Raw genomic sequence first — 70499 nt, forward strand, 5'->3', positions numbered from 1 at the left:
AGAGGAAACCTTGTAAGGGCTGTCATAGGATCACTTGGTATCACCTTATAGGAGAGCATTAGGAATGTCCAACTGGCTTCAACACATGTGGTGCAGCCCAGGCCCAAGAGAATGACCTGAATTACCTTTCAAGTCCCTGCTATTACAATCCAAGAAGCCACTAGCACAGTGTTTCCCAAAAGTCACTTATTCGTGAACCAACTTCAGAATTTTTGCCATCACATCATCCATGCCATTAAGTACTTAATATTTTTCTTTAAATCAACCTGATTTTAAATAATAACCTCACCCTAAGCCATAATATCTATGAAATTAGGTTTTGAGGCACTAGTTACATTTTTCCTAATATGTAGTAAATTAAATATATATCTATCATGATGCAGATGCCAATGTACCACCCTAAATCATACTATGCCAACATATATATCAAACACTGAGAAACACAGAGCTAGTGGTGGTAAAACCAGCAGCTCAGGAGGAGGTTCAGGTCTTAGGGACTCACTCCAAGATGTGCTACACGCTCTCAGGCTCCCAGCATCACTTCATATTTCTTCCAGGCCCACACACCCTGTTGCTTGAGCACAAATTGCTCCTAAGATGGAAAGGTCCTGGAGCCTAAAAGGAATCCGCTTCCTCCAAATAAAACCCACAATTCAAAACTGCCTCTTAAGTGCTGAAGTGAGAGTACTTGATTGGGGCCAGAAGCTCTAGGTTCCAGTTTTGGCTGTGACCTTTGCCAGCTGTGTGTCCTTGGGCCTGTCCCTTTCCCTCTCTGGGCCTTAGTGTCTCTAACTATAAAATGAATAGCTTGCTTTAAATGACCTCTAAAAGGTATCTTGCTGCTCTGAAATTCAATGACTCCTTGACTTACAAACCCCACACTCCGCGGAGTTCATTAGCTCACTTCCCAGCAGCCCACAGAGGTGAGGAGGCTGCTGACCTTCCCTCCCACGGCCTTTGCACCAAATCTTCCCTGAGGTCCCCTGCTCCCAGTGCACAAAGCTCCTTTTGTTGCCTGGAGCTATTCGGGGCTTCACTCCAGGCTCCTGCTGAAGCGGCTGAGGTGGCCTGGTGGGGTAATAGTTTGCCTGTAACAAGAGCCCCTGCTCTCAACCCAACTGGCTCCAGTCTGGCTGCAGGCTTGGCCTCAGCATCAGACTCATCCATCAGCTGCCCCAGACCCCTCCCCCAAGCTCTGAGGGGGCGGGGAGACAGATTTGAACTGTAGAAAATAGAAACAAATACATTTATTTAACATGCTATTGGGTGTCTGTCACCTCCACGGCTCAGAAGGGCAGTAGACAAAAATACTAAGCATATGAAAGTCATCAGAATAATAATAATTCAATCCACATCCTTTCTTTTGAAAATGACCAAATCATTTTTGTAACTAAGTCTTGACAGATCTGGTCATTTAACATTTGTTATTTTACAAAGAACATTTGCAGGGCATGGCTTATCTAACATTGGACAGATATTTTACCCAGCAACTTGGAATAGTATAAAGATCTACTTAGGGAGCATCTGGAATTTATTATCATTTGAGACAGGAAATCTTTTAACCATGATCCACAGTGAATTCAGCCAAGGTAAAAATGCTGGGCTGTGACTTCAGAGACCTAGGATCTAGTCTCGTCTCCATCATTAACTCCTTCCGGGACCTTGAGTTAGTCACCTCTGCTCCCCGGGCCTCAGTTTCCTTGTCTGCAAAATGAGAATGTTGAACTAGAGGGTCTCAAGATTTTGATTTTGCATGCTGGCCCCCTCTCCTCCAGAAGTCAGGCTGAAAGGAAGGGGAGGTGGGGGTAGGGTCAGTGGAAAGGGCAATTTCAAGGTGTTGTTTGGGATGGGGGAAGGGTTTCCAGGCCTGTGGAGGAGTGTAAGGGCTTCTTTTGTGGCCCAAGGGGCTGGGAAGCCCAGGTTCTCAGTTGCTGTTTTCAAGAGTGCAAGACAGAATTAGGTCTAGGTTTAGAGAGGCAGGTCAGGTACATCTCCCTAGGTGTAGCCTAGATGACCATTTTCACAGTGTAGGCCACTCCAAATCAGGAGCTGGAGAGGGCACTGGAACTTCAGGTGGAAAGACAGGTCTGAAAATGACCTGGGAAGTGCTACTGGACACTTCCACCAGAAGGTCCTGTGGATCCTTCAAACTCAATACTAAAGATCATAATTCTTTATCATTTCTCTGGAAACCTCCTCTTTCTCCAGAATCTGCTTTCTTGGTTAAAGCAGCCCCATGCACCCAGCCACTCCAGCAAGAATCACGGGCGTTACCTGGACTCTTTCTAATTTGCTTCCATTTAGTTGTGTGCATGAGACCTCTTCATAAGGCTTCCTAAATCTACCCCCTTTTTTGTCACTCACACTAGCATAGCCCTCCATCTGGGCCCTAGCAGCTCTGGCCTCGATGGTTGCAACCACTACCTAACTGGTCTTCCTGCCACCATGCTCGCCCTTCCAGTTCACCCTCCATACTGCTGCCAAAGTTCTCTCTTTAAAAGAAAAATTTAGGCATCCTCAAAAATCTTTGGTTGTTTGCTACCTTTGGTCAAATTCCAACTTCTTTGCTGTGGCATTCAAGGTCTCTCAAGCTTAGACAGCCTATCTTTCTTGCTTCCTCTCCCACCTCGTTCCTATATTTCTGAGCCCCATGGGACAACTCGCTATTTCCTAGACAGACAGTGAATTCTCATATTGGACTCTCCACTGAGTGTGTTGTTGCCAGCCCCTTTCTTGGCCTGTCAAGCCACACTCTGGCCTCCTTTTCCATCTTGTCTGTAGCTATTACATTATAAAACATTGCACTGTTCTGCACTGGCCTCTTTTCTATCCTGTCTCTCCCATAGACCATGAGCTCTTGGTGTACAATGGCTATATCTGACTGACCCCTGGATTCCCAGAACTAAGCATAAGGCCTCACATAAACAATGAGTCTGCCAAGAACTGGCTTTTATTTTTGATGGCATAGCAAAAGAACTTCTGGTAATCAGACTGGTGACTTCTTCCTTTCAGCAGACTTTCTTCCCTATCATTTCAGCTCTGAACTAGCTATTACAGATCAACATAGAGCCCCACTGGCTCCAGATGACAAAACCTCTTGAGACAGGGCCTTGAGGAACGAGTGGTTCCAGCCAATGGTGCAGATCCACGTAAAACACATTTTCACCAAACTCTTGAAATTTGGAGGTCGCCCACATCTCAAGGCAGGAAGGGCACTTAAGGATTATATTAACTCGTGCTTTTGAAACTGAGTACTGAGGAGCCCTAGTGTCCCCAGAGATTCCTTAGGGGACATGAGAGGAAGACAGAGTTATGGGATATCTCATTCCTGTTTCATTCAACTAAACCTATTTGACTTTTCGAAGGTTCCATGAACATTTCATTTGGAGACTGGAGTTGGTTGCATTAAAGTTTCATTTGGAGACTGCAGTTGGCTGCATTAAATGTTGGCAATCATAGCTCTAATCTGGTGTTCAATTTTCCCTTTTTTACCTTTCCTGCTACTTGCCCAACTTGGGCTTTGACCAAACTCTTCAGGTATGGTGAAGCATCCTTTTTCATTCTATACTGTTAAAAGTTCTTTATATTGAGCCAGAATCTGCCTTACAACAACTTCCACCCAGTGGTCCTATTTTCACCCCTTGGAGTCCATTGGAAGTAGTGTGTTCCTTCTTCCTTAAGGCCAATTTGCTGGCATTTAGAATCTCCCAAAGTCTAAGGTAGGAGGGATCTTATAGCTCATACAGTCCAATGTTTTCGTTGCAGCTGGGGAATGAAGCCCAGAGAAACTAAGTGATCTGCACAACAGCATAGAGCTAGTTGGCAGCAAAACTGAGACTAGAACCCAAGTCTCTACTCATCTATAATGCGCTCCCCAGAATCTGTCCTTTCCTAGCTCCTAAAATCGTTTCTCACAGTCCTGATCACTCTTCCCTACACATACTCCTGACTGACAGTGACCAATGGCTGAAGATCAGCAGCTGAGCTTGTGAAAGCTCCATGGCTCCTAAGCCTTGGTCTGCCTGGGGAAAGGGCAGAGGCAAAGCAGAACAAACTGGTGTCAGAAGCAGAGCCGTTCCCTCACCACAGCCTGAAAGTCATCCTCCTCATCCTTCTCTTCTTTCCATAAAACTAAATTCCATTCAAACAGCCCTCTCTCCATGGCAGGGCAGCCAAGGGGCAGCTTTCAGAGGCCCCTTCTGACCTGTTTGCTAAAGGGTTCCTGCTGTGTGACCTTCCACATCCCAAGCCCAGAAACAGGAAGAGTTAGTTTAGTTTGCTTTTTGAGAAGAAAAATGAAAACATAGGAAGTAGGGCTCCTGAGAACAGAGGCTTCCAACTCTGTGTTCATTTGTCCCTGGAGCAGGGTATTTCAGGGAATACATTCCACAGGGGAAGGGAACAGCCTCCCTTATTAAAAACAAAACACAAAACCCTTCAGGTTTGGAAAAAGAAAAAGGCCAAAAGGAGACTTTTAAGGAGGGGAGGGGCAATTGTTTTATAATCTCCAGCCCTTCACCCCCTTGGCCACTTGGAGCTGTCATACTTTGATCTCACTACCGTTATCAGCACATCTGTTCCCCAGAGATGTCCTGCTCCCTTTAACCTATGGCCCAAGAAAGAGTCCAAGTCTCCTTTCTTGTTTCCCTGAGGATGACCAAAGTAGGCTGGCACTCAGAACCTTCAATTAAAACCAAGAAAAAACAGACAGTAATTAATTACACAATGCGCAAACAGCAGAACAACATTCAGGCCTTACCAAGTATATGCTTTTTGTTTTAAGAAGCCCAGCAAAAGCAGGGAAGTGCTTTGTCAGTCCCCAAATATCTCCCAGGATAACTACTTCATTGCCCCAGATGTGCTGCCGTAAGTTTGCCTGGCTTTCTCCCCTCTCAGCTGTCAGTCACTGGGAGGCAGGTGCCATCTTGTTTCCCTACCACTGTTGCTAGAAGGGCAATACAACAGGTCTTTTACCAACAACAACAACAACAACAACACAACCTTCCAGAACCTCTACGATTCTTTTCAGTTCTAGTTTCTGGGCTGAGGAACATGGCTAGTTCACAGATAGTTGCCAGGGTAAAAGTGTGGATCATTTTGGGGTGCCAAAGAAACATATAGCCCTGCAAGGAAACCAGCTCTGCCTACAATCTAGAGCTTCTACAGGTACACACGTACATGTGTCACATGTGTAGTGTGCAAACACACACATAGTCTATTTACCAAAATTTTAGTTTCATGGAGTAACAAGGCCTTCACCATACAAAAACATACCATTGTCTCCCCTGAGGTTATGGGTAAGCAGAACCTCTTCCTAGAAGATGCTTCCAAGAGCATCTGCCTGGAATGGCTTGTTTTTTTCCAAAAAGATCTGAGGGCAAAATTTTCATATTAAAACAAGCATATAATTGTGGAATAGCATAAAAAATTCACATGAATTAGCCGGGCATGATGGCTCACACCTCTAATCCCAGCACTTTGGGAGGCCAAGGTGGGTGGATCACCTGAAGTCAGGAGCTCGAGACCAGCCTGACCAACATGGTGAAACTCCGTCTCTACTAAAAATACAAAAATTAGCTAGGTGTGGTGGCAGGTGCCTGTAATCCCAGCTACTCGGGAGGCTGAGGCAGGAGAATCACCTGAACACAGAGGCGGAGGTTGCAGAGAGCCCAGATCGCACCATTGCCCTGCAGCCTGGGTGACAAGAGCAAAACTCCGCCTCAAAAAAAAAAAAAAAAAAATTCACGTGAATTCATAAGTCAAAAGTGGAGACTTGAAAAAAAATTCTCACTTGTGGTTGGCTGTGTGAGATTCTCCTCCAGCTCCTCGGGCCTATGTGGGGAATAAATTCTTTCTGTTCATTGGAGGTACTTTGGGGATGCAAAAGTCTGAGAGCCACAAAGTAAAACAGTAGGCTCCTTGAGGGTAGAAACGTCTCATTTTTCTCTGTATCCTCACATCTGAAACAGAGCCAGCCACAAACAGAGTGCTATTTGCTCTATCCATGCATCCATCCATCCATCTATCCATTCGTCCATCTATCCATCCTTACCAAGAAACAAGCAAAAAAGGTAGCCTTAGAGTGGTGGAAAGAATACAGTTTCTGGCAAATTCATAAACCTCTGGGTCTGAATTCTGACTTTGTCACTTATTAGCTGTGTCATCACATCTCTAAGCCTCAGTTTTCTCAGGTTTTTTTTTTTTTTTGAGATGGAGTCTTGCTCTGTTGCCCAGGCTGGAGTACAGTGGTGCAATCTTGGCTCCCTGCAACCACCACCTCCTGGGTTCAGTTGATTCTCCCACCTTAGCCTCCCAAGTAGCTGGGATTACAGGCATGCACCACCATGTCCGGCTAATTTTTTTTTTTTTTTTTTGAGATGGAGTTTCGCTCTTGTTGCCCAGGCTGGAGTGCAATGATGCGATCTCGGCTCACTGCAACCTCCGCCTCCCAGGTTCAAGCGATTCTCCTGCCTCAGCCTCCCCGAGTAGCTAGGATTACACACATGCACCACCATGCCTGGCTAATTTTTGTATTTTTAGTTGAGACGGGGTTTCACCATGTTGGTCAGGCTGATCTCGAACTCCTGACCTCAGGTGATTCACCTGCCTCGGCCTCCCAAAGTGCTGGGATTATAGGCGCGAACCACCGCTCCCAGCCTAATTTTTGTATTTTTGGTAGAGACAGGGTTTTGCCATGTTGGCCAGGCTGGTCTCGAACTCCTGACCTCAGGTGATCCACCTGTCTCGGCTTCCCAAAGTGCTTGGATTGCAGGGATGAGCCATCATGCCTTGCCCTAGTTTTCTCAGTTTTAAAATAAGAATCCAAATACCCAACTCCTGGGTTGTTGTGGGACCTTAAGTGTGATAATGGGAGTGGGAGTGCTCTATAAGATCCCAGACAATACAGAAATCATAGTTACTTCATGACTATCAAATTACCACCATGACTAGCCCAGGCAGTAGTGGGGGGGGGAGGGGAAGATGTTTTCTCTAGCCAGAAGTCTGATTTGAGATTAAGAAAGCAGGAGCTGAGACCTCAGGAATGAGCCCACGGGCCTCTGGGATGGAGAGGGCAGATGTTGAATCCTGGCTCCAGCTCCACCCCCACTCCAGGAAGGCAGTATGCTGGCCAGAGGGGAACTTGGGGTGGAGTGATGGAAGGATCAGATGTGCCTCATACACTTCAGGTCTCCAAAGACCAGATGTGCTTTCCTTCTCATGTCTGCCAATGAGCCCCTTTGAGGCCCGGTTTGCAGCAAGGGTCATTCATCACTGGGGCTGAAATACAACCAGGCATAATGTGTTGACTTGGCTAACAGACTCTGCCTCCTTGGGTAAGTCCCTTTTCCTCTCTGGGCCCCAATTTCCCTATCATTAAAATGAAAGGATTGGATCGGGTTGTCCCTCAGGTCCTTTGAGCTCCTACACGCTATATTTAAGACTTTTTTGGGCCTTGATTTTCTAAAAATGTGAACAATGTGATTTGCCAAAAATATAATTGGTCTGATCATCTGATAGTTGGACACTGAATCATGGATGGGTGAAAAAGTTCAAAGCAATTGTGGGGTAGGGGACGGGCCTGGCTGGGGCCCTCTTCTGTTTTTAAGTCTGCTGGTTCCTGTGGCTCCTTCTTTACGTGTCTGTGTCTGGCCAAACTGGCCCGGCTCGGCTGGACATCTCAGAGCAAGCCGAGGTTGCAGCCCAGGTAGACGGCTTGTGGATATAGCAGGTGTTTCCCAAGCCCCGGGATCTGGCTCAGGTACCTCACAATATAAAATGAGGAAAGGAAAGAAAACAGGAAATCCTACCCACTATATGCAACTAATTGTTTAGGAAGAATTCCTTCTAGGCAAACCCGTTGTCTCAGAAGTCAGCAACAGCTGCTGGGTTGGAATGGCTAACTTGTGCAGTCTCTGAGATTCTCAGGCTCCCCCCAAACCCCATCTCAACCTGTTTAGACCTCTGCCATTCTCTGAAGCTCAGCTCAAATACTGTTCCCTCCCTCTTTCAAACCCCCATCATACTGTATATCTGTCTTATAGCATGAATCATGCCTGTATTTTGAACTATTTCCTTTCACATATGGATTAAAAATAAAATACATGTTCTGAGTGAAAATTCCAACCTATAGTCTTTCACTCCCACTTTCCAGAATTAGCCGCTCTGAAAAGGTTGTTGTTTTTTGTTTGTTTGTTTTTGCTTTCCAGAAATCTTCTATTGCCAAAGCTATTGAAAATGTGAGGTTGGGTGTGGTGACATGCCTGTAATCCCAGCAATTTGGGAGGCCAAGGTGGGAGGATAATTTGCATCCAGGAGTTTGAGACCAGCCTGGGCAACATAGGGAGATCCCGCCCCTACCAAAAAAAAAAATTAGCCACGTGTGGTGGTACATGCCTATAGTCCCAGGTACTCAGGAAGCTGAGGTGGGAAGATGGCTTGAGCCCGGGAGGTTGAGGCTGCAGTGGGCCGTGATCGTGGCACTGCACTCCAGCCTAGGTGACAGAGTGAGACCCTGTCTCAAAAAAATTAAAAAAAAAAGTTTTGAACAGAGCGTTGGCTCTGGAGTCTAAGCACTTAGATTTAAGTCTCAGCTCTCTGCTTGCTGGTCAGATCAGCTTCAGCAAATTCTATCACCCCTTTGACCCTCAGTTGTCTGCTCTGTAAATGGGATAAACATGTCCTCTTCTCCTGTCTCACAGGGTTGGTGTAAGGGCCAAATGAGAAAAGAGATTGAAAGCACCTTGGAAACTGTAAGGGGGGCCCTATTTATCTCCATGCTTGTCACTGCAACTTGACTGTAAGCACCTTTGAAACAGAAACTTGGCCCCTTGGGGGCTGTGTCCCCATTGCCTCTTGTTCCAGTTTGTCCAGAATGGGAAGCTGGTGATGCCGGGGGTATGGAACTGAATCCCCAGAGTCGTGCTGCACCTGGAGGTGCTGATGCTCTGCTCCTGCCCTGGTTCTGGGCACACAGCTACTTGACCTTCCTTTGAAGCCAAACCCAGCTGAGAGGACCATTTTTCTAAAGTTACTTGGCTTGCAAAGTGCTGCTCCGCCACCAAGTGGGCACTGGCCCAGCCTCACTGCCCCAGTGTGCTTTCATTACTTTGAAAATTCTGCAACTCTTGTTTCACCCCCTCTACCTCCTTCAGCTCCTAGTTTCTCAGATTCTGGCTCCAAGTAATGATTTCAAAGTTCCCCATGCCCCCCACCCACCCCCCAATGTATAATACATATATATAGAGAGAGAGGAAGTAGAAAGATGTGGCCGAGAAAATTCAATTTTCTCAATGGATCAGATGTAAAACTGTTGGAAATTACAGCTAGAAAGCTCTGCAGATAGCATTTAGTCCAACCTGCATCACTCCCCTTCAACCTTTGACAGACGGGAAACTGAGATCCAGAAAAGGGAAGGGACTTATGCAGGGAGTTTGTGGCTCTGACCTCCAAGTAAAGGTGGGAAGGGGCAAGACTCTGCAATTTACCAATGCACCGCTGAAAGGGTTAAAGTCAAGGAAACTAGCCTGGGGAAGGTGGGTGGGGTCCAAGAAGAGATGAGTGTGGCCAGAGAAGGGAGGCTCAATCAGGAGAAACAGTCGGGACCAGCTGCAAAATTCCCCTGGAAAGTGGAAATAGAAGAAATATGAGGGTTGTGGTTTAGCAAGTTATTATGAGTCTTGCTGAGCAAAGAGAGGGAAGAGAGAGGAAGAGAAAAGTAGAGGGGGGCAAAAGAGGAGTAAAAAGGGAAGGAGGAAGGCCAAACCAGACGAATGAAGGAGATTGAGAGTGATAGGGTCAGTGAGTGCTTAAACGCAGCAAATCAGTAGAGTCCTGTCCCATGTGGGGCATCCAGCTACCTTATAAGTTACCACTAGATCTGCTGTCTGGTTTCTTCTTCTACGCTCCAGGCACATGAGCCAGTCCTTACTTTCTTAGCAAACTCAGCCTTTTTCCACTGTCCACTGTTTGGAGAGGCAGTTCCAGACTGTAGGCTTTTTACCTCAGTAGAGTTGGCACACCAACACAAGGGCACTGTGCAGCCCGGCCTGGCTGCCAGAGCAGGCTCCAGATCTCCCACTCCACAGTCATGATCTGATTTTAGTCACACAGTCATACTGTGAGTTGAACTCAGCCCATTTTACAGATGAGAGGTACAATAATTTTCAAATGAAAACAACAACAATAAGAAGAAACCTAAATATATATTGGGAAACAATACATGTACTGATTAAGAATGAGAGTGCTAGAGACAAACGGCCTGTATTCAGATCCCCATTTTGCCCCTCATTAGTTGTATGATCTTGGACAGGTTGCCAAATTTCTCTGTGCAGGTTTGGAAGGATCAAATGAGTTGATCCAAGTATACAACCTTTGAACAATGCCTGGCACATAGTGCGGAAAAAATGGCGACTATTCTTGCCATTGTCATTAGTATGTGCCAGATGCTGGTCTAAGTGTTTTACCTGTATTATGTCATGCAATCATCACTCAGAAGGTAACTGAGGCTCAGGTGCAAGAAGAATATATATGGTTCATTGGCTTTTAAAACTTCGTTAGATGTAGACTTCTACCCCCCAAAATTGAATCCTATGTGACACCCCAATATATAAAATAAATAAAAACAGCATGGCTCTGATTGAAGCAAGGTGGAATAGGGGTGGGACCTGGAGACTCCTGGCTCAGTGTTCCCTGTCCTCCCGTTCCCCAGCCTCCTTATGATAGGCTTTGAGGCTCTTCCCCCCCACCGATCTAGTCCATCTGAACTTTTTATGCTCAGATAAAGACATTGTAACTCTGAGAGGGCAAATAACACGCCCAAGGTTAAACAACAAGTCAAAGGCAGAGTGGGGTACCAGGCATGAAGGGACAATCACTTGGTCAAAGAGAACAGCCCCCTTGGTTAAACTAGAACACAGAACATCCCAAGCTTGGGCAAAGAAGTGCTAGGAAAGGAGAGTGAGCAGGAGGGAAGGGGGGTCCCTGATGTGAGCAGCCCCACTGACTATTCATATGCTGCTGGGGCCACCCCAGACGTCAAGATAAGACAAAGCCCTATCCACATGGGGCCTCTCATTGCACAGGGTTTGGGGTTCTGTTGTGACAAGAGATGTAGCCTCCTCTCCCTTAGGTGTCCGTTCTGTGGGATGCAGCTGACTGGGGCCAAATCCCGCCATCCAGGCCTTCCGATTGGGCTCCTGGCCTGAGCTGGCATTAACACAACTCTCCTTCTCTTCCAGGGTTCTGGGATGGCAGCTTGACTTCCAACCCGTTGTTGTTGGGGTGGGGGAGGTAAGGGGGGTAGACTTGATGCTCCGCCCTTTTCACAGCTTCCATGTATGTGCGCCCCTATCTGTTCAAGGCACGCCACTGCCAACGCTGTTTATTTAAGAACCTGTGCGTCGCCAACTTTTGTTTCTAGGACTTTGGCATGGGTTACCTGGGGACACCGCCCTGAGGAGAAATTATAGGATAAATTTTTCCAGAGAACTTCTTTGGGAGCTCGGGACTTCCCTGGAATCCCTTCTTCTGACCTGACCTCGTGAGCTACTCAGGCTCCGTGCAAGCCTTGGAAGACAATCTGCAGGGCCGAGCAGGGGAGGGGCAAATGCTGGAGGACAAAGCTCAAGTGCAAGGCCCTGAGTTCCTTGCCTCTGTTTGGATGGGCTTCAGGATCTCCATCTGTCCCATGTCGGGTGGGCATGGATCAGATGCTCTCTGAGGAACCACCAGCCCCAGGCTGGGCTTGTGTGGAAGCCCTGACCACTCGGTGCTCTCTCAGGCACTGGCCTAGAATCCGAGGGGGACACACCAAGTGATGGAAACAAACAGGGCCCCCTGGCTAGTCACAAGAGGGCAAGGATGAGGACACAGGAGGCAGAGTACTGACCTCCAAGCTGCAAAATGCTCCTCTGACACCAAAGCAGCTTTTCTTCCTGGCAAGGCCAGTTTGCATGAATGGACAGAGCCCTGGAATCCTGAGCCAGACTGCAAGGCATGTGTTACTGTGTGTTGGTGCTGTGCCCTGCCAGGTGACAGGAAGAGGAAAAGGGGCTTATGCAAGCTCTGACTGAGGGGACGGTGTGTGTACTAAGGCCAGGAAGTGGGGGTGGGGGCAGCTGTGGGTGGGCACTGTGATTACTTCCCAGATAAAGGCAGAAGGAATTAGTGAGCATCAGATCTGAGCGGCCTACGTGATACAAGGGCAAGAAGAAAGCAGCGAGGCAGGGTGAAGGGGTAAGTGGCGACTTTTCTGTTGACAAACACTTCTTTCCACCTAATAGTTCAGGGAGGTAGGTGTTACTGTCTCCATTTAACAAGTGAGGAAACTGAGGCTCAGAAGAGTTCTATGACATGTCATCTAGTAAGTGTTGAAGCTGATGTTCACATCGAAGGCTGCTTTGAGAGTTGCAGTTCTTAGGGGCCCCTTCTCTGGAGCTGGTAAAATACACTATTTCTGCCATCCAGCAACCCTTCTAAGACGTGGCCGCAAAGGGCTAGGAATTATCCTTCCCATTTTACTAAAGCCCAGAAAAGGTGAATGATTGGGCCATAGTCATCCATAGCAAGGTAGAGACAGGCAAAAGGCTGAGACTGGGGGGCCTTCGGATGGAAAGCTGCCGTACGCTGCTAGAAGTAGCACTCCCACTGTGGTTCAGCCTGTGTCTGGTCATTTTCCACTTACGAAGTGCTCTCAGATCCGTTACCTTGAGGTTTACAGGGCAGAAAAAAAAATCTTCCATTTTCTAGGTGAAGAAACTGAGCATCAGTTACTTGCCAAAGGTTACACAGCTACTGAATGGCAGAGTCAGGACTTGAGACCAGAGTTGTGTCCAAACTCCCCTTTACTTTTCTGCCAAGTGCATGTGGCCAGCAACGGAAGGACAGAGTAAGTTCACTGAAACATAATGTTTGAGACCAAAAGCAACAAACCCCAACTCCCTGGGGAGATATCTAAGCCCTTCTCTCTTTTCCATATGAACCTCTGAATTGCAGAGGCAGGCTTGCAGCCTTTGAGGGGGAAACAGAGAAGCCAATGAGCTCAGTTCTCCAGAGCAGACCCCAAGAGCTGCTGGCTTTTGTGGCTAACTAGATGACTCATCAGCCCAATGGCTTTGTGGTCAGGGTGCCAGGGTTGGTCCAGCCACACCAATGGTGGGACTGGGGGAAGGTCTTCTCTCTCTTCCCCTCTCACCACCTGTGGCTGCATTTCGTGCTTGGTCATTGAGTCATTTTTATGCTCCTTCACTCAGTAACATGGGAGAAAGAAAACCTCAAATCTCTCAGCCACCATTTGGTTTGGTCAAGGTTGCTCCTGGGCTTTCCACTCACCCACCCACCTACTCACTTACTCTTCAATTTTTTTTTTTTTCAAACGGAGTCTCGCTCTGTCACCCAGGCTGGAGTGCAGTGGCATGATCTCGGCTCACTGCAACCACCACCTCCCGGGTTCAAGTGATTCTCCTGCCTCAGACTCCCAGTAGCTGGGGCTACAGGCGCACACCACCACGCCTGGCTAATGTTTGTATTTTTAGTGGAGACGGGGTTTCACCATGTTGGCCAGGCTGGTCTCAAACTCCTGACCTCAAGTGATCCGCCCACCTTGGCCTCCCAAAGTGCTGGGATTACAGGCGTGAGGCACTGCGCCCAGTGCATTCAATCTTTTAATGAATATCCTCTCAAGTACTAACGCTGTGCCAAATCTCTTCCTGAGCAATGGATATGCCATTAATAATAAAATACAGCCCCTGGCTGAGAGAATTCAAACCCTTATTGGGCAGGAAGACATAGATAATTAACTCAATATAGAATGATTGCTGATGTAACTGAGCTGTGGAGTCACCCAGAAAGGGAACAGCTTATGCTATTCATAGGAGATACTGTACTAAAAGGGTATGTTGGACTTTACCAAGTATAGGAGATAGGGCAAATAATTTAACCTCTTCGTATCTTCGTTTCCTCATCTGTAAAATGGGATAATACTACCTACAGGGTTTCTGTAAGGACTTTATGAGTTAAAATGTGCAAAGAGCTGAGAATAGTGTCAGGCACATTGAAAGCACCGTATAAATGTTTGTGAAATAAGTAAAGGAAATAAGGATGAGCATTCTTGTGAGAGAGAAGCGCACATGTAACAGATTTGGTGGGTTAAGGAGATGTGTTCTGGGAATGCCACCTGCGTTAACCGGGCAGGCTTGTGTGGTGCTTTGAATGCCAATCTTAGAAGTGTGGACTTGTCCCTGTAGGTGACGGGCAGCCATTTCTAAAGCTAGATCTTTGCCACAGAGGGTGGCAGAGGACTCCTGTGTGAAATGCTAGTGCTGTATCCACCAGCTCAACAGGTGCTAGGCCCAAGAGACTGCCACCAGCCAGGAAACAGTCAGTTGCCAAATCTGAATGCTGGACCAGCCCTGCGCATGGCCCAGCCCTAGGATTAGCACTGATATAGGGAAAGGGACAGTAGGGAGCCCCCTTGTCACTGCCCTCAAGGAGCTGATCTTCTAATTGGAATAAGGCCTGCTTCTGCCAATAATCAAATCAATCATCCTGGTGGGAAGTGGTGGAGGTAGGTAGGTAAGAGAAATTCTCATGTGGCCTGAGAGGCAGTTTGTGTAGTGGTTACTAGCTAAAGCTGACAGTCCAAACTGCATGACCTTGGGCAAATTAACCTCTCTATGCTACAGTTTTCCCATTGAAAATGGTAGCAATAATAATTCAGCTTATCATGGAGTTACATATGATGATTAAATCATATATAGAAAGTGCTTAGAATGCTGGCTCACATGACAAACACTCCATAAACCTTAGCTATTCTCGGTGACTAAGGGCCTATCTTTTACTGAACCGGGTGCCTGCTACCCGTGGGGTACAAGGCCATGGCCTGGAGGCATATGAAGGTTTTAGACCAGTATGTCCCCTCTTCCTGGAGTGTACATTTTCCTCAAAGGCTTAAGGAAGAAAAAGATGAATTTTAATAAGAAAACAAGGATGCATACTAGAGTTAACTGAAAATTCAAGTGGATGTTTAAGATAAGAGCTGGACTGCAAAGACATTCCCACTTGGAGCCAATGCTTCAGGTTTACATCATCAGCCCCCCAAGGTTTCATCACATTCTTCCCTCTCAGCCCTTAGGGGTACTTGAATACAAAACTTACAGTAACACAAACACTTGTGAATTCAAGTAACTCTCAAGGGGGTCCAATCATTCTCTGGGGGTAGGGATGATTACCACCATTATATATTGAAGGCGGAGGCTTAAGGTCCTAATCCTGCCACTGCCACTTATGAGCAATTTGGATTACCTTTGCTGCTCCTGAGTTTCTCCAACTGTAAACTGGGGTGATGATGATGATGATATATATACTTCAGAGCATTGTGGTAAGAATTAAATAAGCACTTAGAACAATGTCTGGTATAGCTTGTGTTCAATGCACATCAGCTTTTATTAGATCCATTCTTGCATCTCCTCTCACAGCACCATTGTCAGCTCTGTGTCATATTATGTCCATTATCTGGAGGAAAAACTTGAAGCTGTGAAGGTTCAGTAAGGCGCCCCCTCTCCTCCTCTTTGCTAACAGCAGGCATTCCTGCCTGGAGTGGGGAGGTGGTGGGAATAAATAACCTCGAAGGTCCTTCCCAGCTCCAGGGCTCTGTGATTCAAGTGAATCTTCGGAGCTCTTTCATATCACTGTTCTGGCTGGAGCTGAAGCAGCAGAACTCAGGAAATAGGGGCGGGACTGGACAGGGAGGGAGATGCCTTAGCAGGGTGGGAAGTGACTGCTGCCACCCTTCCTTCTAGGCTGCCACTGCCGCTGCCGCTGCCGCTGCCGGGGGCTATGTCCCACACTCCCGCCCAACTGGAGAGCAAAAGGGAAACTCCTCTGCTTGGAGGAAGCTGACTGAGGCCTCCTTTAATGCAGGTGGCGTGGGGGAGGGGGCTGCCCCTGTGACAGGCGCAGTGCAGGGACTGCTCGAAACTCAGGAGTCAACGGGGTGGCAGCAGAAAGCTGGGCCCAGAGAGGGGCATCCCAGTGGCTGTTTGTCCTGCCTGGGCTAGTCCAGAATGGGGACTGCTGATAGGCCAGAGGGTGCTGGGAGAGATGGGCTTCCCATTGATTTATGGTCATTTAAAGGGAAAAGAAAAATAATTCCCATGAAGTAGAAATGGCCTAGTGGAGGAGCAGAGTCAGATCTGCCTTGGTTCTGAAACAAACTCACTGTGTGACCTTGGAAAAGTCCTCTTCCCCACATGAAGAATGCATTCATTCAGTCAGTAAATATTTTGTGAACACCTACTATGTGCCACCATTGCCCTGGGGAAAAGGGATACATGGCATGAAGATCAACATGTTAACCTCTAATTTCCTTCTAGCTCTGACACTGAGTTCATGAAAAGTGGGTGCAAATATCATGCAAATAAGCACATATCAACTGGAAACTGCACTTCCTTTTTCTAGCGTATCCCTCACAAATGGAGTAGCTTAGCTCCAGATTCCAGGAACAAGGTATGGAGACAGTAGAGGGGAGGGGCTGTGACCTTCACCCATGTACCCCTTTATCGTTCACAAAGCACATTCGTTATTCCCATCGTGTCACAGGAATATTACCCTCATTTTACAGATGAGGAAACTGAGACTCAGAGAGGAGAAATCACCCAGGTTATGCCACAGTTAGAGCAGAGGCCCTATTGGAATGTTGGTCCCTTTACTGGCCACCAACAGAAGTAGAATGGAAATGACCTGGTCTGAGAGCTCTTGGTAACTTTTGGCCTTATCTCCATTATAAACAAATTTAACCAGGACCCCCCACCATCCCCAAGTCAGGTAATGCAAGTTTGCTTGCTGTGGTGGGGATTACGTATTAGAGAAAAAGGTTATGTACCTTAGAGTCCTGGTCCAGGCTTTTTTTGTGGTACATGCCAGGGGCTAAACTCTTTGAAAATAAAAGCTAATCTTTCTTAATGAAGTCTATACTCCGTGCCAGGCACCATGATCAGTCCTTCAGATCCTTACAACAGTCCTGCAACATAGAGATAACTGCCCCAGCCTAGAAGATGGCCAAGTCATTTGCATTCTTGGGCCTCAGTTTTCCATCTGTAGTATAAGGGAGTCTATAAGGACTGATTCCACTTCAGGATATTCTGGTACTAGAAAGATTTCAAAGTGTCGTTGGTGGAACCCAGCTGGTCAGTTGCTCAGGCCAGCCAGTCAGAAAACGGGGTTGCAGGGAGGAGTGAAAAGCAGGGGGCGGTAAGGGAGGCCGAGGAGTGAGTCAGTCTGCCAAGATGGCCAGAGCCATTGTTTCCTTCTCCATCTGGCTGTTGCATAAGGCCTTCCTCCATGTCACATGGCTGGTGAGATTTGGGGGCAGACAGGAGGTGGAGGAGCTGACCCCATAACTAGGAAGACACCCCCACTATCTTGCACTGAGGTATGAGAACAGAAAGGAGAGGAATCAGTGGAGAGAAAACTCTCAAATGGGGGCCAAGTTGGAAAAGGCTGTAAAGAAGGTGACTCCAACCTGGAAGAAGGCTTCCGATGGTGATGGGGAGGCGGAATAGTTGAGTAGATGACTGGAGGCTAGAGAAGGGGGAGTTCCTGCTCAAGGTGGGGGCGTGGAACTTTCTAGTCGCGACCCAGGGGGCGGGGAAACACAGCCATCATCCGCTCAGCCCCTCCCTCTCCGGGCTCCCCCCGGGTTCGCTCAGTCTGGGGGCAAAACTACCCGAGGCGCTAGCACTCCGGCTCGCCAGATCGCTCTTGGGCTGCTAAGTCGCCTGGCACCGCGCGGCGCCCGCGGACACATGGCCCAGGCGCGGGGCTGGGGTCCGGCGTTGCGGGTCCCGAAGCCACGGACGTGGACTCCGTGGGGTGTGAAGGGCACCTGGTGGGACGCGCCGCGCTGGAATCCAGGTGAACTGAGAGCCAGGCAGCCCCAGGCGGGGAGGTCAGAGCTGAGCTGCGCTTCGCGGAGAACTTCCCGCACCGGCTCTTTGAAGCTCCCTGCTCCCTCTGCCTCCTTGTTTGGTTCCAGCCCGGTTTTCATGGTTGAGTCCTATGTCCATTTGTCTAAAACCTCACCCCTGGCCGGCAGTGCCCCCTTTTGAGGCTTTCCACCCCGCAGGCCTTCTTTCTTCTAATTCTTAGGCAGCTCTTGCCCCGCCCTATGGGTGCCCCATCCTCTTATCCCAGCAGTCTATCCGGCTTCGTCCCCACCCGCCTCTGTCTACATCCTCCGCTCAAAAAGAACACCACTTTGGTTACTAACACATGGTAGGCGTTTAGTAAACAGTATGTCCCTATACACCCATTCCTCCAGCACCTTCTTCGTCTCTGCCTTTGGTGTCTGCTTGTTCACCCTCCTGTCTTCCTGTCCCACTGTATGTCTAACCCTCAACCTATATTTTTTCCTTGTCATTGAGTTGTCCGTCTGTCCTTTCATCCTTTTATTTTTATTTATTTATTTATTTTTGGTCTCCAGATCCTTAAGTGTTATCACCTACACAGTAGCTCCCTACATCCCCCTATCACTCCAAGGGCCCCTTACCTTCCCACTCTGTACCCTAGGTGCAGGACACAGCCCAGCAACCCTGGCAGCACCTTTATAATCAACTCGCACTGCCTGGGAGCTCCATCCCAAGGAATGGGTCTCTGAGGGATCTCCCAAAGTCTCTGGCATTTTGTCTTTTTAAAAATTGAAAAAAAAGTTTTGGGGTACTTATATTTCCAGGCTACTACTTCTGAGTAATTCTCATACTCGCTCTCTCTCTCTTGAGACTCGAACTTCTGAGCTCAAACAACCCTCCCTCCTCAGTCTCCAAAGTAGCTGGGATTATTGCACCCAGCTCTAACTTGCTCTTGATTCCACTTAAAGGGCAGGGAGGAAATAGCAAACTGGGTTGGGTTTCTCACCATAGATTTAACACGGAATTGAACACGCTGAAACACAGGATCCTTGGAGATTCTGAGAACAGACTCTGATTGTACTTATGGGGACACTGAGAGCCAGAGAGGGCAAGACTCTCAGCCAGATCACAGAGTTCCTGCATGGTAGAAACAAAGTAGAAGCCAGAGTGACAGCTGCCTGTCCCTGACCCAGGAGCCTTGGGTGTTGGGGGCCAGGATCATTTCCTTGGGGGTCTGTTGATATAGAGTCATCAGGTCCCATCCACCCTGCGAGCCTGGCTGCCCCTCCCTCCCTGTCCTCTAGGAACTGACCTGGCTACCCACCTGCCTGGGATGGGCATTCTCTGTCAGGGGCTGCCATTGCCTCCCCCACCAACACGGGAGCTTCAGGAAGGCAGGTACCCAGGCTGTGGGCCTGCCTGCCCCACTCTCTGACCCTGTCCCTTGCCCAGTGCCCGGCACAGACAAGGTCTGGGTAACCATGTTATGGGATCGGCTGATGCATGTGTGTGGGGAAGTTCCAGCCCTGGCTGAGGGCAAATCAGAACTCCTGCTTAGTAAGTGTGTATGTATGGAGGGGAAAGGGGGGAGCTGTGCTTGAAGAAAGTTCTGTTGAGAGGGTAGACGAGCTCCAAGTCCAAGTTGAGCCCAGAGCCCTTTGCTGAGTGGGCCTCAACCATCCGAACACATCCCATGCCCTCTCCGATGTCATCCTGGGGCCTCTGAGGGCTGCCCTTCAAGGTCAGGAGACAGGGGATTGGTTGGCCAGGGGCAGGCTCAGCCAGCCTGAATTGACATTGTCAAGCCCTAGAGACCCCTCTTCACAGGGCTGGGCTGGGCCAGGCTGGGGGCAGGGCGTATAAGAGCCACACACCTCTCCACAAGCAGCCCTCCAGCTTCCAGGGCACCAGGTCTGGTGGCAGTGTGGGGTCAGGCCGTGGCGGCTGACGATGGAGCCTGTGAATGGGAAGGAAGAGCCTCTCTTTCTGCTTCCCCGGCTCCTCCTCCCCCTCCCAGGTTTTTTCTTGGGAGCTGCAGCCCTGGAGGGACACTGGAAAGGATCCCAGGCAAGGAGTCAGAATCCTGAGGGCTGTTCAAGGACTCTGGGTACCCATAGCCCCAAGGTGAGCTGGGAGCAACGCTGGGGGCAGAGACCAGGGCTCCAGGAGTGGGGCGGCTTAGCCTCAGCCCTCCCCTTCCCTGCCTTTCCCCTAGGCTCCCCACCCTTCCTTTTTCTTACTTTCCTCCCCTGGCCCCAGGTACCCCCCATCCTCAGAGGACCATCATGCCACCCCCACCCCCATGCTCTGCAGAAGCCCTGTGCCTGCTGGACTTGCAGATGCCCCACCCCCATGGGAACACACAGAGCAGCTCACAGAAGCAGAGCGTTCTGGAAGGAAGGGACCCTAGAACCAGGCCCCAGCCTGTTTTTCCAGATGAGGAAAGTGGGCCTAGCCAGGGAGGAGCAAGCTCCAGGACTGAGGACTGAGACTAAGCTGGGCAGAGGGGAGCACTCCTGGCCTCGCCTGCTGTGTGTGGGGTGTGGGGCTGTGTCAGAGGCGGGCTTGCCTTCGCTCATCTCCTCTCTGCACGTTGTGACCTTCGGAATGTAGAGGGCAGGAATGGGGTGGGGCGTCGGGGTGGACATCCTGCTCTGGGCATCTGTGCCACCACGGTCACCAACTGCTCTGTCCAGGGTGACCCCACCTATTTGTTAGGGCTGGGCAGGCAGACCTCCCGGAGGATTAGTGGGGTGCTCCATCTGCCTGCAGCAGAAAACCTCTGGCCCCTTTGAGATGGGCCAGTAAGGTCAGTCCGGAGACCCATCCTGGGTGTGAAATGGGACCTGTGGCACTGTCATGGCCCCGGGGGGTCTACTGAGTAGATGCTGGGGCCCAGCCTTCCATCAGGCTGGCACACTGACTGGTGTTGGTCGAGGGGAGATGACAGGCCCCCGTGTGTCTGGGAAAGAGCCAGGCCTGGGTTATCCAGCTCCACCTGCCCAGTCCGAGTGCCTGGAGGCAGTCATGAGCCGCCCTACACCTCTGTGTCTGAGCTTAGGGAGGGCGAGGGCAGAGAGGTTAGGTGACCCCTGAATCTCCCCTGGCCTGGGCCTGGCTCGACCTGTGCTCCAGAGTCCCTCGCTGCCACCCTAGGCCTCTGAGCTCAGCACAGAGCTCCTCCTTCCAGGGTGCTCTGGGATGAGGGTGGACGCAACCGTGATAGTCCCCTAGGCTGTGGGCTGAGAGGGGGTGCTCCTTCCAGGGTGTAGCTTTCTGTCCTCCGTCCACACTTGGCAATGTATAGACAGTGAGGTGTCTGTGTGGCCCTCATCTTTTCAAACCCCTCCCCACCACTGTATTCACTCTGTCCACATCTGCCCGTGCTTGGGCTGTCTTCTTAGTGCAAATCTCCCTCCTATGGTCATGGCTCCTCAGGAAGTTTAGTTTAGTTTAGTTTTGTTTTGTTTTGTTTGTTTGTTTGTTTGTTTGTTTGTTTTAATGAACCATGACTATCCTCTGTTGTGGGACCTGATCAGTAGTCCCCTTTCATGAGGCTGGGCGGGGGCCCCAAGCCACCAGGGAGCAGGCTTTGATGAGGCATGCGGGAATGTGCGTAGAAGTGTCAGAGCCTGTGTGTGAGGCCACCGGTGCTCATGTACTTGGTGGGGCTGGTCTGAGTGTAATTCATTTTCCCCTAACTGCTCCTACCCCTTTTCTAAAAACTTCCCAGCTGAATTCCCTGAAGTGATTTGCTGCGGTTTCTTTAGCTCCTATGGAAAACAGTAGTAGAAGAGTCTATCTGGTTCCTTTTGGATATTAACCTAGCCGTTCCAGAGTGGGGGCATGGGTCTGCCGGCAGCAGCTCGAGCAACTCCCATTCCCAGGCAGGGAGCGGGTGGGGACTGTTGGGAGTCCTCAGGTAGGCACTTATTGGGACCCAAGGGTCTCAGAGTGAGGCTCAGGGGAATGGTATATGGAACTGCTCTTTGCCACAGCCTAGGAGAAAAGGGCTGATAGGTTCCCCAAAGGTTAGCTCTGTAGCACCTTCAGTGTCATCCTGCCACCTGCCACAGTCCTTTACGGTATACTTTCACATTTATTGTCTCTACTCTACCCAGTGGGTATTATACTCTAGTCTTGTTATTTATAGGTGAAAAAACTGATGGCTGGAATGGCACAATGACTTGTCCTGGGTGGCATAACAAGAAAGTGGTAGAACTGGGGCCAGCATTTAGCTCTACTGCTTCCTAATCCAGGGCTCATTCTACTATTGCTCAGTGCTTCTCACCATATCTGACGCTTATAAGCACTTACTATGTGCCAGCCATCATTCTAAGTGTTTATTTAGCCTAGTGGATCTGCTCTGCAGCCATTGAAGGTCAGGGTTGTGATGATCATCTACACTTTCCAGATGAGGAAACTGAGGCAGAATCACACAGCTAGTAAGTAGCAGAGGCCATTTGTACCCAGGCCATCTGGCTCCAGAGTCCATTATACTCCCTCTTGTGGGACTTACGTGGTCTGTGGGCGTGGTAGAATGAGGAAAGCCCCATGCCTCGGGCATAGAAACACACACACACACATACACACACACATGCACAAACATACACACAGAGACTTTTTTTTTTTTGCCAGGACTTGGCCTGCTTCAAGCACTCTACATTCCCTTGCCTGATAACTGAGCTGGCATCCAAGGTAGCAACAGCAATGGTACTATAGGACACACAGGCAAGAGTGAGGGCTTGAGGAAAAGGGGAAGTCAAGAACCTAAAGCCTCCAGTTACTTCCATAGCCACTCAGGCTGCAACCTAGAAATGGGCCTGTGAAAAGGTACTCTTTTTCATCCATTCCAGGCACTATTAATCCATGCAAGACTCAGGGGCAGGGAGCAGGGGTTGGCAGGGGTATTGAAGGGGATGAGCTATCTTTGCCCTGCTGAACAGGCTGAGCTCTCTTGGCCAGAATAAAAGAGGGAGATCAAAAAAGACCAAAAGAAATAGCCCTGATATCGCTTGGGCCATTTCAAAATGTCACAATGTACATGGCAAATATCATGATTGTAGCTTACCCTGACAATTGTGTTCATTGTCATTCAACGAGCATTTTTATTGAACATCTACTCTATGCCAGGCACTGCAAAGTTCTCCTTCTAAGTATTTATAGCAGTGCCCCATTTTTTGGTAGTTTTCATACTATACCCTCCTTTTTTGTTTCCTGGTTTGATGGCTTTTAAAAAAATACAGCTGGTGTCTCAGAACCCATGATATCTGTTTCAGTTAAATGTATCTACTAAAAGATAAGTTGACTTTGCTCATTAGTCATATGATTGTCATTTATTTTTGGTTGTGCTTTGAATATCTTTCAACATTTGTTCATTCATTAGCAAACAATAGTGAGGCAAGTACTGTAAGCACTGTGCTTGGTGCCCTGGAGTGGATGGAATTGGCTTTGACAGGGTTTCTTGCCCTTAGGGAAATGATAAAATCATTGCAGGACCCCACTTTTTGTCCTTTTTAGCACTGTGCACAGGCAAGATGCCTTTGGCTTCAACTCAGAGCCTTAAGGATGCTTACAATTGTTAAAGCCCAGCCTCAGGAAGGAGGTCATATCCCTTCCCACCCACCAGAAGGATTTTGCTTCTGGGAGTAACTTCTGGCGTGCAGGCCTCATCCATAGACCCACAGGGACTTGGCTCACCTTGAACAAATTGCTAGAGGATACGAGCGGCAGTCCTGCCATCAAGAGGAAAAGAGGGATACATGGGATACACATAGTGGTGGTAGTGTCACTTTATCATTGCTCCTCTGCCTCTCATCAGGGCCAGCAGGGAAGGAATGTGGGAGAATTACAGCTTGGCCTAGTGAACTGAAAGCTAGACAGGAGAGGGGCACTTGGGGCTGGGTTAGGTCTGGCTCTGTCTTTCCCTGGGTGACCTTGATAAAGTTGCTGCCCTCAGAGACAGATATTTTTGCTCTCATCTGTATCGGATACTCTAACAAGCAAGTTAGATGGATTCAGTTCCTGCCTTCTAGGAATGGTATGGAGAAAATAACCGGTGAACAGGTATTGACCCTGCCATGGATTTGTTGGGTAAATCATTTGAGGCCAGGAGTGTGAGACCAGCCTGGGCAACATAGCAAGACTTCAGCTCTACAAAAAATGTAAAAATTAGCTGAGCATGGTGGCACACAGCTGTTATCCTAGCTACTCAGGAAGTTGAGGCAGGAGATTTTCTTGACCACAGGAGTTCCAGGCTGGGTAGCTTTAAGTTAGTTACTTCTGCTCAGTTTCTGTCTTTGTAAATGTGAGGGATAGCAGTTGAACTGCGTGAGGTCCTGGATACTCTCAGTCCTGACTAATAGGAGTCCTCAATTCAACAGTGAAATCAAGGTTGTGAACTTGTGTTGGACCCTTGTGATGAAAGGCCAGAGAGAAATCAAAGCCGAAGGCTCTTCTTTCTTACTGAATTTAAATGGACTTTCTGGTGGTGCTTACTATCAGAACTCCTGGAAGCCCTCCCCTGCCACGATTAATGTTCGTGCCCCATGTTTTATGCATTTCTCTGCGGAGGTAGAGTTTGGACTTGGGGTAGGGGACAGAAGCCTGGGGTACTGGGGAAGTTGCAGAGCCACTGGGGCCTGAGCAATGTAGGGATGGCAGCTTCCTGCTCAAATTCCTAATTATCCGGTTTTCCCCTACCAATTGGAGATTTCACCGAATTTGTGTCTTCTGGACATCCCATAAATTATCCGAGCAAGTCACTGAACCCTCTCGGGCACATGGCTTATGTATTTAAATCCCCCAAACAGTGCCAGACTCATTCAGAATTCAATGAATATTCGCCTGTGTGCCTGGCCAAGTCACTCTTTGAGCCTCAGTCGTTGGGCTTGCACCTCCTCCCTGGCAGCGGTGTGACCGGAGGGAAAGGCAGCGGCGAGGGCCTTGGAGAACCGGCAGGCAGTGCCCCGCCCACCCAGATTTGGGTGACTTTCTGGCGAGTCCGGTGGGCCAGACTGCGCTCCCATTGGCCGAGGGGAGGTGGGCGGGGCGTCCCTACAGCCCTACTCGCCGACGCTCCCTCCCCACCTGCGCTGAGTGGACTCGGGTGACAACGGCTAAGCAGCCGCGGCAGCTGCTCTTCTGGCTGGCACCGTTACCCCTGCCCGACCCCAGGCCCCGCGTGTGCCCCGGACGGAGCAGTCCCTCCTGGGCTCGCCTCCTGCCCGCTCGCTCTGTGTCAGCGCCCGAACCCAAAGGGGTGGACGCGGCCTCCAGGTAGGAGTCTGGGCGACGGCAGGGGGAGATCCAGACAAACGGGGGCGCCTGGGCTCCCTCTCCCCGCCTTGCCTCTCTGGCGCGCTCGGGCTCGGCCCTTCTCCTAGCGGTTCCGCCGGGCGGCGTACGCAGGAGACAGGGAGGAAGCGAGCCGAGCCACCTCCGCCCCTGGGATTTGGGGGGTCAGGGTCGCCGAAATTGGGGGGACCCCCTAGCGCGCCAGCCGCGCGTCTTCCAGCGAAGCCTTGCGAGTGGGGCGGTGGAAGGCAGCTGTCTGCCTGTTAACCGCCGGGCCCGTGGGTCTCACAGCCGTCGCTCTGGGGCTTTGGAGGGGCGTTGCAGCTGGCCGGGGGCGGCAGGGCTTCAGGCTCTGTTGCCAGGTCGCGCCGGATCTCCTGCCCTCTCCTTTCTCTGCTTTCGAGGGCATTTCCAGGAAGCCCCAGTCTGGCTGTATGGGTTTTCCCGTGGGCCACTGCCTCATTGCTTTCTCTTCTGAGAAATGCCCAGGACTTCTTGGTATTAAGGTAACTGCGGGGTCCAAGCGAAAACGTTTGGACGCGTCTCATCTTCATAGGCCTCATTTTCCCACAAAGTCCAAAATGGGTTTGGATTAGAGGAAAGGCTTTTTAGTTGAAGTTTTTGGAATTTCCAAATTAGGTAGTGTGGGGTTCTCTCCATGTTCCTCCTGACACTTGTGAAAGTTGCGCGCTGAATTACGACTCAGGAAACTGGGGTTCAGCCAGTCCATGTGACCTTAGGCGAGTCATACTACTGTGTGGGCCATAGTGTTTTCAGCCACACCTCAGGTGGCAGCTTGATTTCAGTATCTAAAGGGCCGGGTCTCTTTCACCCTGACATTTGGTTACTTGGTACCTGGGGTCAGGCTCCTAATTGGCAGGTAAAAGGTTGTCTCTGAGATGCTCGGGGTGGCAGCAGCTATACACATGGAGAGCTTTGTGGTGATTATGCAGCTAAGCCAGCTGGAAAACTAGAGTGTGCGTGGAGGGGTGGGCGACAGCAGCCAGACCAAGGTACGGAGAGGTGGGAGTTTTCTTCCAGAGCCTGGGGCCCCAGAGGTTGGGGGCCTCAGAGATTGGGCTGGCTTGGAGCCTATGCTTACCCCCAAGTCCCAGGGCCCTGGCTTCTCTCCCAGTCAGAGCCTAAGCGGGGAAGAGGGGTTAATGAATCACACCCAGGGCTATTTTCAAACCCTGACTCCTCCTGTGCGACCTGCTCCCTCCCCACTCTAGGGTTTGCCGCTCCCGCACCCCCCCACATCTGTATTATTGCCTTCTGAGTTTTCCTCTCATTTTCATCCTCCTGGAATGAAAGGGGGACAAATCTTGTCTGCGGATGGGATGGGAAGGTGGTCAGCCCAAAGGCATGGAGAAGAAGGCTGCAGGTGATTTCTGGGTGGCTTTCGCAGTGGGAAGAGTGTGATGGGAAGGGTGGTGTTTCGCTGTAAGGGCATAGGGGTGGGTAGTGAAACTCTTTCACTCTAAAGGTACAGCTACCATCTAGCTGGACATTCTGGGCTGGTTTTCATTTTAGGGACGTGGCCTTTTGTTAATGTGTTGGATTTTGGATTTTGGATTTCTGCTCCCTAGACCTCTACATTTAGTGCTAGGAAACACCACACTGGACACCGCCTCTCCTGTTTTTGGAGAAGTATACTAAACCTCTCTATGCATCTACAGCTCCCCTCCCCCACCTGGAGAGGAGAGGCTGCCTACAGATGATATCTGGAGGTGTTTAGAGCAAGAAGGGCTGTACTGAAGGTGTGCAAAGCAAAGGGGCTGTGTGCCCTGTGTGCTTGCTTGAGACAGGGCTTGCAGTGAGTCATGTGGGGAGGATGGCAGAGCCTTCCTTTTTCAAACACAATACCTCCTGAGTTCCAGCAGAGAAGCAAAGAAAGTGGCACCAAGAAGACTCGAATGTTGTCCCTCTCTGTCCTCTTGAAGTTTTAAAATTCCATTATTGGGACTACAAATTGGAGAGGGAGCAGAGGACCCCTGTGTCCAGGTTTAGAGGATAGCAACAGGGACACAAAGGCAAGAAGGTCCCAAAGGGAGGAGGGGATGGAGTCTCCAATTGGGAAGCTGTCGCAGCTGCAGCTGCTTTGCTGCTAGGAGACTCCTGGAGCTCCTTATTTGAGCCATGGAAAGTTCAGGTTCAACAGATGGCAGGTTTATCACATGCAGGCTGTGCCCTCACCTCTTTTCTGGCTAGAAGAAAGAGTTGCCTCTGCCTTGAAGAGAAGAGAAGGACCTTTTGCCTTAGGCTCCCAGTTTGGTTAGGATCAGGTGTCATGGCCCTGGGCCTTGGGAAAGCTGTTCAGCAGATAAAATAGGGACAGCAGATTTCAAAGATGCAAGGGCTTTAGGGTGGGAAGTGTGAGCTCCCGGAGATCCAGGTGAGTTTTACATTCTTCCCCACCCCACAACAGGGTAGTTGAGCACTGGGCTGGGCACACAGTTGCTGGTGTCAAGTGTTTATTAAGGGGTCTTGGTTTGTGTGTGCGCACGTGTGCAGGGGCATGCATTCGGGAAGGGTCCTGGAAGATAGGAATCAGTGGACTGGAGGCCACAGCCTGGGCACTTGTCACAAGTCTGAAGTGCTGTGTTTGTGGGTGGAGTTTCCTTTTCCCCAGCCCTGCAGGTTGGTAACTTGCATGCTAAACAGTTGCTGTTCCTGTTTACCTCGACCACACACAGGAATTTTAGAACTGAGTGTTAAGTACCCTAGGAGTCCAGGGTGGCGTGGAGCAAAGAACAGGGGATTGGGAGTTGAACATGGGGAGCTTTAACTCCAGGCTCTGCCACCCCCCTTAAATTCTCCGACTCTGGGTTTCTCCTCATTTTTTCCACTTCACTGGATTAAACTAGGGGATCCATAGCTAAGTGCTTTGTAAACTACCACGTGCTGTATAAATTATTAGTCATTAAGTTCAGGCTTGGTGCTAGGTCTTGTGGAGGACACAGAGTTAAAACCCCCAGTTCCAGGGAATCTATCCGTCTAGTTTGGGGGTTAGTGGCATAAATAATACATGCCACTAATTATTTATGTATTAAATAATAATACCTTGGTGAGGACTTTTAAAAAATTATTATTAATAATTTCAAACATATATAAAAATAGAGATAATTAGTGTACTAAGACCCCATGTACCCATCACCCAGTTTCAACAGCCATTAGCCCACGGCCAATCCTGCCCTATCCACACTCCTATCTACATCATGCCCTTGTTATTTTGAAACAAATCCCAGAAACCTTATCATCAGTTCATCTATACATATTTCAATACGTATTTCTAAAAGATAAGGATTCATAAAAACAACCATTATCACACCTAAAATAGTTTCTTAATATTATCAAATAACCGGTAAGTGTTCATACTTCCAATTGTTGAGAAGGACTTATTTGCCCTGGACGTCCATTCTGCCCTGGGAAATCCATTCCAGGGAGTGATTGCTTTTGACTGAGGGGAAGGTGACGGACAGAGGCAGTGGCATTTGAGCTGAACCTTGGAAGAGAGGCCCAGGAAAGGTCCCAGCCCAGATGTTAGCCGCCTCTAGGGCTCCAGGTCTGGAGGCTGACCCATGGAGGCTTCTTGCGGAGACTTCCTGCCTTTGTTTCTCTAGCAGTAAATGACAGTTCTCACTCTCACGCTTGCTTCCCCAGTCCAGGGCACCAGGAGTTTGGGGTCCGCAGGTCTGGGAGAATTCTGAGAGGCTGCTCTCCACCTAGGCCCCTCCCCTGCGCCTGGCCCCTGAGGCCAGTTCAGAGCAAAACAGGATGCATTCAGGATGAACGTCTTTCCCAGCTTGTCATCTAATCACCAAGGCCCAGCTTGGAGCTTCCTCTCTCATTCATGATAAAAACCCTCACTGTCTCTCTTTTCCCTTCCGCCCCAGTAAGGGTGTGCTGACTTCCTCCATATCCGGGCCAGCCCTCTACCCCCATGCGGGGCTGAGGGAGAGATTCCCTCAGTGCAGGCCTCTGCTCCCACCCACCTCACCACAGCCTGTCGGAGAGGGAGAGAAAGACCCCTGGAATGTTCTCCCTGACTGCAGGCTCCTGCTCTTGGGCTGTCCTTGGGAAAAGAGCGGCCTCCTTCCAACAAGCCTGGGGTCCTGCCACTGCTTGGTTAATCATTGAGCCACATAATAACCACCTTGGAAAGTCATCTCTAGGAGATGGTCATTAACTAACTCTCTGTCCACCCCAGGCCTTAAAGAGACCATATCCTGAACCCTCACCTTCCCCCAAGGGAACATTGACAAACATTCACTCACGGGAACTTCTGGAGCCAGTGAAAAGTCTGCCCCTCCGTCCTTTACTTAGCAAACAGAAGCAGTTATTCACACCGTTTGAAGGACATGGGTTCAGCTTGGATGGTATTGAGAAGGGGAGCAGAGTGAATTGATGGGGATTTGGATGGGCAGTGGGGCCCAGCATCAGGGTTAAAAAAGGGGTAGGGGTGTTGCTAGGAGTAGTTGATCCCCTCATCTCAATTTGAAAGTCTGAAAGAGCAAGAAATGCCCACCCAAAGGGTCTGCCGATGCTGGGGATGGGGTGAGGCTGTGTGAATGTGTGTCTGTTTTCAGTACAGCTGTGGGTCCCTCCACACCAGGCTGCAGTGGGAATGGGGACAGCCAACCACATGATTGCTGCTGAGAGGCTGAGGACCTCTGTGAGTGGAGGAGGATGCCTTCCTCCAGGAGCCTGTATCTGGACAAGCAGTGGCACTTGGCAAGGGTTGGGCCGGGACCCAGACCCAGACCCAGACCCAATTTAGAAAGCTCCAGACCACATGCAGTTTTCTGCAGTTTCAGTAGGAAGAGAAGGAACCATCCCGTGGGCCTATTACAGAGTTAGGAAACGGCTTCTGGTTCTGCCCCCTTTATAGCTTTCTCTCGGTGAGTGATTTTTGCTTTCTCTGGGCCTTAATTTCCACGACTATAAAGTGGGTAGGGCAGTTGGTCAGCCTTCCTTTCACCTGTGCAAGTATGCCTCCCCACTCAAGACCCTTTTCTTATCTACCGGGCAATGGTGAGCTGGCTTCAAATTCAGCCAGGCCCAGACACTGAATGTTCTCAGCTGGCTGGGTCAGTTGGAGCTGGCCAAGCCCTGAATTGCCACAGCTTGTTTTCTCCTTGTGCTTGGGCATTTCTGCAGTTTGCTCTCTGGCCCCTCCCCAAGCTTGTGTCTGTCCCAAGTGGCCAGCCACTCTCTGACCCATTCAGCCACAAGTTAATGAGTGAACTGCTCCCCCTGGGTCATACCAGCCCAAGGTGCTCCTGGGATCCCAGGTCCTTGTGGGAAGCAGCCAAGGGCCTAGCCAGCTCCAGTCACCTTTATGCTCTCTCCCACAACCCCTCTAGAGGTAGGTATGCAGGCAGAGCTCAGGGCAGAAGGACCTTTAGAGGGCACTAGGTCGAACTTTCCTTCTGAAGCTTGCGGCTTCCCGACAGGTACTTGTGCAGTTCCTGCTCACTCATGTTCAATACCTGGGAATGTGATACGTTTCAAGCAAGTTGCTTTCATCTTTGGAATGTGTGAAAGTTTTTTCTCATGTTGAACTTAACTGTGCCTCCCTGAGGCTTCTAACCCTGGGTTCCAACTGTGCCCTCTGGGACCGCCTGGACCCTGTCTGCTCTCTCTGACCTTCAGGGGTGTGAGGACGGAACCCAAGTGCACCTGTGTCTTCTCTAGGCCAAACAACCTTCAAGCGTCTGTGCTCCTCCTCAGACCTGGAGCAGCCCCCTTCCCAGCCTCATCACTGTCCTCTGTCCTCCCTACATGCTACTGTTTATGGCCCCCTTAACATGTGGGGGCAGGAAATGGGGCACAGGAAACCCCTCACTCCCCTTAGTTTATTTATAGTCTGAACTTGTTCAGATGACTTTTCCATAATCCTTTTCTGGTTACCCCAACAGGTAGACTCCTAATCCCCAGAATTTAGGTGCAAATAACCTTAGACAACGCTGATTTGTTTATTGTTCAGGTCCAGCCAGCTCTCACGATTGGAGGGCCCTTGGAAGGTAGGGCCTTCTTATTGGTGCGCCCATAGTGGAGGACAAACCTGGTGTTAGTAGGTGTTCCCTTTGATAAGTTGAATACAATGTAATACGTGGGGGGCTTCCAGCGTACCCTGCTTTCCTGCCACTCGGTTTTATTTTTGGAGTGGGGGGAGTGGAGGGAAGGGGATATTTTAGGGAGTACTGAAGCCGGAAATGAGTATGAGCCATGCCCACAGTGGGGCCTAGAAGAGTGAATCAGACAGTGAGAAATACCAACTTAGCCATTCCTTCCCCTAGCAGTTGATGACGATGACTACGAGTCCTCCCATTTCTTCAGTTTCCAAGGCACTTTCACTTCCATGATCCCACTGTGTTCTTGGAGCAGCCCTGTAAAGTAGATGGTATGATTTCCCCGGAGTGATCTGTGGTGGTCTCCACCTGAGGCCCAGGGAAGGGAGGAACAGTCTCCGGTGAGGGAGGATTTGAAGCCCAGGTCTCCTGACCCTCAGCCCTCCCTGTTTTCCCCAAACCACACCCAGCAGCCATGGCAGCCGGGGCTGACTCGGCAGCTTCCCCACCACAGAGGAACCTCTGCCCTGGCTGCAACTCTGTTCCTGTGAGAGAGTGAGCTCCAAGGGAGGTGGCCTAGGATTTCCTGTCCTTTATCTGGGCTGGCCAAAGGCTGGTCGGTCTGAGGTGTGAGATAGGCACCTGCAGCCAGCCTTTCTGCTCCAGGCTGAGGTCAAGTCAGGCTGTGGCAGAGGCAGTGAGCTTGTGGGAAGAGCTTGTCCCCAAACATCTGTCCTGAGCAGTGCTCACACCAGCAGGGCCTTCTAAATGGGAAAAACAGAGAGGGGAATGTAGAAAAGGGGTCAGAGTGGAGCAGAAGTAAAATACATCCTGAGCTGTACACAAGCTCTCGTGTTCACAGTGCTGGGAGACTTTGGGCAAATTACTTAACTTCTCTGAGCCTTCATTTTGTCAGCTCTAAAATGGAGATACGTACCCACCTCATGGGGTTACTGAATATTAAATCCAACAATATAAATAAAATTATTGCCATTATTGTTGCTTGGTAGTACCTTTTGCAGTCCTGTCATTTTGCTGTTTTTCACTGACCTGGGGGTGTGCAGTCCTCAAACCTGCCACCCCCTGGGCATTCGGTCTGGACTTTGCAGTCATTTCAGAGTCCATCTTACCCAGAAAAGCTCCCTTTGGCCATGCCCACCCACAGGGCTCCCTTCCTCTGGCCTTCTTTAGTGGCATTCGCGACACTCAACAGGCTATAGTAGTGATGGTGACACCAATAATAATAGTGAACTCTTCTAAATTCTTGACAAATTTTAACTTCTTTAGCATTCGTGGCAATTCCGTAAGGTAGGTACTGCTATCTTTGTCTCTATTTTATTTAATAAACTTGCCCAAGGTCACATATCCGGGGAGTGATGGGGCTGGGATCAGGACCCAGGTGGTCTGACTCCACCTCCTGACATCTTTAATGACTGGGCCATGCCTCTCTCCAGATGCCTGGCCAGGAGGCAAGAGCTGAGGTTCGGGACTCCTTCCCTGCCTGAGTGCTCATCACACCCACCAGTGATCAGTCACTTCTGGACAGGCAGTCCCCAGGTCCTTGCCTGTCTGCTCTGTGCACTTCCTCTCACCCTCCACCACCAAGGTGGACAGATGGATAGGAGGGAAGACATGGAGGAGTGGGTATTTATGCTCTAAAACAGAGCTGCATTGGGGTGGGGAGGGAGTGCAGGAGGGAGTTGGGCAGTGGGGGTGGCAGTGTGGTTCTGACATCAGCACCAGGCCTGCCTGATTAGCACCTTCTAGTACTGGGGGTGGAGAACAGGGTGCTGGGTGGCATCAGGGAGGAAGAGACATTTGAATATGCTCTCTTGACAACCAGGTTGCATTATTTAGAAGGCATGGGTGGTTAGGGGCAGGCAGGAGGCTGGCTGGATTAGCTCTTACGATCACTAGCTGGCGTGTCCCATGCTAGAATTGGGTGGGAGGAGGTTGTCCGGAAGCTCTAGCCCTCCCCGAAGTGCTTCCATCTCAGGGTCTTGGGGCCTGCAAGCTTCCTTCCCTCAGGCTGTACTAGCTGCCCGCTCCATTGCTTCAGGGCTTATACCCCTTTATCTTGCCTCCAAAGCAAGCTCCAAGGAGTGCTACGAAGGCCAGTCCATGTTAGCCTCTGTCTCCCTGAGAAGGATGGGCCTGGCGGCAGCTCTGGCCAAGTGCTGCAGGAGAGTTCAGTTTTTGTTCTGTTTTCAGACCTTAGTACCCAGCGTAGGGCTTGGCACCAAGTAGGTGCTTGGGTATTATTAGTTGAATAAATTCACAGTCCACGGGGAGTGGATTCTAAGGGGAGAGCCGAGGGAGGCTGAAATGGGAACAGGTCAACAGGAGGGCTGTGCGGGTTTAGGTAGGCTTCTGGCCCAATCTGTAGTCCAACAGAAGCTACATGACCTATTGTAGCCTCAGTTTTCCCATTTGTACCATAGGCATTACCTGCTTTGGAGGAGTTCTTGTGGGGACCAAATGACATACAGGATGATCAAGTGCTTTCCTGGCTGATAGGAAGTTAAATTCAGGCTAACCACTCTTTTTTTTTTTTTTTTTTTTTTTTGAGACGGAGTCTCGCTCTCGCCCAGTCTGGAGTGCAGTGGCACGATCTCGGCTCACTGCAAGCTCTGCCTCCCGGGTTCACGCCATTCTCCCGCCTCAGCCTCCCAAGTAGCTGGGACTACAGGCGCCCGCCAACACGCCTGGCTAATTTTTTTGTATTTTTAGTAGAGACGGGGTTTCACCGTGTTAGCCAGGATGGTCTCGATCTCCTGACCTCGTGATCCGCCCACCTCAGCCTCCCAAAGTGCTGGGATTACAGGCGTGAGCCACCGGGCCCGGCTAGGCTAACCACTCTTAGTACAAAAACCCTGGTAGATAATTTTGTGTCTGCTGTGTGCCAGGCCCCAGCCTAGACAATTTCTTTTCTTTAATGAGGAAGATTCTAACTTGGTAGCTCTGACTCTAGAGCCAAACTGCCTGGATTTGCATCTTGGCTCACCACTTCTTAGCTGCTGACCTTGGGCAAGTTACTCCATAGCTCTGGGCCTCAGTTTCCTCCTCTGTAAAATAGAGATATTATTGGAGCACTTAGCTCACAGGTTTGTTGTGAAGATTCAATGACATAATACACATTAAAAAAAAAACTTAAAGAAATGCCTGGGATATAATAATGGCTCAGTACAAAGTCCGTGGCTCAGGGTACGTAGTAAGTACTGTATAACTATTAGTGTCTGCTATATTTTATTAATAATTACATTCAGTATCATAAATATTGCTGTCATTAATGAGTAAGAAGTATAGAGCCAGGACCAGGGGCAGTGGTGGCTCACACCTATAATCCAGCAATTTGGAAGGCTGAGGCAGAAGGATTGCCTGAGCCAAGGAGTTTGAGACCAGCCTGGGCAATATAGAGAGACACCTATCTCTACAAAAAATAAAAAATACAAAAATTAGCTGGGCGTGCTGGTGCGTGCCTATAGTCCCAGCTACTCTGGAGGCTGAGGTGGGAGGATTGTTGGAGCCTGGGAGGTTGAGGCTCCAGTGAGCTGTGATCGTGCTACTACACTCCAGCCCTGGTAACAGAGTGAGGCCTCATTTTAAAAAAAGAAAAGGAAGAGGTACAGAGCCATGACTAATAGGCTACGTCTTCAGGTGGCTAGCCTGTTAACTCTTCCCACTGTACCCTGTAACCTCTACGCCCATAGGCCTTACAGAGCTGTAAGACCACCATTTGGGGTTCTCCTTCCCTTGGCCCTACCATGGCCTGAGCATGCACGTCATCACCCTTGCCCCCAGAGCCCTAGGCTCCGCCCCATGCCATGTGCTCAGCACCACAGCCCTCCCTCTGGCTCTCCTTGGGGTTGGGGGAGGGGTTGTGTCTGCTCCCTTCCCAGGGAGGCCACTTCTCTCAGGCCCATTTCCTTTCTATCAGAGACAATTTTCTCTGGATCTCAGGGTGGGGCCAGGCTCCTTTAAGGCATTTCCTGCCCAGGAGTTTATATTTGGCCTGAGCAAAAGGAAAGGGAAGTAGGCAAGGGGGTGGGATGCGGACGTGGTGGCACAGGGTCAAAACAGACAAGCGCCAAGACTTTCCAGGCCAAGAGAGGGAGGCAGGAGGTAGGCATGCCCCTTCTCTCAAGTGAACGTGGGTGCTCTCCCCTGAGCTTGACAGAGTGAAGTGCTCTTTCAGGTCATAATGCCTCCACCATCAAGCAGAGTTCATTTTCTGTTCTCACATCTCTGAGCCTTGGTTCCTGGCTATGTGGTTTCTGTCCTAGGGCAAGGCTTTGAGGTGAAGACATGTGCTCAATTCCATTTCTAGTGCTGTGGTGATACCAGACAAGGGAGCAGAGTCAGAGGCCTGCACACTGTGTAGTGGGAAGTAGGGCTTCCTGTCTGTGTGTTGCCAGAACATTCGGTAGCCCTTAACACACTGCAGTGGCAACACAAAGACCGAAAGTACCCAGTGCAGAGAAGCCCCCAGTTGAATGGGGGATAGACTCACATGCTGCCGAGATGATCATGGAAATGTGTTAGGGGACTGCTTCATTGAACTGAGCCACTGGGTGTTAGGGGGTTGGTGAGAGGTCAGAGGAGGCTTCGCGGGAGGGGGTGTTTGACCTCCAGCTTGATGAATAAATAGCAGTTTGAAGCTTCAAATCAGGCCGTGTCTAGATTGTTCAGAGCCTTGAATGCCAGGGAGCAGTCAAGGCTATCTGCTCCAGGCTGTGGGAGCTCTTTGTTGTAGAGTAGGGGAGCGGCCAGGTTAGAGCTGGGCTCTTGGAAGAAGCAGCTGGCAGGATGGCTCCTTGAAAGGAAAGGCTGGAGGCTGGGAACTTGGAGGGCTGAAGTAATCCAGGTGGGAGAACCCAGAGCACAGTTGGGCAGGCAAAAACCCCACCATTTGATGGAAAAGTTGGTAGAATTTGGTGACTAAATACATGTGGCCAGAAGAGAGCAAGGATGACTTGAGGTTTAAGCCTAGGCAGTGGGCGTGTTGGGAGGCAGGAACATATAGAGAGCTGATTTGTGGGGAAAGATGGGTTTGGTTTGCGATCCCACTGAGGATCCTCGCTTGGGTCCTCAGAAGAGAATGTGAAGGAAGAAAGCTCCCCCAACTGAGACAGCCACTACGCATCACACACACCTCTGCTGCAGCTCTAGATTTTGGGGAACGGCCATTAGGAGATGCGGAAACTGAGGTTCAGTTAGTCCAATACTTTCCACGCAAACCACAGTGGAGAGCAGTCACCGCTGGCCTAATATCTGCCCCAGACCGGTTTGGCTGGCGTGATTTGTCTCTAGGCCAGGGACTGGAGATGGTGGAGTAGCACACGGCTCATTAAAACAACTCTCTCTTTCCCAGGCACCATGACCTTGTCAGAGCACCTGGGACTGGGTTGGGGGCAGGAGCCCCTTGGGGGCAAGAAAACTAATGGAGCAACTGCAGCAGAGCAGGTGACAGCTTTGACCTTCCCTGTCATAGGGAAACCCAGTGCTGGGCAGGAATGTCAGCTGTCTACTTTGGTCCCGCCATGCCAAGCGCAAGCCCAGGAGCCCACAGGCTGGGCCGCCTCTGGACCCAAATTCTCCAGCAGCCTCAGTGGGCCTGAGGTCTGGTTTAACCTCAGGGTGCTCGTGACTCTACCTCATTTACAGCTGCACACAGGAGCTCAGGCCACTGCTTCACGGAGAGGAGTGGGGAACCACAGTTGGGGGTTTCTTGTGTAACTTCCATTTTTAAATAAAATGCCAAACCAGAATTGCCACTCTTCCTGGCCGATCCTGCAAGGTGTCCACAGTGTGCAAAGGCTAGGGACCACCACTGAATGTTGCACCCATTCTTCACTTCAGCCCCCAGGACATCCTGGGGGGAGGGTGGGCTGCCCAGAGGGGCCCGAGGCCCCAGATAAGGCAGAGGCCAACCCTCAGGGTCTCATGCTTCAGAACTGGAGTCAACCTTTCTTTGTCTGGGGCTGTCTGGTGTGGTGTATGATGTTTAGCAGCATCCCTGGCCTCTACTGCGTAGATGCTAGCAGCATTTACTCCTTGACCCCCACCAGTTGAGATGACCAAAAATGTCTCCAGACATTGCCAGATGTCCCCTGGGGGAAAAATTGTCCCTGGTTGAGAATCCCTGTGGTAGAGACTAGAAGTTTTTTCTGGGGTGTGCAGTGTTGAGAGAGGGATGTTATATAGAAGGTAGAGCCACACACCTGAACCTACCACTGGCCAGCTAAAAGATTCAGTGGCTTGTTTTTCCTGCCACCCTGTCCTAGGGGGCCCCTCCTGGGCTGTTTGCTTTGGTGGTGCCTCATTTGTGACAGGGAGGCTCCAGAAGTGTTGCTCGCATGGGCCTGGAACTTGGCATCCAGCTGTAGCCCTGGTCGAGACCGAGGCTGGCATCTGAACAGGTGCAGCAGGGCCCTGAGTTCTGCCCGGTGACCTAACAAGCCAGAGGCCAGCCAGGGTCCAGCACTGCCAACCTAGGCTGGGTGAAATACAGAGGCCCTTCCTGTGGTGCCCCTCCTGTGAGGTTTGGAATGTGGGATGAGAGCTATTTTGGTGCTGTCTCCTTTCCTCCCTGTGCCTCCCTCTGTAAGAATCGAGTTAGAGTTGTGATTCCAGTGAAGAGCAGCAGGAGCAGAGAGAGGCACCAGTGAACTGGACCGCCCCATAGATAGGGCATTGCAGACCCCCTTGCATGTCTGCTTCAAGGTCGGGAGGGAAAGTCTTGGCGGCCCTGTAATCCCTGACAGCTCTTAGTACAGGTCCTTATGAAGGTCCCTCTCCCACTGTCCCCCAGGGAGAGAGGTGGCATAGCCAGTCAGCCACCCGTTACAGCACTTCTTCTAGGGGCACTGCCAACCTAGAGGGTAGCTTTGTGCAAATTCAAATGAAACAGCACCCCTGAGGGATGCAGCCCTGTGCCAGGGCTCAAGGCTTGGTGGGCAAGCTTATTTTGGCCTGGGTCCCTTAGTGTTTCCTTAGGGGAGGGTAAAAGGAGCTGCTCAGAGCAGTTGGGGCCACATGCTGAGGATGGTAGCTTCTGAGATACAAGCCCTCTGCCAAAAGGCCAGCACCTTCTCCTTGAGAGGGGTCCCTCTCTAGGGTTGGAGAGCGGGCAAAGGAAATGGGCCTTGTAGCAACCAAAAGAAATGATCTGAGAAGCAGTTTCCTGGGGCCTAGCATTTCTGAGCAGCAGTAGCAGGGCCTGCAGTGGTAGGCGACTCCCTGCCTGCCTCCTAGCCCTGCCTTGAGGGACCAACCTCACAGAGCCTGCCTTGGGAACTGGGGTTGTCACATAGATAGTGGCATCACAGGTCTTTCTCTGCCGCTCAGGACGCTGGCTTTTCCTCCTGCACTCACCGAAGGTGGGAGAGACCAACATGGAGACCAGACCCTGTTTTGGAGGCCCCCATCCTCTGGCGAGGGCCACGGAGGAGATGCTTTTCCAAATAGGAAGCTAAGTCAGGTAAAGGAGGCCACCACGTGTTTAAAGTCACCTTAAGGAGCAGGTCAGCTAACTGAATGACCTTCACAAACACCCACTGCCTGCCTTCCCTCAGCCATCAGGTCTAGAGAGAACGTGGGCCTGTGAATAGAACAGGCCTGTGACTGGTCTCTGGATAGAATTTTCCAGGGACCGATATCTGTGGCTTTCTAGCAGGCCTTTTCTGTTTAGGGCGGTGGTCTTTATCTCGGGCTGTACTTTAGAAGCACCGGGAGAGCTCTCAAAAACAAACAAAAATGAACCCTATCCCCAGAGAGTTTAGTTTAACTAGTCATGGGGGGGGCCCATTAGTAAAAGCTCCCCAGGAGATTTTAATGTGCAGCCAGGTTTGAGAGGTGAGGGAGGAATGGGACAGGACACCCAAGAGCTCCAGCAGTAATAAAGGATGCTTTCATCTATGTCCCTGTGACATCCATCCATTGCTTGTCTTGAGTCCTGTATCTTCCCACCTGGTCCCCATGCCCGATACTGTCTTTATGGTTAGGCATGAGCAGGCTGAACCCAGGACCGGGGCAGCTCTCTTATAACCCACTGAGTGACCAGAAGGTACAAGGACTAGGGTTGCCTAGTAGTGGTGTGAAGAGGGGGTACCCAGCCCAAGAGTGGGGTTGGTGACTCTGGCTGGCTGAGGCCTTACTTCCTGTAGTCTAGATTAGATGCCTGTTGCCTTCTCTCTTCCTCCTGGCTCTTTTCTCTCACCTCTTTTCAACTGGTACACAATCTGAACTATGTCTTAAAGACTAGATGAGTACAAAGTTCAGCTCATCTTAACAAAAATAGCCTTCGTTAATGATAACTTTTATATAGCCACTTTCAAAACCAGCAAAAGCCTGATCAAATCTATAAGGTAACCACAGCGGTAGACAGGAAAGTCGTTAGTCTCCACTGTATAAATTTGGAAACCAAAGCTTAGAGAATGACACGAGTTGTCTCAGATGACTTAGTGGCAAGCATGGAAGCTGGCTTGATTGGAAAAAAGCTTTTTTTCCAACTTAGTGATCATCTTTGGGCATTATTGCATCTCCCAGTGAGAAATGTTGCTGCCTCTTTCCTGGGTGCATAAGCCCTATGCTTGAGTGTTTCTCAAGACCAGAAGGCCTGCTCTTTTCCTGGTTGCATCCTTCTCAGCATAGAAAACTGCCCTGTGCTGTCTCTGGGACGTGGCCTGTGTAAATGTAGGTGCAGATACTGTCATTGACCTCAGAAAGCATGTGCTGCTGCTCAGCCTTTCCTTCTTTGATGGCTCCCTCCAGGAGACCTGTGGGTTTGGCTCTGAAGCCTGATTGGACTCTGGAGCTTTCTAGTATGCCCTCTCCCCTGACTCTCCCAGCCTGGATCATCTGGGCCCCTCCCCCAGGGGTTAAGTCTCAGTGGAATCCAGTTTGTGCCAGCCGACTGCTGTTACTGACCTCTCCTGGCACATCACCTAAGCTTTGGCCAGAGCATGCACTGCCTGCAGAATATAGCCTTTAAAACTGCTGGCAGCCATGCCTTGGAATCTGCACATCTGGATACAGAGGTAGGGCAAGGGGCCACAGACATTCCTACCTCACTCACCTCAGCCTGCCCGTTGTCACTCTCCGCACCAGATACATAAGCCCATCCTCAGTCCGGGCCACCTGGGCTTCAGCCCCAGGTGAATCGAGTCTACTGGGGGTGGGGGTGGGGTCGCTCCTGGCCTCAGCCTGGGTAGGCTGAGACGAGTGGGAGGGACAAAGCAGAGCACCTCAGTTCAGCCTTTAATCACCAAGACACATGTCCCTGACTGATCCATCTGGGAGGGAGCCTGGGGGCCTCCCAGCCCTCCATGAGATGGTGTATTGTGGGGAGCCAATGTCCCTGACATCCTGTTTGGTAATAACCCATTACATTCTCTAGATTCCTGTTAAAGAGGGCTGGTGGGGAATTCAGTCTGTAGCCCTACTCCAAACTCCTTTGCTCCTTTGTCTTTGGAGCAATTGCAGCCTCTTTGAAACTTCTGCCTCCTTACCTCACTTCCCCCAGCCATTTGGCTGCAGTTCTGACGGTGGTCTGGGCAAAGCTATTGTCCAGACCCACAGGGGAACGCAGCAGCTGGGCTTCTTTCTCTAATTTCCTCTTTTCCTTTGGGACCCTTCAGAGTCAGAGCTGGAGTGGAACACATTTGTTGAGTGCTTGGTATTATGTGCCAGGGGCTTTTACTTTCTCCAGTATTTTATTTAATGTGCTCAGTAGCTATTATATGTGGATGTTGGCTGGGTGTGGTGGCTCACACCTGTAATCCTAGCACTTTGGGAGGCTGAGACAGGGAGACAGGAGGATCACTGGAGGCCAGGAGATGGAGATCAGCCTGGGCAATATAGTGAGACCCTGTCTCCACAAAAAAATAAAAAGAAAATTAGCCAGCTGTGGTGTGGTGGATGCTATTGTAGTCCTAGCTACTCAGGAGGCTGAGATGGGAGGATCACACAAACCCAGGAGTCTGAGCCTGCAGTGAGCTGTGATAGCACCACTGCACTCCAGCTTGGTTGATAGAGTAAGACCCTGTCTCACAAAAAAAACCCATAAACATGAAAAATAAGTAAAATAAAAATAGGAAAAAGATGTGGATGCCATGGCTCCTATTTTACAGAGAAGGAAACAGAAACCTGGAGAGGTTATACAACTTGCCCAAAGTCAAAGGGCTAGTGACTGACAGCATCAGGATTTGAACCCTGAGTTGTGACTCCACTAGACCAGAAGGAGCAGGAAAACAGCCTGGGGGGCTGGGGTTGGTTCCTTTGAGTCTGAGCTCCTTGCTTGGCTGGCATGAGGGCAGGTGGCATAATGCAATGGCAAAGAGCACTGAACATGGAGCGAAAAGATCAGGGTTATAGTCTCAGCTGTGACACTTTACCCTGTATGACCTTGGAGAAGTCTCTTGGGCCTCAGTAGGCCTTATACTGTAACTTTCAAAAAATACCAGTGTGGAGAGTCCTACCACAGATCAATTAAGCCAGCCTTCTGGGGAAGGGGCCCTGGGCACTGGTATTTTTTAAAATAACACTTCCTAGTTGATTCTTCCGTGCATCCAGGGGTGAGAGTCACTGAGCAATGTGATTTAGACCAAGACTTTTCAAACTTTAATGTGCTTGCCCAAGGGTCTTCTTGAATATAGTGGTTCTGGGTGTGGGGCTTGGGATTCTGCGTTTTTAACAAGCTCCCAGGTGATGCTGATGCTGCTAGTCCGGGACTACACTTTGAGTAGCAAGGGGTAGCAAGGGGCTACAGGGCTCTCGGTAGTCATGAAAGAACTCGGCATTGACCTGAGTGAGATGGTCCCCTTCTGCCAACCCCCAGCTAGGGCCAATGCCTAGCATCAGGGAGGGAGGTGTCTCTCCTACCCTCTCCATTAGCCATGAGTAACTGAGGGCTGCAGTGGGATTTTAAGGGTGTGTTCCTGGCATGTAGGCCTACCCTAGAGATTTGCTCCCTTTCCTGGGGTGGCCATACTTGTGACCCTTTAGGTGCCACTGTCTGCTCCTGTGCCCGCCTCTCTAGAAGTCCTAACCTGGTCCATCTTCTGGCACCTCCCTTTTGTCCTAATAACAGGAAAGCAGAGCTGGCTGCCAGGATGGGTGCTGAGATGGGGAAAGAGTCTCATCCCAGGGGCGTGACAGGAACAGGGACAGGGAAGTGGCTGTGGCAGCCAGCTCAGCTGTCCTAGCAGCAGAACCATGTTCCTCAAAGGCTCCCTGGGCAGCTCCCTTTGGACTGGTCTTACGTCACCTAGACTACCACTGGCCTGGAGCACAGGATCCTTTTTCAGGCTTGCATTGCCCCCTGCCGGACAGGTGGCGGTACTGCTAGCAGGGCTCAGTCAGACACTTTCCAGGGACCCCTCAGAGGTCCTGGCGATTCCTAGACCTCTATCTTAGGTTAGGAAGTTGCAGTAACATAAAACATACATGTATGCATGCACACACACACACACACACACACACACACACCGAGAGAAAGAGACGAGAGAGAGAGGGACAGAGAGAGAGAGAGAGAGAGAGAGAGGCGGGTGCATGCACGGACTGAGGTGCCTGTGGGTATATACAGGTGCATGGTCCCACAGTGATCCTCATGAGTCATGGACATGAGCAAATTTGGCTCCAGCTACATGTAGAGACAGATGCTGTGGTGGGCACAGATGTTCATCCTTGCCCTTACCCCCATTTGCCCCCAAAACCTGCAGGGGCTCCAGGGGCTGCAGAGCCCTCTCTTCTTTCCCTCAAATCCTCATCAGTGTGTGACCCTTGAGGAGCCCATTACTTTTTCTGACTGACTTCTAACTTCCCCCCTCTTCCCTCCACTGTCTACTCACCTAGCATCTCTGAAATACTGTTTTGTCCTCATCTTATCTGTCCCAGCCACTAGGATTTCATCCTGGGTTTCCTTGTGAGTGAGCACTGGGAAGAGAGAGCTCTTCCTGTCTTGGAAAAACCTCACCAGCCTCCTTAGAGTCCTCTGGTCAGGGGGGCCAGGCGAGACTGTGGCCAGAGGTGCTGAGGAAATGGAGGACGTGTTGGGGGCAGGACTCCATGGCAAGATCAGCTCTGCTAAAGCCAGCTGACTTCCCCCACCAACCCGGTGATGCCAGGTCCCATGGTCCCAGCCTCACTCATCTTGGCATCACCTGGGTGGAAAGCAAATAACCGCCCGGGCAGGTGCAGGGCTTTGCTGCTGGTATTTGGCCTACCCTGACTAGGAGCGCCTCCTCTGTGGCTTCTGTCCAGCTGCACATCTCTGCTGGCACTGGCAGGGGTGCCCAGCTCTGTGCAGAACTCCCAGAGCAGAGGTGACAGGCTGACCTAGCCATGGCCCCCCAAGACCCCAACAGGCCAGTACTGTGTCTTCATGACACTCAGCTCAGCACTGCACTATGACACAAATAGGCCAAGAGAGCTGGGGCAGTACTGGGCAGCTCCCTGAGGAGGGAGGACTGGAATGAGCATGGGGGTGCTGCTGTCAGACTCAGCTGGGATTCCAACCCTGGCACTGCTGCTTTGTCCACTGTGAGACCGTAGGCTGAGCCTGTTTGTATGTCTGTAAAATGGGGATAGCAAAGCCATCACCGGTTATTGTGTGTGTGAAATGAGATTTGGCTGTCAAAGTGCTGAAGAATGTTAGATGCGATGATGAGAAAGAGAATGATAGGAATGGTTGAACATTCCTACTTCCTGCCTGGACTAGGGTGGTCTACCCAGGGCCTTGGAAGGGGGTGAGTCCCTCAGAAAGGCTCGGGGGTGCACACAGCTGTGGCTTCTTATCCCAGCAGGCCTCCTTGACCCCAGATGATCCTGGTTCCTGGGCAGGGGGTGGGAGAGTGGGAGGGGTTTAGAACAGGCAGGGAATGAGACTCAAGAAAGCCAGGGCCAGGATGCCCAGACAGTAGGGCTTGGGGAGCAGAGGGCCTGCTGGCTGGCTATGACTTGGAGCAAATGTGCTAGGACCTCTGGCCTTCTCTCGCCATTGCTGGATCACCAGAATGAGACATGCCTGCCTGCTGGGGTTGGGCAGCATGCACCTAGGGCCCTGGTGTCAGCACCCTCCTAACCCCGTTTCTTTGCCTGTTTCTTTCCCTTGTTCTGTTTTAGAAGCCGAGGCCAAAAGAGCATGTGAGTGGCTTCGAGCAACAGGATTCCCTCAGTATGTGCAGCTTTTTGAAGGTAAGGCCACTCACTCGTTTACCCTCCCCTGTTCCATACTTCCCCTAGCCCTCAGTTTTTCATCTGTTAAATGGGCCAAGTCAGATTCTCTCTCCAATTACACACAAGCAGTGTCTCCTGGCCCTGCTCCGATTTTTTTCAGGGGCTTTGCTCCTGCAGTTGCACCTTTCTCTCCCGCATCATCTCTACAGGATTGCTCTCACAACTGCCACAAGCTCTGCTGTTGCCCATGCCTTTAAAGTACCTTGTCTTGACCAGGGTCATCACGTGGTACCAATCCTGAGGATGCCATGTAGGTACACACGGTGTGAAGAATGAAGCCTGGAGTTGTACACCCTGGTGGCCCAGCCTTGGCCTCACTTGCCCCACAGTGATGACCTCATTTCTCTGTTTTCCTTCATTTCTCTTTCGTGTTTTTCTAGAGTTCTTCACACTTGCTGTTTCCCTTCCCCTTTTCTTCCCACACCCCTACTACACCCTGGCTTCACCTCCACCTCGCCTGGTCAACTTGCCTGGTCAATTCACCGGTGACCTCCATGTGGTCACACTCAGTGGTCACTTCCCAGTCCTCATCTTGCTCCATCTCTCAGCAGCATTCGGTGCCACCGGCCACTCCTTCCTTCGGCTTCTGGGACACCTCCCTCGCCTGGCTGCCTCTCTGGCTGGGTTCTGTCTCCTTAGCTGACTCTGCTTCCTCTAACTGATATCTAAAGTTTAGGATATCCCAGGGCTCTGTCCGGGGCCCTCTTCTCTCTCAACATTTCTTTCCCATGAGATCTTTGTCTAAGTACTATCCATATTCTGATGACTTGCAAATGTCCAGACCTCATCCCCAAGCTCCAGATTCATATATTCAGAGCTGCCAATTCAATCTCTCTACTCAGATGTCTGATGGGTGTCTCGGATTAAACAGGTCTGAAACCAACTCCTGATGGTACCACCATTTACCCACTTGCTCAGCCCCGTACCCAGGAGCCGTCCTTAATTTAATTCCTCCTTGTTCCCATCTCCTATCTCGAACCCTTCAGCAAGACCCTTTTCCCAGAAAGTATCTTGAATCAATCCACTTCTCACTACCTCCACTGCCACAGCCGGGTGTGACCCAGTGTCACGGCTCACCTGGGCTAGTGCAGCAACTTCCTGTGCTCTTGCACTCTCATCTCTACACTGCCGCTGGAGGGCTCTTTTTGGCCATAGGTCTGACTGTCACTCCTGCTCCAAACCCTCCAATGGCCTCCCAGCACACTCAGAATGAAATACACACAGATGCTCTGCTCTGGCCTGTCAGACTGCATTCTCCAACTTCCGTTGATTACTCTTACCTTTGTTCACAGGACTCCTCTCTACACTTGCTCACACCAAGCTCTTTCCCTCTTCAGAGCCTTGATGCTGATGTTCCTCCTGCTTGGAACTCTCTCTGCAATTTCCTTGCACAGCTGGCTGCTTCTCATCTTTCAGGACTCAGCTCGGATGTCACTGCTTCAGAAAGCTCTCTGCCGACCACCTCTCTACAAGCAGCCCCAAGCCCTCCCAGCCTCCCTTGACACTATCATGCTGGCTGATGTCTTCCATGACTGCACCATCTTGGTTTTAAGTACTGTTGCTTATCTGTTTCCTTTAAGAGTGTAAACTCCATGAAGGCAGGAACCATTTTTGTTGTGTTCACTGTTGTATGCTGTATGGTTTGCTCAAGTCTCTGGCACAAAGTAAATGCTCAGTTGGATACTCATTAGTTGAATGAGTAAAGGAACAAATGGGTTTGCTTCACCAGTAAGGTAGAGAGCTGTGAGGCTTCTCAGATTCTCTCTTCCATTCTCCCAACTCCTTTCTTTCCCCTCTCCCCTCCCTAAGTCCCAGGGAGTGGGCTCCTACTGCTCTGGGCCACAGGGGGATGCAAGGTATTGTTTGGCTACTGTGCTGTCCTGTCCTTTCTGTCCTTGCTCCCGCCCTACTCCCCCAAGTTCACCTTGGGCCAAGGAGAAGTTTCCCTGCCTGAGCAGCCCAGGATTCAAAGGGGAATGGGGGAGCCCGTATTGGGCTCTTGGCAGCCACCTGGGGTCTTGGGCCTGCTATCTCCCATAGACCTGCCTCCCTGACTGACAGAATTCTTGGTTCCAGCTCAGCCCTCTAGGCCTCTCCCAGACCTTTCCCTGAACTCCCTGGGCACCCTCCTTTACTCCTGACTTTTTCTCCTTCTGCTTTGCCTCTTGTCTTCCTGCTCCCCCTCCTTCCTGGCTGTTCCCTTCCAGCTCAAGGGCCGCTGAGGCTGAGTTTGTGATATACCACTGCACTCATCTTTGCTTCTCTCTGCCATACAGAAGGTTCGTTTCCCCTGGATATTGGCTCTGTGAAGAAAAACCACGGTTTTCTGGACGAGGACTCTTTGGGGGCCCTGTGTAGGTAGGTGGGCTGAGGGCCAGGCCTGGGAAGCCAAAGGCCCAGCTTGAAGCTTCCTCATGGAAAAAAACATCCCTCGTACCCTCTAACAGAGGAGGAGCCCAGCTTACTAACAAAACTCATCTTCTGTGGTCACATTGCTCATTCTGTTCTTTGTGTTTGTGACACCCTCAACCACCTAGTCACTAGCTAGAAAGCCAGGATCTGGCCTTGTTTCTTTTCTCCTAAAGTTATAGCCCCCAAATATTCCTCTGCTTCAGTCTCTCTCTACTTACACCAGCTTGGCCCTTGTTTGCGGCCAAACCATGGCTTCTCCTTGGATCGATCACAAGGCTTAAGCCTAACTGGCTTTAGTCTTGATAGCCCATCTCTCCCCTCCCCTCTCCCCCTTCCCTCACCCCGCTCCCAGATCCATCTAGATCCACCAGTGTCAGCATTGTAACAGCTCCAAATGGTTGTTCTTTCTGCTTAAATGGTTGTTCTTTCTGCTTAAATGGTGGTTCTTTCAGCCTAAGGATAAAAATGCAAAGACTTTTTAGCATACCACCCAAAGCCCTTTGCGAGCTGCCTCATTAGCCTTAGGCCCATTGGTCTCACGCCTACACCGGTCTGTTTGCTGACTGTATACCTACAGTGTCCTGTGTAAACTTGGGTAAGAGTCCCTGTTTCTGTCACCCTCAAAATCCCATTTGCATTCTCCAGGAAGCCTTCTCTGACTGCATCCCTCCTTCATGGAAGTTGCTTGTCTCTCCCTGTGTTTGTCTGCTGTGCCTTCTGTCTGCTCTGTCTTTGAACATGTCCCATTTCTGTAGGGTTTATTTCCACTCTCTGTGTAAGCTCCTGGAGGGCAGAGGCCATAATCTTCCCAGCATTGTGTGTGTCTGGTTCTTAAACCTTCACGAATATTGGAGCTCGCGAGAAGTTTTGATGGCTTGGGCATGTGAAGTGGCGGATGCATCTTCGTAGGCTCTGCCAGGCTTTGGGGATGGGGATCCTTGGTTGGACACTTCCATTTTGTTACAGGAGGCTGATGACCTTGAATAATTGTGCCTCGATGAAACTGGAGGTTCATTTTCAAAGCAAGCAGGTGAGTCATGGCAAAGGGTGGGTCTGTGGTCTTGTGGTGCCATAAGGAAACCCAGGGCATACATAAACCATTTGTAAAACTAGCTCCAGTATCCCAGGAGTCTGAGATGTCCAGAGCAGTGCCCTTCCCCAGCTAGGGGTAGAGATGGAGGAGATCTATGACCCCATTCTTTCCTGCGAACTCACTTTCTTGCTTTTTTTTTTTTTTCTGGGGCTTTCTATACCAGAGTCCTGTAGTCAGGTGGGGCAGCCAAGTGACCAAAGCCCTGGGCTGTGAGACAGGAGGCCCATGGGGCCTGGTCTCAGCTCTGCCACTGATTACTGAGGGACTAAAGGGAAACCTCTTCCCTTCTGGGCCTCAGTTTCCCCATTTTGCAAAGAAGGAGATGAACTAGAAAATCTCCAATTCCATCCAGCTCTGTTGTGATTCTAATCTGAGACTACAGCCTAGAGCTTGGGAAGGTCTGTCACTGACTTAATGTATGTCATTGACCTTGGGCAAGTGGCTTCTGGTTTGTAGGTTTATTTCCCTATCTGTAAAATTGGAAGGGGGGTTAGATTAATTAGTTGACCATTACCATTACTATACATCTGGGCTCTGTCTGTGACTGCTGGCTTCCTCTGGCACTCCCCGAGCTAGCTCTCCCCACCTAGGCCATGTTCTCAGCCAGAAAGCAGGGCCCTTCACCTCAGAGTCCCCCAAGAGTTTGGAAGCAGAGAGTGGAGTACAAGCAAGGACTTGTGGCCTGGGCTTCTCTGACCTGACCCTGCAGTGCCTTTCCCAGAATGAAGACTCAGAAGAGGAAGAGCAGTGTACCATCAGTAGCCACTGGGCCTTCCAGCAGGAAAGGAAGTGCTGGTCTCCTATGGGGTCCTCTGATCTGTTGGCCCCACCGAGCCCTGGCCTGCCAGTGACCTCAAGCTGTGAGAGCGTCCTCACTGAGCTTAGCGCCACCTCTCTGCCAGTCATCACCGTGAGCCTACCACCTGAGCCAGCAGACTTGCCCTTGCCAGGCCGTGCCCCCAGCTCAAGTGACCGGCCCCTCCTCAGCCCCACCCAGGGCCAGGAGGGTCCCCAGGACAAAGCCAAGAAGCGCCATCGTAACCGTAGCTTCCTCAAGCACCTTGAGTCTCTGAGGCGGAAAGAAAAGAGTGGCAGCCAGCAAGCAGAGCCCGAGAGTAGTCCAGCCACCTCAGAGAAGGTCTCCAAAGCCTCATCATTCCGCAGTTGTCGTGGCTTCCTCTCAGCCGGATTTTACAGGGCCAAGAACTGGGCCGCCACCTCAGCCGGTGGCAGTGGTGCCAACACTCGGAAGGCCTGGGAGGCCTGGCCTGTGGCCTCATTCCGGCATCCTCAGCGGACACACCGGGGTGATTGCCTGGTGCACGTGCCTGGAGACCACAAACCAGGCACATTCCCTCGCTCCCTGTCCATTGAGAGCCTGTGTCCTGAGGACGGACACCGCCTGGCAGACTGGCAGCCAGGTAGGCGGTGGGGCTGTGAGGGGCGCCGGGGCTCCTGTGGCTCAACGGGCAGCCATGCCAGCACGTATGACAACTTGCCTGAGCTGTACCCGGCTGAGCCTGTAATGGTTGGGGCCGAGGCTGAAGATGAAGATGATGAGGAGAGTGGGGGCAGCTATGCTCACCTAGATGACATCCTCCAGCACGTGTGGGGGCTACAGCAACGAGTAGAGCTGTGGTCTCGGGCCATGTACCCAGACCTGGGACCTGGAGATGAGGAAGAGGAGGAGGCCGCTTCATCAGTAGAAATAGCCACAGTTGAGGTCAAATGCCAAGCTGAGGCTCTCAGCCAGATGGAGATTCCGGCCCATGGAGAGTCCCCAGCCTGGGCCCAGGCTGAAGTCCAGCCAGCAGTCCTGGCTGCGGCTCAGGCTTCAGCTGAGGCTGAGCCATTGGCACAAGAAGAGGCTGAGGCCCCGGTCCCAGCCCCGGCCCCGGCCCCAGCCCAGGACAGTAAGCAGGAGGCACAATCAGGCGGGGAACCCACCTTTGCCTCTAGCCTGTCTGTGGAAGAAGGACACTCCATTTCTGACACTGTGGCCTCCTCCAGCGAACTTGACAGTAGTGGGAACTCCATGAATGAGGCTGAGGCTGCGGGGCCCCTGGCGGGACTCCAGGCATCAATGCCCCGTGAACGGCGCGATTCAGGTGTTGGGGCCTCACTTACCAGACCCTGCAGGTGAGAGTTTGAGTTGGGATGGGGTGGACGCAGGGTCTCCTGTTCTCTCTCTGTCTCTGAAGCTGATTTCGCAGTCATGAGGCCCGGGGCTAAGTGCTTGGGGGCTGCGTTATCCCCTCACAGCCAGCTCAGGAGAGAGAGTACAGGACTTGGGAATCCAGAAATTTAGGTCCAGAACCTGCCTGTGCTGTGGCCTTGAGGAAATGATGCTCTTCTCTTTGGGCCTCAGTTTCCTCATCTGTAAAGTGAGGGAGGATGGAGGAGATGGTCTCTGGTCCCCAGCTTTGCCCATTCAGGGTTTCTTGGAGCAGCCCCTCCACGGTAGTCTTGAATGGGCAGGGGGCTTCACTGCTTATTGGCACTAGATGGGCCTGAGCTCTGTGCCACCCTCCCCAAGAACTTCTCGGCCCCCAAGAAGCTGAGTCCAAGCTTTTTCCACTCTGGGGCCTCAGCAGCAGCGCTGAAAGTGGTCCCAGATCCCTGCATTTTTTCTTTGGGGAGAAAAAAGGGGACCACAATAACACACACCTTTTCTAAGATTTAGCCAAACCTGCTCCTCTGGGCTTCTCCACCCCTCTCACCGCCCCCCCACCAGGAAGCTCCGCTGGCATAGCTTCCAGAACTCCCATCGGCCCAGCCTCAACTCAGAGTCGCTGGAGATCAACCGGCAGTTTGCAGGCCAGATCAACCTCCTGCACAAGGGCTCGCTGCTGCGGCTTACCGCCTTCATGGAGAAGTACACTGTGCCCCACAAGCAGGGCTGGGTCTGGTGAGTGGCTCCTGGGCCATGGACGGTGGGGAACTGTTGACTCAGGTCCACGGCCCCAGGCAGGGTCAGCCCAGGAGGTGGGTGCAGGCAGGCAGGGCCCACAGGCCAGGGGACCAGTGTGATATGCCAGGAGGCTGGAGGGGCTTGGTGAGGCTGGGTATGGGGCAGAGGACCTGAGGTCCTCCAGCTGTATCTTCTCCATCCCAACCTCCGTGCTGCCACTAGTGGGATTGTCCTAAAATGCAGCTGTGGTTGTCACTCTCCAGATAAACACTTTTCTCTGGCTCCCCATTGTCCAGATTCCCTCCCACCGTGACTCCTTCCTGTTCTGGTCCCGCACCGTCCTTCTGGCTCTTTAGCCTACCACTCCTAAGCAACCCCACCTTACAGACCAGTGGGACCAGTCATCCTTCCGTGAACGTGCTATGATCTTTTTCCTGCCTCTTTGCCTTTGTTTGTGCTGTGCTCTCTGCCTGGAATGCATTTTCCCCATTTCTCCTCTGGGACAATGCCTTCTTATCCCTCAAGAGCCTGCTGACTTACCACGTCCTCTCCGAAGTCTTCCCTAACTCGCTAGGTACAGTTCCCCTCCCTCAATGGGTCTTCCCCTCCCTCAATGGGTCTTCCCCTAAGTTCTTGGCCTCCTACTGGCCACATGAGTTGTTACTGCCTGTTGACACAGTTATCTCCTTGGCCAGACTGAGAGCTCTCTGTGTTCCTCTGTGACTCCCTGGGGCTGGGCCCAAAGCAGGTGCTCGATGAGTGTTGACTCTGGGGCAGTGGTGTGTGCCTTACCCTCCTCACCCCACCTGATGCTCTGAGACTGCAGGCAGGGTCTCCAAACTGTGTCCCCCCTATCTGATCACTTGTCATTTTCCCAAACAGGTCAATGCCCAAGTTCATGAGGAGGAACAAGACCCCAGATTACCGGGGACAGCACGTATTTGGGGTGCCACCCCTCATCCACGTGCAGCGCACGGGCCAGCCACTGCCACAGAGCATTCAGCAAGCCATGCGCTACTTGCGCAGCCAGTGCCTGGACCAAGTGAGCCCTCGTGGGGCAGCCTGCGGGGAGATGGTGCAGGGGTGGGATGGTGGTGGGCACTGGGCTGAAGGCTGAGGAGCTGGGGAGAGGAACTGCTCTGGCCTTCCCCCTCACTTGGGCTGGTCCACCAGAGGCCTTTGCTGTTCTCAGCAAGGACCAGAAAGGATGAAACTACTTTCTACTGCTTAGGCCCAGCTCTGTGCTACCTTCTTTCTGGCCCAGGCTCTGTAGTCCTTATCTTCTGGGAGCCTGAATTTGCCTAGATCCACCTTTTCCTACTCATCTCCACAAAAGCATCCTTTCTCTTTTGTCCTGAAGCTGTAAAAATCCTTCTCTTTGGTTTTCCCATTTGTCGCCTACCCTGCCCCTCAGGAGGCCCGATAGGCTTTGAAGTCTCTGGGGTGGCCTAGGCTCCTGACACCCAGTCCAGGACTGGCCTCACAGTCTGCCTCCTACTCACGCATGTTTTCCTCACTCCCTCCCTCCCCTGCATGGACTAGGTAGGCATCTTCCGCAAGTCTGGGGTCAAGTCCAGGATCCAGAACCTGCGTCAAATGAATGAGACCTCGCCTGACAACGTGTGCTATGAGGGCCAGTCAGCCTACGACGTGGCTGACCTGCTAAAGCAGTATTTCCGGGACCTGCCTGAGCCCATCTTCACCAGCAAGCTCACCACCACTTTCCTCCAGATCTACCAGCGTGAGTCGCCCACTCCTACCCCCAACAACCTGCCCCATTCTCAACCTCCCTGAATCCCAGGCCTTGTGGAAGATAAACCTGGTGCAGGCACGTGTAGCTGGACCTGTGAGCTGATTGAAACAGTTACTATCTGGAGTTGGAAAGGCCCTTGCAGAGAGACCATTCTGCTTCCCCAAACCCATTATATGGAAGGGTAGACTGAGGCCCTGAGGGAAGAAAGGGGAACTACCTAAGGTTACACTGTATGTTAGTAATAAAGCTAGATCAAGCACCCAGAGACCTCACAGAACTGACCTTTTCCCTTCCCTCTCACCGCTCCCCTTGGGACTGCTGTGCCTATTGCCCCCTTGGAAGCAGGAGGCTGGCTGCTAAGGCCTCTGGGGAAGTAAAGGAAGGCTCTTCTTCCATTGCTTCCTCACAGTCCTCCCCAAAGATCAGTGGTTGGCAGCAGCACAAGCCGCCACCTTGCTGCTCCCCGATGAGAACCGAGAGGTGCTACAGACCCTGCTCTACTTCTTAAGTGACATTGCCTCTGCCGAGGAAAACCAGATGACAGCAGGCAACCTGGCAGTGTGCCTGGCGCCCTCCATCTTCCACCTTAATGTCTCTAAGAAGGATAGTCCCTCTCCCAGGTGAAATGGGGCACGGCATGTCAGGGCCGGGCCGGGTCCAGACAGTTTGGGCCCCACTGGACTTTTGGCTTTTGATGGCTGGCACTGCTGTGTCTCGGCCTCACCACAAGGAGTGAGCCTGACTCCTCAGGGGCCCTGGGCTGGTGGGATGCTGTGGAGCAGGGCCTTCCAAAAGGCAGCAGGTTGTTTTGTGGCCAGGTTTGGCAAAGTGGCTTCCTGGCAGCTAGAAGGCAGCCTGTCTGCCATCTTGTCTTGTGCCTTTGTGCCATCTCTCCTCTCACCACCTTCTGCTCCATCTAGGATCAAGAGCAAACGCAGCCTCATTGGCAGGCCAGGCCCTAGGGACCTGAGTGACAACATGGCAGCCACCCAGGGCCTGTCGCACATGATCAGTGACTGCAAGAAACTTTTCCAGGTGAGTAACCCCAGGCCATGGCGCCTACTTACCAGACCTGGGGGAACCATCAGGCCTGACTTCAGTGCCCCAAGTCAGGGATAGGACCCAATTTGATACATACCCCCCAAGCTTATACCCCCAACTCTTCCTCCACAATGTTTCTCATCTACCTTGCTGTGGTAGCTGCACCTCTCCACTGCCACGTGAACCTGACAGACCCCAGGGGGTCTCCTGCTCTCTGGAGCTGCAGCCCATTGTGTGTATGCCCTCTCAGGTGCCCCAGGACATGGTGTTGCAGCTGTGCAGCTCCTACAGTGCAGCTGAGCTCAGCCCTCCCGGCCCAGCCCTGGCTGAGCTGCGTCAGGCCCACGCTGCGGGGGTAAGCCTGAGCCTCTACATGGAAGAGAGTGTCCAGGACCTGCTGCGTGATGCTGCTGAGCGCTTCAAGGGCTGGATGAGCGTGCCAGGGCCCCAGCACACGGAGCTGGCTTGCAGGAAGGTGAGTGCCACACCACGGGTGGCTGCTATGGGGCTGGGAGAGCATGGTGCAGGCAAGGGGAGTCAGGGAACCCAAAGGAAGGAGCCGGGGAGGAGCTGCCCCCCGAGTCTCGCTGTGCCTCGGCCTGGTCCTTGGAGAATGTCAGAGAGTCAAGAAAGTACCTTAAGGAATCAAGAACCAAATGAGACCAAGGGAACTCTCTCAGGAACCGCCTGCCAGAATGACCTTCCAAAAGCCCCATTCCAGATACGATGCTGCTTTGATAACCTCAACTCCCATCTCTCCCTGCCCCTCAGTCCAGCTGAATCCTTGCATTTGCACCTTTGTGCGGTCCTGCTGCCTGGACTGCCCTGACCACAAGCATTATGTTTCTCGAGTCACCTTTAGCGACAATGGAATGTGTTCCTCCTCCATTCAGTACCTTCTGTCATGCCCCAGGATGGAGGGGATTTCTCTCTGTTCCCCTCTGGGCACTGGTCATGCTCTTTCTTGGACGTGGATTCTGAGTAAGATTGCAAGCCTGAAGTGCCCTGTGTAAAAAACGGTCATAACAAAACCTTCCATGTAGGATCAGGGTGAGTGAGAGTGCCTGGTACATACTAAAGGTTCTGTAAGTGCAGCTTTTGTTGTGCATGTGTTTTACTGCCTGTGCTAGATGGCGAGCTCCTTGACAATCACCATCTTCCTGCACCTCCGAGCACTGTGCCCATCGTGGTAGGGCCTGAGAGGCTTCTGAGAATGTGGGCCCCGTCATCTCTTTATGCTGTCTAACAGACTGAAAAGCAGACTTCCAGAAAAGAGAGAGAGACGGCAGGGAGCATGGGAGCACTGTCTCAGTCTGGCTAGGGTTAGCAGAGGAGCTCTGCAACCTACCCTATTAAGCCTCAGGCCCTGCAGTTTGAGGCCTGGACTTACTTAGGGCTGGAGTCAGAGTTCTCCAGCCCTGACAGCTGCCCCCATCCCCACTCCTGTGGCTCACAGGCACCGGACGGGCACCCCCTGCGGCTATGGAAGGTGTCCACAGAGGTGGCAGCCCCCCCAGCGGTGGTGCTGCATCGTGTTCTCCGGGAGCGGGCCCTCTGGGATGAGGATCTGCTGCGGGCGCAGGTGCTGGAAGCCCTGATGCCGGGTGTGGAGCTGTACCACTATGTCACCGACAGCATGGCACCCCATCCCTGCCGCGACTTTGTGGTGCTTCGGTGAGGGGCCGCAGCTGCTACCCTGCTGTGCTTGGGGGGCGGAGAAGTGGGGTGGAAACCAGCACTAGGAATCTGAGCCTACGTGTCCCTTCTCCAATAGGATGTGGCGCTCTGACCTGCCTCGTGGGGGTTGCCTGCTTGTCTCCCAGTCCCTGGATCCTGAGCAACCTGTGCCAGAGTCGGGTGTGCGGGCCCTCATGCTCACGTCCCAGTACCTCATGGAGCCTTGCGGCTTGGGCCGCTCTCGGCTCACACACATCTGCCGGGCTGACCTCAGGTACCAGGCCTGGGACAGCCTGCTTGACCCCCTTGGCCTTGACCCCCTCGGCCTTGACCCCCTCCCCTGCCTCTGCCCCTACTTTCTGCCCCATGCTATTGATCCCTGGGACTGGGGACAAGTCCTTTCTTCCTTCTCCCTGGTGAGGGCTCCAGGGAAAAACCCATCGTTCATGCCTGGTTTCTTCTACTTCCCTAGGGGCCGTTCTCCTGACTGGTACAACAAAGTCTTTGGGCACCTGTGTGCCATGGAAGTGGCAAAGATCCGGGACTCCTTCCCCACCCTGCAGACAGCGGGCCCTGAGACAAAGCTGTGAGCTTTGGGCTGGTCCCAGGGTGGCACCACCCAGGCCCCCTGGGCACCAAGGGATCGAGGGAGAATAAGAGCAGAGCAGCCCCCTGGGTGCCGCTGTCAGGAGCAGAGCCAGGCCCAGGTGGCTCCAGCTGCCTGTCCTGTCCCCATTCCTAAAGCTCCTCTGCACATAGAGGGGAGAAAAAGAGAATTTAGGCAACTCCACTCCCCCTTCACCCCCAACCCTGTATTCTACTCTCCTGAAAAGAGAAGAGAATCGCATGAGTAGCAAGACTGCTGCCACCAGCCACCTGCCTGTGAGGCCGCCACTTGGCCTGAAGCCTCCACAGCTCCCCGCCTGCAGGGGCAAAGAGGTCGACAGCAGTGTGTGATCCCAGCTCTCTGCCAGACTGAGAGGGCAAGCCGTCTTGTTTGCTGCAAGGATGCTTTTGAGGTTGGACAGGAGGTTCTGGTCCTGCCTTTGGGGCCAGCGCTGGCCCTGAAGTGTCTTTTTCAGAGGAATTGGACTGGAGTGGATGGGCACAGGGGTGGAGCGCAGGGCAGCCCCAGTCACCACGATCTGTTTCATTTGTGTAAATACGATGCTGAATTTTATGAGGCTGAGTTAAGAGTGGGCACTGACGGGCCCCTAATATGTGACATGACGATTTGGCATAGATTGGGATGTGAGAGTGGAGAACCTTCCTTTCTCAAGTCTTGAGATGCCAATGAAACCAGTTTTCCCTGACTTGGGTTTCACACTTTATCTACCACCCCGTGGGGTCCTGTGTAGCCTTTGGCCACGCACTGCCACTGCCCAGGCCAAGCAAAAGCAGAGTGTGGTTAAGAGACAAGGGTCTGTGTCATCATCCCTTTTGCTTATGGTAGTGGGCTAACATAACAGCCCCTTTCTCAAGCAGAGACCTGGCCCCTGGGCCAGCCAGATGGAAGGGCCTATCTTAGCCAGCTGGAGCTTAAGCCAAACCTGTTCTGTCCCACCGGCCAGCCATCTTTGCTCACATGGAAATGCAAATGCCATTCAAAGGCCACTGGTGCTTTATTTTTCTATCTGCTGAGTAAACTGAAATGAGATGGGTCCCAACCACCACTGTAATTTTCAAGCCTATTTTATTTGTACCTGTAAATACTGTACAGCTAATATATATATATATATATGTGTGTGTGTGTGTGTATGTGTGTTTACGGAGATACACACACACATATGTATGTGTATATATACACACATATATGTATGTATATATATACACACATATATGTATGTATATATATATACACACATATATGTATGTATATATATATACATACATATATATGTGCGTATATATATATATACGCACATATATATACACACGCATTTGCACAGACACACAGATATATCAATTCTCATGAGTGTATTATAAACTCTGGTGGGGGCAAGGCTCTGGAAGGCCTAAGGGGCACTTCAGATGAGAATGGAGAGGTAGGGAGCCAAGTGCAGCAGGATCCCTCAGATCAATAAAGCATTACCAGAGATGCACTTTAACTGTGTGGCTGTCTTTGCTGAGAATGGGCTAGGGACTGGGGACTGGGGTTGTGACTGAGGCTTCAGTGTTAGGGCTCAGAGCATTGAGCATTCACCCCACCCTCTGCTGAGTCCTAGCTTACTGGCAGCAGGACTTGGGTGAATCCACAGGAAGAATGGGGAGGGCCTCAGCTCTTTGGAGAGGGATTTGCGGCCAGGCATGGTGGTGGGGGGTGGGGCAGAGAAGGGGTGGAAAGTTAGCCAGAACTTGGGCAGAAGCTGCAAACCCCATCTCATGACCTGGCCACAAGCATGACCTCAGGCATCCTAGGGAGAGATGAGCCTGGCTAAGCGGCCATTCCTTCCCCTTCTAAACAGCTTGAATGAAGAGTGAAGTCCCAGCCCCAGGAGGCTTAGGGGGCCCTGTGCCACCTGTAAGCCAACCTAAGAGGTCGGAGTGCCTTAAGGCAGCCTCTGGTCTGGCTCCAGTGACCAGCAAAGCCCAGGGGGCTAGAGAGACCCTCTCATCTGGACTTCCCCAAAGGAAGGGGCTTTCCTCTACCATGTTATATGGCCATAAAATTCCCAGGCTCCAAAGAACAGCTAGAGAAAGTCCAGGCTTTGGACGTTTGCATCCCTGAAGTGCTGTCAGTAGCCTGGGCAGGCAAGCCCTGCTCTCTGGGTACCTCAACCTCCTCATGGGTCAAACGAGGCCAGTCGTACCTTGCCGCAAGCCTGTCTCGGCAAGTGTTCAGGTTGCACCACCCAAGTCTGCACTCCGACCCGGCCTGAACAGTGAGGTGCCTGTCCAGTCCCGCTGCTCTGTCACCTCCTTCCATTCTCTCTTGGATTCAGTTGTCCCTACATGCCTTGGCCTTTCTTCACTGCTGCCACCTGGGGGTCTTGGCTAGCCCTGGAAGTGAGTGAGGTAGAGCAGAGGACCCAGTCAGCCCCTTGCCTTTGGGAAAACTAAATGGAGGCGCCTTGTGTGTGAGTATGGGCTGGGAGATCACTCTGGTGGTGCTGGGCTTAAAGGACACCAGTGTGGTTTTCTGGCCAGTAGTTCTTAAGGAAGGCATCGGAGTCTTCTGGCCCAAGCACTGCTCACCTTCTCTTGGAAGGAGGTTGGTGGTAGGGTACAGAGAATGGGACTCAGCACTCAGGTGATGGTTGCTAGGAGATGGATAAAGAGGAGAGAGGCTCTTGGAAGGGCCAGAGAGTTCCCCAAACCTTGCAGCTCTGGACTCTGCTACCCTGACCCAGTCGCCCAGTGTCTGGCATTATGGAAGAGATAGCTCCAAGTAGGAGAGCTTCTGTTGGGCCTTAACGTCGTCCTGTGTGAAACAGGGCTCCCATCCCTCATCTCTGCCTACTCCACTGTGCCTCTAGATGTTAGAATGAGTTTCATGATGAGGCTGCCCAGGCTTCTCGTTCCCACCCACAAAGCAAGCACCTCCCCTGGCCATTTCTAGCCTCGAGTCTTGTACCTCTGCCCACCCCGAGTAGGCTTCATTTCCCTGGTGCCAGAGAACATGCCTTCAAATTCCCAGCCCTGCTGCCCATAGTCTACTCTTGTGCTTTCCCTGACCCACTGCCTCAAAGAAACCAGGCTGCAGGGGAATCCTGCGTAGAAATCTAACAATCTGCCTGTGAGCTTTGATTATTGTTTCCTAGTCGCCAGTGCCCTGTTGCCAGAGTGGCTGATGGTAGATGGTGGTCAGACCCAGGCTCAAATCTAGCTATATCATTTCCTGGCTGTGTGACCTTAAGTGGCACATTTAACAATTCTGATTTCCCTCTCAGAAAATAAGGGTAAGAATCATTTATATCTTGTAAGGTTGTTGTCAAGGTTAAATGAGCCAGTAGTTGTGAATGAGGTTGCACAGTGCCTTGCACATAGCAGACATCAAAATATGGTAGCCCCCCTCCTGCCCTGTGTCTTTCCTGTTGGTGAGACTCCATAGGGAGAACTTGGTCCCCTCATCTGGGATCTCCAGCTCCAAGATAGTGAGGAGTGGGTGGGCTCTTCTCCCATCAGGACAAAGATGAGCAGCCAGCATCTGCCCGTTGTCAGTGAAGACAATGAAGAAGCATGTTGCAATGGAGACTTCATGGGGGGACGGCACCACGCAAGTGGGCCCCAGTGGTGTGGATGGAGCAGAACATACTGGTATAGGCAAAGATGATGGCAATGACGGCCAGGAGCTTTACATCTATTCATAACAAAGCTTCTGAGCTCCTTGCTCAAGGCCTGGGGGGGTGGGGGGGCAGTGGTGAAGAAAAAGCCCAGGGCAGTCTGGCATGGAGACACACAGGGGATAGGGCTGGGGCTATGGAGATCCAGGGAACTTCAATAGCTTATGGCCCTCACCCAGTGATGGAGAGGAGTCAGCAATCAGGGCCATCAACAGGGCAGGCAAACAGTAGAACTCAGAGACGGGCATGGGGACTCCATTGCACGAAGCTGCAGCCAACAGGGAAAAAAGTCTCAGAAAGTGGCTTGGGGCTGGCAACCAATGCAATGCTTTCTGGGGAGAGAGTCACTCATGAGCCAATTGGTAGCAAGGTCTGAATATTAGCTACCCACCAGGTGCCAAGGAGGGAATCAGAGCAACACTTTCCCCTTCATCAGGGCCAGATAAACTGGTCAGGAAGCTGGCAGCTTGGCCCCTGCCCATTATGTCCCCATCCTCACTCAAGAAACTGGTAGAGTGGAATAGCCCTGGGCAGCTGAACTTGCACGTGCATCAAGCTGGAGAGGAAAGCAGATGCCATTGTTGCCATGGCAGTTGCCCAAGGGGTCACAGCACCAGTGGAACAGAATAGAAAATGCAGAAACAAATCCACACACATACAGTGAACTCATTTTTGACAAAGGTACCAAGCACATACACTGGGGAAAAGACAGTTTCTTCAATAAATGCTGCTGGGAAAACTGGATCTCCATATGCAGAATGAAATGAGACCCCTATCTCTCTCCATATACAAAAGTCAAATCAAAATGGATTAAAGACTGAAATCTAAGGTCTCAAACTGTGAAACTACTACAAGGAAACGTTGGGGAAATTCTCCAGGACATTGGTCTGGGCAAAGATTTCCTCAGTAATACCCCACAAGCCCAGGTAACCAAAGCAAATAACTAAAGCAAAAATGGACAAATGGGATCACATCAAGTTAAAAAGCTTCTGCACAGCAAAGGAAACAATCAACAAAGTGAAAACACAACCGACAGAATGGGCGAAAATATTTTCAAACTACCCATCTGACAAGGGATTAATAAACAGAGTATATAAAGAGCCCAAACAAATCTATAGGAAAAAAAAACTAATCAAAATGGGCAAAAGATTTGAATACACATTTCTCAAAAGTAGACATACAAATGGCAAACAGGCGTATAAAAATGTGCTCAACGTCACTAATCATCAGAGAAATGCAAATCAAAACTAGAATGAGATATCATCTCACCCCAATTAAAATGGCTTATATATAAAAGGCAATAACAAATTCTGGTGATGATGAGGAGAAAAGGGAACCCTCGTACATTGTTGGTGGGAATGTAATTAAGTACAACCACTATGGAGAGCAGTTTAGAGGCTCCTCAAAAAACTAAAAATAGAGCTACCATATGATCCCGTAATCCTCCTGCTAGGTATATACCCAAAAGAAAGGAAATCAGTATATTGAAGAGATATATGGACTCCCGTATTTGCTGCAACACTGTTTACAACAGCTAAGATTTGGAAGCAACCTAAGTGTCCGTCAACAGATGAATAGATAAAGAAATGTGCTACCTATACACAATGGAGTACTATTCAGCCATAAAAAATGATGAGATCCAGTCACTTGCAACAACGTGGATGGGACTGGAGATCATTATGTTAAGTGAAATAAGCCAGGCACAGAAAGACAAACATCACATGTTCTCACTTATTTGTGGGATCTAAAAATCAAAACAATTGAACTCATGGATATAAGGAGTAGAAAGATGGTTATCGTTACCAGAAGTTGGGAAGGGTAGTAAGGGGGTGGATGGGGGGAGGTAGAGATGGCTAATGGGTACCAAAAGAAATAGAGTGAATAAGACCTCTATTTGGTAACACAACATGGTGACTATAGTCAGTAACAACTAAACTGTACATTTAAAAATAACTAAAAGGGTATAATTGGATTGTTTGTAACACAAAGGATCAAAGCTTGAGGTGATGGATACCCCATTTATCCTCATGCAATTACTATGCATTGCATGCCTGTATCAAAACATCTCAATTACCGCATAAATACATATACCTACTATGTACCTACAAAAGTTTTAAAAAAATTTTAAAGAATGTTTTTGTTTGTTTTATTGATGGGATCACTTAAAACCTGGGGTTGGTTGGGAGAGAGCAAAATTCAAAGGGGCCCTTGGGGATTCATTACATGAAACAACCAGAATTTGTTATCTGGGGCAGTTGAAGGCACCAGACATAAAAAACTGCTTTCCTTTAGGCATTTGAAAATTAAAAAAAAAAAAATAGCTTGCAGACCACGACCTTTGCCACATCTCAGGAATCAGGAAGCCCAGGTTAGGATCCATCACATCAGGAGAGTATAGGATGGGCTCTGGAGCCAGACTGCCTGGATTCAAATTCAGCACCATCACTTACTATCTCTGTAACTCTGTCATCTTCTCAAGGAGTCATGTAGCTAGTAACCCAGGTGGCCATATAGCTAGTTACCCAGTCTGCCTCGTACCAGAGTGTGTGCTCCTAACTCCTCCAGTGGGCCTCAAACTTCAGTGAGTATCAGCATCACCCCGGTGGACTGTCAAAACATGGGCTGCTAGGCCCCACACCCAGAGTTTCTGATTCAACCGGTCTGGGGAGAAGCCTGAGAATTTGCATTTCTGGCAAGATGTCAGGTGATGGTGATGCTGCTGGTTCAGGCATCACACTTTGAAAACCAGTGACCTATAGAGTGAGGAGGTTGATTTTGATGACATAAATTTCATTCAACTGAATTCAAATCAGAAGATGTTTGAACTCCCCCTCAGTCCCTGCAGACCAGGGACTCAGGGCTCAAAGGCATTACCACCTTCTATTATAGCTGCATGGCTTACTTACACTCCCTGAACTTCAGTTTTCTTATCTTTAAAATGGGAATAATACTACCTTATAAGGAGGTTATGAGTAGTCAACTTGATTGTTTCTAGCATTTGGTGGGTACTTTCAAAGTGGCAAATCACCTGCTATTCGTCTTGTTAGTAATACTGCACATCTTCTTTTGTTACGCAGTACAGAGCCCACTGCTAGGTTTAGGCAGAGATGAGCTCGGGAAGGAGGGTCTGTGGAAGACGACAGAAAGGTTGCCTGCTCTTCCATACCCTCCTCTGGCTCCAAGCTATATCACTACTTGGTCTCTGACTTTAAGGCTCTTCCCCTCTGAGACTCTCCTTTCAAGATCTTCCACTGCTCACACCCTGATGGCTTGTGTTTCATTTTAACAATGCTGTCAATTCTCTTCCTGAAAACTACAGGAATCTCAAACTGAAATTCCTACGGGAACCAGGCAGTTAGCACAGATAAGCAAAGCATACTGGGTAAAGACCATAATGATTGCAGAGTTTGTACCTCATCTAAAGAGGGCAGCAGCTATTCCCTTCTCATCCATTATGGACAGGCGGGAATGTGGGTCCAGATATGGATAGCTACATCTTCCGATTTTTCCAGGGAATCCAGAAATCCAGATTTGTTTTTTTGTTTGTTTGTTTTTTGTTTTTGTTTTTGGTTTTGAGATAGGGTCTGGCCCTGTCACCCAGGCTGGAGTGCAGTGGTATGATCTCGATTCACTGCAACCGTTGCCTCCTAGGCTCAGGTGATCCTCCCACCTCAGCCTCCTGTAGCTAGGACTACAGGTTCGCACCACCACACCCAGCTAATTTTTGTATTTTTTGTAGAAATGGGATTTCACCATGTTTCCCAGGATAGCCTCGAATTCCTGAGCTCAAGCAATCTTCTCACCTTGGCCTCTCAAATTGCTGGGACTATAGGCATGAACGACCACGTTTGCCCAAATCCAGATTTTTATGTGAAATCTACCCTTTTAAAATATTGGTGGCCAGGTGTGGTGGCTCACGCCTGTAATATCAGCACTTTGGGAGGCTGAAGTGGGAGGATTGCTTGAGACCAGGAGTTCAAGACCAGACTGGGCAACACAGTGAGACTCTGTCTCCACAAAAAATAAAAAAAATTAGCTGGGTATGGTGGCATGTGCCTGTAGTCCCAGCTACTCAGGAGGCTGAGGTGAGAGAATCGCTTGAGCCTGGGAGTAGGATCACATTACTGCACTCCAGCCGGGAAAAGAGAAAGAGATCCTGTCTCTGAAAAAAATAAAGATTAAAAAAAAATGTTGGTGACAAAATTTTAACATAACATGCAACAGGCTCAACATGCACACATGAATAGCCCACTGGTTTGCACCCTCTATTCTAGAACAACGTTTGCAAAATGTGACTTTCCCTCCAGGGTTATGGCCAGGGATCCCATCACTTTTGGGCTCAGTTCCTGTATAGGCCAGCCCCTCCCCACCCCAGTGCTGCCCTGTCATCACAGCATAGGCACTGAAGACCATGGCATGTGGGCTGTGCTCAGACAGAAAGCAGGTGTGCATGCACACCTGAGAAAGGTTCCCAGGTAGGTAGCTGTATTATTCTGCTTTCACACTGCTGTAACGATATACCTGAGACTGGGTAATTTATAAAGACTCACAGTTCCTCATGGCTGGAGAGGCCTCAGGAAACTTACAATCATGGCAGAAGGGGAAAGCGCATCTACAATCACGGCAGAAGGGGAAGACACATGTCTTACATGGCAGGTGAGAGAGAACAGGGAAAACTGTCTTATAAAACCATCATATCTCATGAGAATTCACTCACTATCACAAGAACAGCATGGGGGAAACTGCCTCCATGATCAAATCACCTCCCACCAGGTCTCTCCCTAAATACCTGGGGATTACAATTCAGGATGAAATTTGGGTGGGGACACAAAGCCTAACTATATCAGTGGCACAGGCGATAACCCAGACACAGATGTGAAGCAGCAGGTTCTCAAAGGAAGAGATGCTGTCTATGTTGGGCTTGCCGTTGTGCACACTTTTGGAAGCACTAGAAGAAATTGTTGGGATCAAGAAAGCCCTTGTGAGAGTTGGCGCTAGAGCGTGGAGGGGAAGCGTCAACCCCAAAACAGCCAGGCCCTGGCAGGGCCCACAAGGGGGCACTGCTGCTCTGTGTGGGAAGATGGGCCACAGGCATCAGGAAGCTACTGGGACTCAACCCCAGCATCTGCTCCCGCCTCCAAGTCTTCTCAGTGTTCCCCAGTTTCTGCCCCTTTTCCTTCACAGGGTCTTCCAGGTCTTGTTCCTTTCCCTGTTCCCTCAGCTTCCCCACCCCTCAGATCTTGCCATTCTCCACTACAGAGCCCTAAAAATTCTGTCTCCTTTCCTCCTCCCACTGGTCCCTTGGGGTGGGAGAATTTCTTTCCAAGTTTAGATTCACTATCTAGTTCATCTCCTGATTGAACAAATGAAGACGGGGTGTGGCCAGGCACAGTGGCTCATTCCTGTAATCCCAACGCTTTGGGAGGCAAGAGGCTCACTTGAGCCTAGGAGTTTGAGACCAGCTTGGGCAACAAAGTGAGACTCCATCTCTACAAAATATAAAATAAATTAGACAGGCATGGTGGTGGGCACCCGTAGTCCTAGCTACCGAGGTTAAGGCTGCAGTGAACCATGATTGCACCACTGTATTCTGGCCTGGGTGACAGAGTGACACCTTGTCTCAAAAAAAAAAAAAAGAAAAGAAAAAGAAAAAGAGAGAGAGAGAGAAAAGAAAGAAAGAAAGAAAGAAAGAAAGAAAGAAAGAAAGAAAGAAAGAAAGAAAGAAAAGAAACAAGACGTAGACCATCAGTAAGACCTGCCCAAGGTCACTAGGAGGGAAGAGGCAGTTCTGGGATGGAACCCAGGTCTGTTGGGATCCAAGACTATCCTTTCTAATGGGCCAGTTATTGGTTCAACAAATATTTACTGAGTGTTTATTATGTGCTAGGCACTGTTATAGATACCAGGGATAGAGCAGTGAACAAAATAAGTAAGAATCCTTACCCTCATTGAGCTGGCATTCTAGAGGGAGGCGCAAACATAATTCAATGACATATGTGTTTCAAGGTGACAAGTGCTTTAGAAAAAAATTAAGCAGGGAAGCGGGATTGGGAGTGCTCTCTGTCATTTTAATAGGGTGATTATAGAGAAAGTGACATTTGACAGAGGTGAAGTAGGTGAACACATGAGCTGTGTGAAGACATTGTGAAGACAGAAGTCAGGCCTTGGAGAGCCAGATATAAAGAAGACCATCCTAGTGAACAGAAACTGGGAGGCAGTGCTCAACTGCCAGGAAGAAGTCAGCCTCAATAAAACTAGCATAGGCCAAGGGTGGTAGTTCATGCCTGTAATCACAACGATTTGGGAGACTGGGGCAGGAAGATCACCGGAGTCCAGGAATTTGAGACCAGCCTGTGCAGCATAGTGAGACCCCGTCTCTAAAAAAAATTTTTTTTTTAATTGGCTACATGCGGTGCACACACCCATAGTCCTAGCTACTTGGGAGGCTGAGAAGATTGTTTGAGTCCAGGAGTTCGAGCATGCAGTGAGCTATAACTGTCCCACTACACTCCAGTCTGTTTCTATTTTATTTTACTTTACTTTATTTTATTTTATTTTATTTTATTTTATTTTATTTTATTTTATTTTATTTTTTTTGAGACAGTCTCGCTCTGTCACCCAGGCTAGAGTGCAGTGGCACGATCTTGGCTCGCTACGACCTCAGTTCCCCGGCTTCAAACGATTCTCCTGCCTCAGCCTCCTGAGTAGCTGGGATTACAGGCATGAGCCACCGTGCCCGGCTAATTTTTGTATTTTTAGTAGAGACAGGGTTTTGCCATGTTGGCCAGGCTGGTCTAGAACTCCTGACTTTAGGTGATTCCCCCTCCTTAGCCTCCCAAAGTGCTAGGATTATAGGCATGAGCCACTGTGCCTGCCCAGCCTGTTTCTATTTTTAATAAAAAAACTGGAGCAATTTACACAGGTGCACAACATGGATGAAACCTTCATGTCCTTCCAACACACTCAGTGTGAGGCATGTGAATAGAGCTGCAAACGGATTGTCTTATCTGACTCCAAAGTTTGCTATAATATTTAATCCAGCTCATGGTCTTCTGGGAAGTGTGATGAGGTCCCATGGGTGGGATGGAAATAGGGAAGGCAGGTTAGAGGGCAGAAGACTGGATGTAGAAGTCATAGCCAGAGCAATCAGGCAAGAGAAAGAAATAAAGAGCATCCAAATGGGAAAAGAGGAAGTAAAACTATCTCTGTTTGCTGATAATATGATCTTATACCTAGAAAACCCTAAAGACTCTTACAAAAGACTCCTAGATTTGATAAATGAATTCAGTAAACTTTCAGGTTACAAAATCAATGTATACAAACCAGTAGCACTGCTATACACCAACAATGACCAAGCTGAGAGTCAATTTAAGAACCAAAGCTACAAAAAAATACCTAGAAATATATTAACTAATGAAGTGAAAGATCTCTACAAGAACTACAAAACACAGCTGAAAGAAATCATAGATGACAAAAACAAATGGAAATACATCCTATGCTCATGGATTGGAAGAATCAATGTAGTGAAAATGACTATACTGCCCAAAGCAATCTACAGATTGTAATTCCTATCAAAATATAATACCAACATCATTTTTCACAGAATTAGAAAAAACGATCCTAAAATTCATATGGGATCAGAAAAGAGCCCAAATAGCCAAAGCAATGCTAAACAAACAATAAATCTGGAGGTATCAGAGTACTAGACTTCAAATTATGCTACAAGGCTATAGTAACAAAAACAGCATTGTACTGGCATAAAAGCAGTTACATAGATCAATGGAATAGAACAGAGCAAGAAGAAAAAAAGCCAAATACTTATAACCAACTGATCTTTGACAAAGCATACAAAAACATAAATTGGGGAAAGGACACCATATTCAGTAAATGTTGCTGGGAAACCTGGCAAGCCACGTGTAGAAGAATGAAGCTGGATCCTTATCTCCCGTCTTATACAAAAATCAACTCAAGATGGATCAAGGATTTCAATCTGACCTGAAACCATAAGTATTCTAGAAGAAAACCTAGGAAAAACTCTTCTTGACATTGGCTTAGGCAAAGAATTTGTGACGAAGAGCCCCAATGCAAATATAACAAAAACAAAAATAAATAAATGGGACCTATTAAACTACAAAGTTTCTGCACAGCAAAAGAAATAATCATCAGAGTAAACAGACAACCCACAGAATGGGAGAAAATATTTGCAAACTGTGTATCTGACAAAGGACTAGTATCCCGAATCTACAAGAAACGCAACCAAATCAGCAAGAAAAATAATCCCACTAAAATGTGGGCAAAGGACATAAATAAAGATTTCTCAAAAAAAGATATACAAATGACCAACAAATATATTTTAAAAGTTCTATGTTACTAATAATCAGGGGAATGCAAGTTCAAACCACAATGAGATAACACCTTACGCCTGCAAGAATGGCCATTATTAAAAAGACAAAAAAAATAGATGTTGGAGTGGATGTGGTGAAAAAGGAGTATTTATACACTGCTGGTGGGAAGGTACATTAGTACAACCTCTGTGGAAAACAGTATGGAGATTTCTCAAAGAGCTAATAGTAGGTCTACCATTCAATCCAGCAATTCCACTACTGGCTATCTATCCAAAGGAAAAGAAGTCATTATATCAAAAAGACACCTGCACATGTATGTATATCACAGCAGAATTCACAATTGCAAAGATATGGAACCAACCTAAACGCCTACCAACCAATGAATAGATCAAGAAAAGTAAAAGTATATATATAATGGAATACTATGCAACCATAAAAATGAATGAAATAAATTCTTTTGCGGCAACTTGGATAGAACTGGAGGCCGTTATTCCAAGTGAAGTAACTCAGGAATGGAAAACCAAATGCCACATGTTCTCACTTATAAGTGGGAGCTAAGCTATGGGTATGCAAAGGCATATAGACGGGTAAAATAGACACTGGAGACTCAGAGATAGGGAGAGTGGGATGGGTGAGCAATGAAAAACCACCTATTGGGTGCAATGTACACCACTTGGGTGATGAGTGCACTAAAATCCTGGACTTCACCACTATACAATTCACCCATGTAACAAAAAAAATGTGTACTCTTAAAGCTATTGAAATAAAAAATATTTTTTTAAAAAAGAAGAGTGGGTGTTTGAAGAAAAGCAGGGCTTAGGGTGTGCACTCCCACTTTGGGTGTGTAACTATGTATATCATTTTATGCTTGGCATCCAAGGCTCTATCTACCCTCCTGTCCCCCAGACCCCCATAGCCTCAGCCTCCACCATTCTGGACACACCTACCTCTTCCCTAGCCCTGAAACATCCCAGGGGCCTCTTTGCACCCTAACTAATAAATTGTTTTTCACTTTACTTCCTCCTTGAGAATTTAGCCCCATGGCCATATCTTCTTTCTTGAACCCTTCCTTCCTCCACGCTCCAAGACCTTGTCTCAATTCTTTGATCACAGCTCCTTGGCCTTCTTTCCTTGCCCCCTGTCACTTCTCTTCTCCTTCAGCCTTGCCCCAACCTCAGGAATTCCTCAGAGTTCTTCTTTATTGTTCTCCCTGCTTCACCTTGCTCACTAAAGACTTTGTTGATAGTCATTGTTTCAGTTTTACGCCTCTGTGGTGATGCCTCCTACATCATTACCCAGAGTCTCCATCTCTTTGAGCTCAGGCCAGTATTTCCCACTACATGAGTGGGCAGTTCCGTCTGGAGGCCCCACATGCATAACAAGCTCAACAGACCCAAGCCAAGCTCATCCCACACACAATTTGCTCCCCTGCTCTGTCTCTGTTGGTGGTGCCCTTATCTCCCCAGCTGCCCAGCTCAGATCCCCAAATCAACCTCTTGCCTTCCCCTACAACCTATGCAGGCATGTTTCCATCCATTTTTCCATTCCACAAGTAATTATTGAATGTTTAGTATACGCCGGACTCTGTTGAGGTGCTGAGAATACAGGAGTGAACAAGACAGACAAGGCTCTTACCTTCTTTTCAAGCCGCCTCTAGTAGATGGATGAATTGCGGGAGGTATATGATAAATAAACACACATTCCCACAGCTACGAAGGCAACAAAGCAGGATGAAGTAATAGTGACTGAGTGGTTATTCAATCAGGTGGTCACGGAGGCCTTCTCTGAGGAAGTAACATTTGAGCTAAGGCCTGAATGAGAAGAAGACATCAGCTATGCAAAGATCTAAATAGTGAGAATGTGCAATGGCCCTGGGGTGGGAACATGATTAGTATTTTCAAGGGTGAGCAGTCAGTGTGCTTGAAGTGCAGGGAACAAGTGAAGAGCAGTAGGAGATGGGGTGGAAGAGGTAGGTAGGACCAGATCATGTAGGCCCCAATGAGGAACTGTTCAAGTCCTGTCTACTCCATCTCTGCAGCATCTCCTGTACCCAGCCTCTGTCCCAGTGTCTCCAGCACACTAGTTCCCATTTCATTCCTTTCCACTTGGATGTCAGGGAGAGGCCCTCACCTCCTTTCTCTCTTTTCCTGCTCATTTCCAGCTATACTGGTGCGAGGTGATTCTCTCTAACGATAAGTATCATTGTATGTCTTTCTGCTTAAAGCCCATCAATGCCCCCACCTCCCCCAACTGACTACTAAATTGTGGTATTCAGGACGCCACTATGTGGCCTTGGCCTATCCACCAAGTTTCTCTTCTCCTTCATATTCCTTCTCCAGCCATGTCCTGAATATGCTCTTTTGGGTCCCTCTGCCAGGAGTGGAGGTAGGACTGCTCTTGGGCTCAGACAACCCAGGTTCCATGTCCCAGCTCTGCCAGTTCTTGTCTATGGGGCTGTGGGCAAATTATTTAACC

At 50.2% G+C, this 70499-nt stretch overlaps 1 protein-coding gene across 4 annotated transcripts; it reads left to right on the top strand.

The window, feature by feature from the left end:
* The first annotated feature begins 25015 nt into the window (after window positions 1-25015).
* Window positions 25016-57498, top strand: STARD8 (StAR related lipid transfer domain containing 8). 4 transcript variants are annotated; one of them, XM_055268414.2, is made up of 14 exons: window positions 25016-25181; window positions 44396-44467; window positions 46786-46867; window positions 47888-47951; window positions 48736-50153; window positions 50749-50922; window positions 51808-51967; window positions 52468-52666; window positions 53088-53298; window positions 53599-53713; window positions 53970-54194; window positions 55176-55393; window positions 55494-55670; window positions 55869-57498. In XM_055268414.2, exons 4-14 carry the CDS (start codon window positions 47895-47897, stop codon window positions 55984-55986), a joined length of 3072 nt encoding a protein of 1023 aa, XP_055124389.1. In that variant the 5' UTR covers window positions 25016-25181; window positions 44396-44467; window positions 46786-46867; window positions 47888-47894; the 3' UTR covers window positions 55987-57498. The 4 variants fall into 4 exon arrangements, with proteins under 4 accessions (XP_055124389.1, XP_063490866.1, XP_055124388.1 ...); XM_063634796.1 differs by lacking the exon at window positions 46786-46867 and having other exon boundaries at window positions 25149-25181; window positions 50692-50922; XM_055268413.2 differs by lacking the exons at window positions 25016-25181; window positions 44396-44467 and having other exon boundaries at window positions 44477-46867; window positions 48724-50153.
* Window positions 57499-70499: the final 13001 nt, after the last annotated feature.

Source organism: Symphalangus syndactylus, chromosome X (assembly GCF_028878055.3).
Source record: "Symphalangus syndactylus isolate Jambi chromosome X, NHGRI_mSymSyn1-v2.1_pri, whole genome shotgun sequence".
NCBI classification, from domain to species: domain Eukaryota; kingdom Metazoa; phylum Chordata; class Mammalia; order Primates; family Hylobatidae; genus Symphalangus; species Symphalangus syndactylus.

Excerpts from the sequence above, each read along its gene's own strand:
- STARD8 (XM_063634796.1), top strand. The coding sequence starts at position 47,895 with ATGACCTTGAATAATTGTGCCTCGATGAAACTGGAGGTTCATTTTCAA. Across the intron at positions 51,968-52,467 it reads GCAGCCAGTGCCTGGACCAA|GTAGGCATCTTCCGCAAGTC; the intron begins GTGAGCCCTCGT and ends TGCATGGACTAG. Across the intron at positions 52,667-53,087 it reads TTTCCTCCAGATCTACCAGC|TCCTCCCCAAAGATCAGTGG; the intron begins GTGAGTCGCCCA and ends GCTTCCTCACAG.